The 68,926-nt window shown below is 36.6% G+C and overlaps 4 protein-coding genes across 6 annotated transcripts; 2 read left to right on the top strand and 2 right to left on the bottom strand.

The window, feature by feature from the left end:
• Positions 1–9,041: 9,041 nt before the first annotated feature.
• Positions 9,042–24,024, top strand: LOC104120790 (uncharacterized). 2 transcript variants are annotated; one of them, XM_070185579.1, is made up of 10 exons: positions 9,042–9,157; positions 15,359–17,057; positions 17,130–17,267; positions 19,380–19,451; positions 20,606–20,647; positions 20,750–20,839; positions 22,026–22,133; positions 22,236–22,328; positions 22,658–22,737; positions 22,834–24,024. In XM_070185579.1, the coding sequence occupies exons 2-10, from the start codon at positions 15,504–15,506 to the stop codon at positions 23,681–23,683; spliced, it is 3,027 nt and encodes a 1,008-aa protein (XP_070041680.1). In that variant the 5' UTR covers positions 9,042–9,157; positions 15,359–15,503; the 3' UTR covers positions 23,684–24,024. The 2 variants fall into 2 exon arrangements, with proteins under 2 accessions (XP_070041680.1, XP_070041681.1); XM_070185580.1 differs by having other exon boundaries at positions 9,058–9,157; positions 15,428–17,057.
• On the bottom strand, positions 10,593–13,235 carry LOC138899386 (uncharacterized). Its single transcript, XM_070185582.1, has 4 exons — positions 12,207–13,235; positions 11,422–12,126; positions 11,216–11,334; positions 10,593–11,130 (listed from the first exon to the last, which is right to left on the bottom strand). The coding sequence occupies exons 1-4, from the start codon at positions 12,733–12,735 to the stop codon at positions 10,720–10,722; spliced, it is 1,764 nt and encodes a 587-aa protein (XP_070041683.1). The 5' UTR covers positions 12,736–13,235; the 3' UTR covers positions 10,593–10,719.
• A 16,904-nt stretch (positions 24,025–40,928) lies between the features above and the next one.
• LOC104120789 (large ribosomal subunit protein bL28c) lies at positions 40,929–44,752 on the top strand. Its single transcript, XM_009632632.4, has 2 exons — positions 40,929–41,292; positions 44,408–44,752. Exons 1-2 carry the CDS (start codon positions 41,070–41,072, stop codon positions 44,638–44,640), a joined length of 456 nt encoding a protein of 151 aa, XP_009630927.1. The 5' UTR covers positions 40,929–41,069; the 3' UTR covers positions 44,641–44,752.
• A 1,131-nt stretch (positions 44,753–45,883) lies between these two features.
• Positions 45,884–50,726, bottom strand: LOC104120788 (uncharacterized). 2 transcript variants are annotated; one of them, XM_009632630.4, is made up of 10 exons: positions 50,593–50,726; positions 50,122–50,249; positions 49,863–50,017; positions 48,727–49,008; positions 48,506–48,632; positions 47,626–47,733; positions 47,421–47,523; positions 47,210–47,335; positions 46,598–46,791; positions 45,884–46,362 (listed from the first exon to the last, which is right to left on the bottom strand). In XM_009632630.4, the coding sequence occupies exons 2-10, from the start codon at positions 50,172–50,174 to the stop codon at positions 46,272–46,274; spliced, it is 1,239 nt and encodes a 412-aa protein (XP_009630925.1). In that variant the 5' UTR covers positions 50,175–50,249; positions 50,593–50,726; the 3' UTR covers positions 45,884–46,271. The 2 variants fall into 2 exon arrangements, with proteins under 2 accessions (XP_009630925.1, XP_033508602.1); XM_033652711.2 differs by having other exon boundaries at positions 50,122–50,225; positions 50,592–50,706.
• Positions 50,727–68,926: the final 18,200 nt, after the last annotated feature.

Raw genomic sequence — 68,926 nt, 5'->3', positions numbered from 1 at the left:
AAATTTAACCATGGTCGTGATGGTGCCTATCGTGTTACAAGGCAAGCCTATTTTCCAAAATATTACTACTAAATCGATTATAAGATTTTAATAAAATAATACCAATATTTGAATTTCTCATAAACTAAATCAACTCTAAATATAATATAGAAAAATACGGAAACGAGCCCCAAACATCGGGGTGTCACTAGGTCATGAGCGTCTAAATCTATGAACTAAGAAATAAAATTGTCTAACTATCAATACAGTCCAAAAGAAGAAATGATAAAAGGAGTAACATGCGGACGCTAGCAGCTACCTTGCAGTCTCCAACGATAGCCGGTTTGAATTTAACGATCGCTGCCTTCTAACTCACCTGGATCTGCACATAAAGTGCAGGGTATAGTATGAGTACAACCGACTCAATAGTAACAGAAATAACTAAGGAACTGAGCAGTAGTGACTAGCTAAGTAGAATAATCCAATTATTATTTCCACAATTAAGTACAAAACAGGAGTAGACAGGTAATTTCATAAATCAGTAAGACTACAAGAAAAATTAACAGGTAAATGAAGCAACAACAAAAGTAAATGCAACCTCACAGCAATGTCACTCCATCACTCAGCACTCACACTCAGCACTCAACGCTCAACACTCTGCGCTCACTAGGGGTGTGTATAGACTCCGGCGGGGCTCCCAAAGCCTAAACGCTAAGCACAGACAACTCACGTGCCATCCTATCAATACCTGGATCCGCACGGTCAACTCACGTGCTACGCGAAAAACTCACGCGCTATGGTATCAATACCTGGACCTGCATGGTCAACTCACGTGCTACGCGGACAACTCACGCATTATGGTATTAATACCCTCACAATCAGGACTTCGACCTCACTCAATCATGTACCTCACTAGCCTCACCATCATCAATAAATAAGGGAACACAACCCACATCAAGTATCACATCATATTAGCAAATAATAGAGACTGAGGTAAACATGTACAATAATTTCTATGACTGAGTACAAATAATGTGAGCATGAATAAAGCCTAAGCATGATCTCTAACATGAAGGCAGACAAGTTTAACAACAAGTAACTACGTAAACATAGATGATGGCCATGAGGCCTCACGGGACGGACCAAGTCTCAATCCCTCGAGGTATACACCCACACGCCTGTCATCTAGCGTGGGTATCACCTCCAAATAGTTACACGCTATCAAATTCGCCGGGTTTATACCCTCAAAGCCAGAATTAAAACTGTTACTTACCTTAACAACGTAAAATCCTACTCTGGGATGCCCTCGTCTCTGGACTCGGTCTCCAAAAGCTCTAAATCTAACCAAAAATCAGAATACTACTATCAACATAGTCTAAAGAATCGAATTCCACAATAAAAACTACATAAATATGCCAAAAATCCGAAATCGGCCAAAACTCGGCCCCTAGGCCCACATCTCAAAATCAGTCAAAATGACAAAATAATAAACCTCGTCCTATTCCGAGTCTAACCATATAAAATTCATTAAAATCGGACTCCGTTTGGTCCCTGGAATCCTCACTTAAACTCTCCAAAACTCAAACCCTAACTCACTTAATTTCACTTTGAAATCATCAATCAAATCCCAAAAATGAAAATGAATTCATGAAATATAATCAAAACTGAGTAGAGAACACTTACCCCAATCCTTATGGTGAAAATCACCCCCCAAATCGCTTAAATCCGAGCTCCCCAACTCAAAATATGATCGAATGAATAAACCCTCATTTTATATATTTTTCTGCCATCTATTCTACCTCGTTTCTCATGCCAAACAATCTTGAAACTCACTTTTTATACCTCCAATGGATTTCTTGTGAAATATTAGTCAAGTTAGGCTTTTGAATAACTCAATTTGACCTTATAATGAAGGAGATATGTAGGTTTTGATATTTGCATATAGTGTAGATTTTTAAATATGAATTCAGTGGCAATTTCGTAATTAATCTGAAAAATCTGGCAACCCAATCTTTTAGTAAAATGATCATAAATTCCTCATACGATGCCCAAATTCGACGATTCTTTTTTTGCTACGGGTCCATAATTACGATACAGATTTAATGTTTCAATGAAAAAAGAAATCAGAGCTCATTTGTTCAATATGATATCATTTATGCTTGAAAAAACGACGTCGAAACATAAGAAAAATGAGCGCAACACAACCAAACCTATCTGAAACTCACATGAGCTCCTCGGGACCCCGTACGAACATACTAACAAGTCCCATAATATAACACAGACCAACTCAAGGCCTCAAATCATGCATAACAGCATTTAAACGACGAAACGCGCCTCAAATCAAACTAAATGAACTTTTGAACTTTCGACTTCCAAAAACTCGCGCCGAAACATATCAAATAAATTCGGAATTAACTCAAATTTTGCACACACGTCATAAATAACACTACGAACCTACTCCAACTTCCGGAATTCCATTCCGACCCCGATACCTAATTTTTCACTGCCGACCAAAATCGCCAAATTTCTAACTTTTGCCAATTCAAGCCTAATTCTACCACAGACCTCCAAATTATATTCCGGACACACTCCTAAATCTAAAATCACCCAATGAGTTCATTTATTCATAAGTCAACTTTCGGTTGACTTTCTAACTTAGCTTTCTAACTAAGGGACTAAGTGTTCATTTCACTCCAAAACTACTCCGGACTCAAACCTACCAACTCGATGCAACTCAACACAGCTGAGCAACACATAAAGAAGCAGAAATGGGGAAATATGGCTATAACTCTCGGAACGACTGACCGGGTCGTTACACGAATCAGACAAACATAATATATGAATATAAACATTATCATTTCAATTGCACTCGACGACTTGTCATGTTTTGAAAACGATCAATGATCGCATCATTAGGTACACTTTCAATATCCTCCAATCTCATTTTTAAACAAGTAACAATATAAACAAAATGCTGCATCTTGTTTAATGCTATATTCTAACCATTGAGAACATGAAGTTTTAAACCATTCAGGATTAAATTGACACATTATTCCTCCAAAATCTCTTTTTGGAAAGATAAAACCACGAGGTTGACAAGGTCCATTTTGTATATAATTTCTCCTTACTATGTCACGTAAATTAAGTGGATATGCTGAAATTGGTTTTCTTACAGCGGGATCGGGCTCATAATCCAATACTTTATCCGATGCTTGGTAAGGATTAATATTGTTACTAATAACTGGACATAGAGAACTTGACAAAGGAGAGCTAGAAGAAGCTTGAGCATTGTAAAAACTCATGATCATATCGACTTTTGCTAGAAGACCCTAAAAATTACAAAACAAAATTACACTTCAAGACCCTAAAAATTATAAAACAAAATTACACCCGAAAGTTGGTCTCACTAAGAAACTAAAAACAAGAAAGTAGGACCACATACCTCGTGTGTCGATTTGTCGGAGAATCCAAGTTTGAACTTTTGGAAAGTACAAAAGCACAAATTGACAAAGAGAATACAACAACAACAACAACCCAGTAAAATTCCACTAATGGGGTCTGGGGAGGGTAGTGTGTACGCAGACCTTACCCCTACCCCAAAGGAGTAGAGAGGTTATTTCCGAAAGAACCTCGGCTCAAAAAAAATAAAAAGACAAAAGGACAAAAAGGAGACAATATTAGTATCACAACAACAATCATATGATAAATAGAAATACCATGAAATCCAGAAGAAAGATGCAAAACAAAGGGAGACAATATTAGTAAATATTAGTATCACCACAATAATTATAAGAAAAATAGAGACACCATGAAATCTAGAAGAAAGATGCGAAGCAAAAGCGATAGCTAGTAAATAGGACATGCACTAAAAAGCGAAATAGTAAGCCACAACATTGCCACTAGCTATCTTAGACAAAAATCCTACATGGCTAGTCCCACAATGGTACGAAGTAAGGCACGACTCAACTACCTCCTAACCTACAACCCTAATACTTGACCTCCACATCTTCCTATCAAGTGTCATGTCCTCGAAAATCTGGAGCCTCTCCATATCCTGCCTCATCACCTCTCCCCAATACTTCTTAGGCCGCCCTCTACCCCTTCTCGTTCCATCCACAACCAGATGCTCACACCTCCGTACCGGAGCATCTTGGCTTCTCCTCTAAACATGTCCGAACCATCTAAGCCTCGCTTCCCGTATCTTGTCATCAATGGGAGCCACATGCACCTTCTCCCGAATATCATCATTCCTAATTTTATCTATCCTAGTGTACCCGCACATCCACCGCAACATCCTCATTTCTGCTACTTTCATCTTCTGGATATGTGAGTTCTTAACGGGCCAACACTCAGCCCCATACATCATGGCCGGTCTAACCACCCCTTTATCAAACTTACCTTTGAGTATCAGTGGCACTCTCTTGTCATACAGAACTCCAGATGCTAACCTCCACTTCATCCATCCTACCCCAATACGGTGTGTGACATCCTCGTCGATCTCCCCTCCCCCCTGGATAACCGAACCAAGGTACTTGAAGCTGCCTCTACTTGGGATGACTTGCGAATCAAGCCTCACATCCACGCCCTCTTCCCCTGTCTCAGCACTGAACTTACACTCCATGTATTTCGTCTTCGTCATGCTCAGCTTGAAACCCTTAGACTCAAGAGCCTGTCTCTAAATCTCCAGCCTTTCGTTAACACCGGCTCGCGACTCATCAATCAGAACTATATCATCGGCGAATAGCATTCACCATGGCACATCTCCTTATATATGGTGTGTTAACGCGTCCATCACCAGGGCAAATAAGAACGGACTGAGCGCAGAACCTTGGTGTAACCCCATTACAACCGGAAAATGCTCAGAGTCACCTTCTACTATCCTAACCCGAGTCTTAGCCCCATCATACATGTCCTTAATCGCCATAATGTAGGGAACCGACACACCTTTTGCCTCCATGCATCTCCAGAGAATTTCTCTAGGAACCTTGTCATACGCTTTCTCTAGGTCAATAAACACCATGTGCAGGTCCTTCTTCCTCTCTCTGTATAGTTCCACCAACCTTCTAACAAGGTGTATAGCTTCTGTAGTCGAACGACCAGGCATGAACCCTAACTGGTTGTCGAATACAGACACTGTCATCCTCACCCTCGCTTCAACCACCCTCTCCCACACTTTCATGGTATGACTCAATAATTTGATACCCCTATAATTATTATAACTCTGGATATCACCTTTGTTATTATACAATGGAACCACCATACTCCACCTCCACTCATCCGGCATCCTCTTCCCTTTAAAAATAATATTAAACAACATAGTCAACCACTCCAAACCTGCTCTCCCCACACAGTTCCAAAATTCCACCAGAATCTCGTCTGGACCGGTCGCTATGTCCCTACTCATCTTACGCATAGCTCCCACGACCTCCTTAACCTCGATACGCATGCAGTACCCAAAGTCACGGTGACTCTCGGAATGCTCCAATTCTCCTAGCACAATATCCCGATCCCCTTCTTCATTCAGAAGTTTATGAAAGTAAGTCTGCCATCTCCTCTTAATCTGGGCATCTTCCATCAATACTTTACCATCTTCGTCCTTGATACATCTCACTTGGTCCAAATCCCGAGCCTTCCTCTCTCTCAACTTGGCCAGCCGGAATAACTTCTTCTCCCCACCTTTTTTCCCAAATTCCTCGTACATACGACCATAAGCCGCAGTCTTAGCCTCTGTGACCGCCAACTTAGCCTCCTTCCTAGCTGCCTTATACCTCTCCATGCACACTCGCCTCTCCTCCTCACCTATGCTCCCCACTAACTTCAGGTACGCCGCCTTCTTTATTTCCACTTTACCTTGGACCACTTCATTCCACCACCAGTCTCCTTTGTGCCCACCAGATACGCCCGTCGAGACCCCTAACACCTCTCTCGCAGCCTCCCTAATATAGTCTGCTGTCACTGACCATATAGTGCTCGCGTCACCACTGCTCCTCCAAGCTCCTGTAGCCGACAACCGCCCCTCCAACGCTTGAGTTTTATCCTTAGTTAAGGCTCCCCACCTGATTCTCGGTCTTCCTCGAGTAGACCTTTCCTCCTCTTTAACATAATACCAACGTCCATCACCAAGAGCCTATGCTGCGTCGCGAGTATCTCACCCGGAATCACCTTGCAATCATTGCACAACCCTCTGTCATACCTCCTGAGGAGGAGATAGTCAATCTGGGTCTTCGCCACCGCATTTTGAAAAGTAACCAAATGCCCCCCCTCTTCCGAAATCTAGAGTTCGCAATCACCAACCCAAAAGCTTTAGCGAAGTTCAACAATGATGTACCTCCTCCGTTCCTCTCCCCAAAACCGAAGCCTCCATGCACCTCGCCATAACCACATGCGGTCAACCCAATATGCCCATTGAAATCCCCTCCTATGAATAGCTTCTCAGCAGGCGGAACCTGGCGCACTATCTCATCTAACCCTTCCTAGAAGCGCCGTTTAACCTCCTCATCTAGGCCCACATGCGACGCATAGGCACTAACGATGTTTAGGGTGCACTCTCTAACCACCAACTTAATAATCATTAATCTATCATTCACTCGTCTAACCTCAACTACAGACTCTCTAAGTTCCCTATCCACCAAAATGCCCACTCCATTCTTACATTTCTGGACTCCCGAGTACCAAAGTTTATACCCGTCCACGTACAAAGAGAATGAAGTTCAAAATGTGGGACAACCCTAGAATTAAAGATTAAAAATCAGATTTTGTATAAATTGTCAAATATAAAATATAAGAGGAAAACATAAAGAGAAAAAATAGGAAAGAAGAATAGAAGAAGGAAGAAGGGTCTAACTTCTAAGAGAGTAAGAGCATACACAACGAGAGTTTGAGGGCATCCGGCTCCGGCAGAGAGTTGTAGCAGCGATCAAAAGATTGACACAGGCAGAGAATCCTAGCTTTTTTGATTTGGAAATTAGAAAGACAGAAAGTGTGTTGGCTATTTTTGTTTAAAATGAATTATTTATTAGAAAGAGAAAATGCTTTATGTTTTATGTATTAAAAAGAATAAATGTTAGTCTAAAGTAAGTCAAAAAGTATCCTTTGGAGTTGTTTGAGAATTACATTATTGTTAGTTTGTGTTTTCGAAAATTCTTTTTGTAGTTGTTCGAGAATTACATTGCCCTTAGTTTGTGCTTTCTGATTTTTTTTTTTTTTTTTGTAAAAAACAATTATGCTTTCTGATATTTTTTTTTATAAAAAACAACAAAATAGCACATTGCTTCGAGCGGGATTCGAACCCACGTGTTCTCCCCGCGAACCCAGAACTTTTACCATTGAACCCGAACCTCTTTTGTTACTTGGTTCGGCATGATATATTTATATAGAAACAGTAAATTTTTCAATATAAATACAGGGTTTCGGAAAAAGTCACTGGGTTCGCCCGAACCCGTACCCTTTATTGTAGCTCCGCCCATGATTGTAGGTCATCTTCGGATAGGTTGTAGGTCCAAGTGATAACTGATGTAATTTTATCTATTAATATTGATATAGTCTATTATATAATGTATCTTAATTAGTGAGTCTATGACTCTATTCTCAAGGAAAACATGAATGAAACACAATAAACATAGCTTTAAGTTCGTCGGAAAAAGAATTAAAAAGAAAGGAAAAGTACACGAACAAGAAGAAAAATTATATTTTTCTTGATGTTGTTGTTCTTCTTCTTGTTCTTGCATGAATGCAAAAATCAAGACAAAATATTGATGGTATGTTGCTTTACTCACGCCAATTACCTAATAACTTAATTATTCTAAAACTTTTAACTTAATCTTTGTTGACCTTTTTTCTTTTATTATTTTTTGTTAACCTTTTCTTTTCCCTTTTATTTTAAGCATAAAATATAAGTTGCTTTCTACTTCCAATATTTTTTTTCTCTTCTCCCAAATCTTCGCCTCTCTTATCATCAAAATTGTAGTGTCCTTCTCCTAATGCCACAACTTTTCTCCATTGTGCTTCTTATCTTTAAATTTATATGTTGTTTTGTATTTTGTTTAAATGGTTATTAAAATATCAATGAAAAGGGCATGTCGAGTCTTGATTTTGCCTCAGAACACTCATATCTCAAAAAAATCTCTTTATGTTATAAAAATACCATACTTGTAAGCTTGAGTGGATGTACTGATCTGAGCAATTTTTTATATAATATTTGAAAGAAGATAGTTGATATACTATATTTTTCTTTTCTTTAAATAACGGTAGTGTCTGAGTCAACTTAGACTCACTTTATTTAATATACTCAGATTTAGAAAGATGAAAGAATTCACGTAACATCTTTTTTGCTTACTCAATCTCAAGTGCAAACAACCCATTCCCGCCTTGTTACTGTGTACTTAATTTAGAAAAAAATAAATCATGAGGCGGGAAACTAGCTCATTCTCCTATAATTCTAAGCTTTGATTCTTGAAAATCAAATCAAACATTAGACAATTTTACTTTATTTCTACTTATATTATGTGACATGATCCACAAAATGAATGACCACTATCACCAATTTATTCTACTCTTATGAATTATCTTTCCTATTTTATGCAGTTTCATTCGATTTATTATCGTTTTACTTGCAAATAATTCTTAAACTATCTTTATTTGTCCGTTAATTTATTTAGATGTATAAGATTCCTTTGTTCTTTTCTTCTTTTTTTCATTTATTTCAAAAGATGCCATAAAATCGAAACATTGTATGTCAGAAGACATTATGTAAAACAATGCAATAATTAGGCAAAATATTATGTAACAATATAGCAATAGTAGTTTTCTGTAATTTGCCACAAAGATATAACAATAGTAAAATACTTCAAAACATTACATACCCTTTAAAAATGAAATAAAATTGTGGAAAAAAATAATCTAAAGGAGTGATAATAAGTAATTGAAGGAATAGTTAAGGTGGGTGCAAATTTAAGTAGGACACTGTTATTAAAAATAAAATAAAATAAAATAATAATAATGATAATGATAATAATAAAATTAAAAAGATAACTAGAGGGGTATAATTGGGAATTGAAATAGGCATAATAATATCTGAGCATGTCTAGGTTTTTTCTTTCTTCCTAAGCTTTACTCAAAACATTCAATTTCGACCCAATCGATTCTCCGGCGTTAGCAAATCCTCCGTTCGCATTTTCCGGTAAGTTAACGTTTTACTTTGTTACTCTATCGCTGCTTTATTTACTTGTAAAAAATTAACCGTCTCTGTTATTACACGTCGTTGCTCTGCTCTTTACACATTTGCCAATTAAATTTCTCATTTTTGTATTTTTAATTAATAAGCACAAGATAATTTCATTAATGCTAAGTTAAGTAGAGCTGACCAACATCGAAATTTCCTTATAATTTTTTAATCATTTTTGCTATTTTAGTTTTTTTTTTTTTAAGAATTTCGTGGTGAAGACTTTTATATAATTTAGAATTGATGGTTCATATTACAGAATTTATGGCTGTGAATGAAATTAGTGGTTGTGTATGTTATGGTTATTTTTCCCTTTTTCTTTTTAATGATACCAAGTAACTATGCCCATTAAGTCTTAGATGGAAGAAATCACCTAGTGTTTGTTGACGGTGGTGTACAAGCACAACCTGTTCGCACCTCGACTATTTCAGCAGGCACTAGCTACCTCCCACTAGCACTAACACCGAGTAACTCTGCACACCAAGTCTTAGATAGCTGGAAAGATGTCACCTAGTGTATTTTGCCTTGGGACTTGAACCCGAGACCTCATGGTTCTCCTCCCACTTCATTGACCACTAAGCCATATCTTTGAGTCTGTTATGGTTTTTCAGGCGGGAATGTTGGGAAATTCATTTTAAATTGACTAGTTATAAGGTGGTTATGGCAACCCTGCTCTTTTATCCGGCCTTGGTATCAGCAAAGTGAGCTCACGTAGGATGCAATGCTCGCACATGCAGGTTTTTGTTTAGGAGGGAATGGCTAAGAAGATGTTCAAATGATGCAATAGTTAATTTTTTTCTGAGGGTAGTGTTACGCAGCACCTATGCTAGTTGGGGGGGGGGGTAGCAGGACACCACCCTCATAAAAATATGGTGCAATAGCTCGATTCTTTGGTTAATAGGTAGAGAAGACGAGTCATAGAAGTGGACCGGTTACTTAGTCATTTATGGTGTGTCTGCTTGTGAATGAAGTAGCGCTGCTAGCGCATAGAGCATTGCTCAGAATGATGATAATATTTGAGATTTTTGGCTTTTGGATGTCTCTATCTTTCCATATTTGTTTTGAGATGTAGGTGCATTTCTTTCAAGCTATACAGGCTCTCAGCTTTGCACACATTCCCCTGAACTCCCAAAACAGGAAAAAACATGAGGAAAAAGTTATTCTCCTTTTTGAAAGCTATCATCTTTTTCAGAAAATCATGTGTCAAATACAGAAAATAAAAATTCAGGGTTTGTTCTTTGAGGATTGTTATCTACATCAGTGTTTTGGATAGCGTGCGGCGACAAATAGCGACGAGGGCCCGCTTCACTGAGGCGAGAGGCGCGCAGCGAAGCGCTCGCCTTTTTGATGTGAAGCGACAATTTATACAAAAACATAAAATATTATATACATATAACTAAAAACTCAATAACAATAATATATTAATAAATATATCATTCAAAAATTAAAGACTCAATAGATAGTCATAGACTCATAGTAGATTCATAAACTAAAGTCTAATAGTCTAAAACAAGCAACGTCTATTCTTCTTCAAGATTTTCAAATTCTACAACTTCATGAATGTTAGCATTATATTGGCTATCATCTTCTTCATCCTCGGAGTTTTCATCAATTAGGGACCGGCTTGAACTTGCTACTCCCTTTCCCTTGTAACTTGAAGAACTCCCTCTAAGACCATAGATATTCTCCTCAACTCCAACCGCCATAGAAACAGTACCCCAATCAAGATCATCTCCTTCATACACTTGTTCATCTTCATGATTTTGGGGGGCTCCAGTTAACCATTCATTTGCCTCGTCAATGTTGTCCAACAAAATTGGATCAATGGTATCGCGAGCTTCATAACGTCGCCTCAATGTTCTATTGTATTTAATATACACTAGATCATTGAGACGCGATAGCTCAAGCCTATTCCTTTTCTTGGAGTGAATCTGCGCATAAGTTGTTTAGATTAATTAATCGATACTAATAATAATACAATATAAAATATATTAATATAATAAATCTACTTCTTACATGCTCAAATACGCTCCAATTTCTCTTGCATCCAGATGCACTACAAGTTAGGCTTAGTACTTTGATGGCAAACTTTTGCAAGTTTGGAGTTTGATGTCCAAATTGCTTCCACCATTCAACTATAGAAAAATATTTTAAAAGTTAATAAGTATAAATCAAATAAATTAATTTAAAGTTATAAGGATATCTATATTAAAGTTAGTTACCTGGCGACCTTATGTCTCTGGCTCTAATGGCCGCTTGTAAACCAAATAGGCCCTCTGCTTGTGAGTACCTACCAAACTCCTCCCCTATTTGATCTATCGTCGCTGAATTAGGGACCAACTTCTCAAGACATGCATGGTATCCAATCCACACCTCTGAAGCCAAAGTTTCATCTCTATTGTTCTTGTAAAATAATCCCGGGTTCAGAAGATGGCCTGCTGCATGCAAAGGTCGATGGAGTTGATTCTCCCACCTGATATCAATTATCTCAAAAACTTTCTCATATTTTCTAACATCTCCCTCAAATGACGCTGCAATAGTCTCTTTGGCTCTATCCATAGCCTCATAAAGATAGCCCATTGGTGGTTTTCTCTCCCCATCCACCATACGAAGTACCTTAATCAAAGGACCACCAACTTTAAGAGCCCGAACGACGTCATTCCAGAATGATGGAGAAATAAGAACTTTGACAGTTTCTTTTCCCGCAACTTCCTTTGCATATCTATTATCTTTCCATTCATTTGAAAGAACTAGCTTTCTCAATTTTTTCTTTTGCAAGTAAAAACTATGCAAAGTTAAGAAAGCCGTTGCAAATCTAGTCTTGGCCGGTCTCACCAAATTTCTTTCATTTGTGAATTTCCTCATCAAATTCAACAACAACGGCCTCTGACTGATGTAAGAATATACCCTGACGGCCTTAGTGAAAACTGTAAAAGTAACAATAACAATTTTATAGTTAATACTTAATAGGATAGGACATAAGTATAAATAACTATATTAAAGTTACCTGAAGCATATGGGTTTTCCTTGAATATGTCACCAAACATCAAGTTGATACAATGGGCAGCACATGGAGTCCAATAAATGTGTGGATACATAGCTTCCATCATCCTACCCGCACTAACATTCTCACTAGCATTATCTGTAACAATTTGTACAACATTTTCCTTTCCAATTTTATCAATAGTCTTTCTAAACAAGCTGTACATTTTGCTTCCATCCGTAGAAGAGTTGCTAGCATCGTGAGATTCAAGAAAAACACTCCCTCTTGGAGAGTTCACCAACACATTTATGATCATTTTTCCATTCCGTGCTGTCCATTTATCCATCATAATGGAACATCCAAACTTGTTCCATTCCACTTTATGCTCCTCAATAATTTGGTCTATCTTCTTCACCTCTTTTTTAAGATGAGTTACTCTAACTTCATGATAGCTAGGAGGCTTCATTCCTGGGCCATATTGTCCTACAGCTTCAATGAATTTATCAAAAGTTTTGTAGTTAACACAGTTGAAAGGAAGCCCTGCATCATACATCCATGCTGCAAAGGCACTTACGGCGCGGTCTCTCAAAATCTTCTTGGCTTCTAAACCTAGACCTTCTTCACCTTTTCCCTTTTCTTGTTGTTTTGCCGAGAAATAAAGATTGAGAGGACCTTTTGTCACTGTACGTGCCGTCGTGGATGACCCACTAGAACTATTTGAAGATATCTTATGAGTTTTTTTGGGGGGGGGGAGGTCTCATTTCACCATCTTCATCCATTTCATCATCTTCATCAATTAGATTCACCGATGCTTCAAAATTCATTTGAGTTCTTGTCACATTTTTCTTATCAACAAACGCTTTTACTTCCTCCCTAACCTCGGGCGGACAAAGGGGACACTGTATTACATTTTTAAATTCACCTATCAAATGTTGCTTGTGACGAGTTATCCCACCATTATATGTTTTTTCACAAAACACACATTTAATTGCGGATCTTGATGAGCCTTGTATAGCATAATTCCAAGCTATATCATTTCGTTTATTACTATCGGATGACGTCATTTCAACGTTGTTTTATTGAAAAAAAAATTATCAAGTCAATATGCAATTAATTCTACTCTATAAGAGACTATAAGTCAATAATTGAAAAAAAAAAGAAGCAAAAAAACGGGGCCTGAAAGAAACAGAAAGTTTGTTAAGAGAAGAAGCAACCTCTGTTATTTTGCAAAAACAGGGCTTCGAAACAACCTCTGTTATTTTGCAAAAACAGAGCTTCAAAACCTCTGTTATTTTGCCAAAACAGAACCAAAAAAAATAGAGCACAAAAACAGACCTCTCTTTCTGTTAAGAGAAGAAGAAACCTCTGTATTTTGCTCGAAAAATAGAGCAGAAAACAGACCTCTGTTTCTGTTCTTTTCGACAAAAAACAGAGGAAAAAAAATAGAAAGAAGAAGAGAAGAAGAAGAAGAAGAAGAAAGAAGAAAGAAGAAAGAAGAAAGGAGAAGAAGCATACCTGGACTTTCAATGGCTGGAACCTCAAGCTTCTGAAAGAAGAAGACGATGGCTCGCGAGTTCAGAACGTCAAAGAAGCTCTGTTGTTTTGTTCAAGTTGAAGAAGATATGTTGTCAAGCCCTAATCACGACCCTTTTTGTTGAGTCTTTGCTTTTTTTCTTTTTTTTTAAAAAAAAAACAAAAGGCGACGCTATGGTCGCTTCTCGCGACACTGTCGCCTCTCGCCACGCAGGCAGAGGCGAGCGCTATTTCGAAACGCAACGCAACAGAGGCTCTGTGGCGACACTGTCTCGCCTCGCCTCGCCTCACGCTATTAGCGCTGAGGCGAGCGCTATTTATAACACTGATCTACATGGATGTTTTCTGGCCTTTTCTTTTTGATGACCGAGAAATCCGTGTAGGGTGAAGCCTTAGGACCAACTGCAGCCTTTGAAACTTTGGGATAATGGGCCCGCCCCTCAACCTTTCTCCACTTAGGATGTTGTCTGGACTTAATACAAGCTAATTAAAATTAGTCAAAGCAGTGTACCGCAAATTCTTAAATATCAACTAGAACATGCCACAACATGCTCTCTGACTTAAGCTGGAACTGTGGAGTGACACTATAACCTAGATAATGGTTAAAAAAGGGGACTCCTGTTACCACTAAGCATTTATTGTGGCTTATCCTTTCTTTCATGCTTTGTGTTCTCCACGTTGCGGCCGGTGGTAATGTTTGACTGCAATGCATTTTGAGCGTTATCAGGCGTACATATCTTTTCTGATTACAAGACATTGGATGATATATATTTTTTGACATTTCCTCTGAATTCTTGCTGCAATCATGCTAAACTAGCTGTCTCAGTTTGCTAAGCTGTAATGGTTTTGGAAAAACTTTGACAATTTCTGTTCCAATTGAAGTTACAATCTGATTCTTTCTGCCTTGGCTGCAGATTGTTTCTTATCCTAGCGTGGTATAATCTGTATCTCTGTGCATTTATTTTTTAAATTATTATGTGCACTTGGCACTTGAGCTTCTCAAGTTATTAAGCTCCATATTCTAAATTAAGAGAAAAATAGGGGCTGCCAAGCTTTCTGGTGGAGTTCTCTTTTGCTCATTCACTGTATTTTTTTGTCATTTCTGTTGTCCGTGAGCTATAAATGACTTAGGTCTCATCTGTTGCCAAATACGATGTTTCGCCAGATAGCTGTATTTTATTTAAAGGAGAAGATGATAATGATTAAAAAAACCAATAGATGAAGAAAAAACAATCATTCATATGCATTTTATCATTCTTATTCCATTCAACGAACTGGCATCTGAATGTCTGAGGTGTGAAGGCATCTTAACAGGAGTGCAGCAGCTCTCCTGAGAGGGATATGAGCAAGACACACTTATGTGCTTTTTGTTTCTTAACCATTATAAAATACGCAGAATGCGTTACGCATATACATGGATAGATACAACTGTCGGACAATGAATTCTGTTAAAGTATTTGTTAGAAATTCTCTTTTCTTAAGTTTTGCACTTTCGGAGAAAATTGTTGGAATAGATAATTTGATACATTGTTGGATACACTTCTCAAAGTTGAGAAAAAAATCTAAAAGCACTACTGTTTCTTACAATTGGATGCATGGTTAATTTGCTGAAAGGCATGATGGATTTGTTTTCTTGCATGCAGCTATTTTCTCCCTTTGAAATTGTTCTGATGGATGCATGATCATGAGTCTGTGACTTCTGCATTACTCAGGTGGTGATTTCCCTTATGTGTCCTAAACGCGTAGGAGTTGATTGAAAGATTGATAGCTTCTTGCTAGGTTAGCATCATGGGATACAATCGGCAAAAAGATAAGAATGGTTACCGTAGTTCATCAAAGGGTAATGGCGATGATGGCACATCAGCTAGGACAAGACCTCTCAGTTTTGATGACATCATGCTTAGAAGGAAAAGTAAGGAAGAGGAAGTGGACATTAAGAACAATTTTGTAGGAGCTGAGAGTGTATCGCGTAAAGAAGACAGGCATAAGAGGACTACTGATGGTTTAGAACCTGAGCGAAACCGCTACGATGAGTCATTACCTAGTGCTTCCAGACATACTTCGGAGGATTCTAGGAAGTTAGCATCAAGGCAAACAGAGAATAATATGATGGCTGAAAAATCAGCTAGGGGTAAACATAAAGATAGTAGAGAATCTGAAATCAAATCAAAGACATCAGTGAACAAAGATGTAAGCAATAAGAGACTAGCTGGTAGCAAAACCGACAAAGATTATCTTGTCCGGAGAAGAAAAGACGAGGAGTTTGTTGATGATTCTGGAAATGAAACTGGTAAAAGACATTCAAGAGATTTGGCCCGAAAGGAGAGATCAACAGATAAAACTGACAGAAGACGCGATGACGGAAGAAAAGACAAAGATCCTGATAAGGATGAGAGACAGTCATACAGGAAGAGGAAAGATATGGAAGTGCCAAGTGATGCTCCTCTGGATGAGGCTGAGAAAAGGCATTCAAGAAATCACGGACGGAGAGATAGTTATGCTGACAGAACTGAAGTAAAGTCTGAATCAGGTAGAAGGAAGCACCGAAGTGATGACGAGGAGAGAAACAGAGACAAGAATGCCGATAAAAAACACAGTTCATCGAAAGTTTCTGAAGTTACCGGAAGGGTGGAATCTTCTCGGGCTCAGCTGGAGGAAGAAAGACCAAAGAAAAGGCGGTCAAGAAGTCGAGAGCATGATAAAGATCGAGGTAGAAGGTCTCGTTCTGGCTCACCAAGAGGACGTAAGCATTCATCTCATGATCTCAGAGAGCGTGGCGAGTTTTCCTCGCATTCTTCCAAAGATAAATCTGGAAGATCACATTATGATCTGGATAAAAAGATATCCAGCAATGGTTCAGATAGCCACTCCAAGCGCCATGCAGAATCTACAAGTGGGCTTGGTGGCTATTCACCAAGAAAGAGGAAATCAGAGGCTGCTGCTAAAACTCCTCCTCCAACTAACCGCTCTCCAGATCGGAAAAATGCTGGGTGGGATCTACCACCTGCATCAGCTGGAAGTAATGTTACTGGTTCTGTTCCTTCTAGTGTTCAGCCTTCAATGCAATCTGTAATACCAAATATACATCAGCTCTCTAGCGTGGTTCCTGCTAATACATTTACAACAAAGACTGCTGGCGTTTCATATAATTACTTATTTTCATCTATACATGCAACTGATTCGGTCCAGCTGACACAAGCAACACGACCTATGAGAAGGCTTTATCTAGAAAACTTGCCAAACTCCGCCTCTGAGAAAGATATTCTGAACTGGATTAATCATTCTTTGCTGTCTTCAGGAGTCAATCGCATTCAAGGAACACAACCATGTATCAGCTGTATAGTATGTTTTCTTCTTCTACTCTTGTTCTAAGTAGGATAGAGATTAGTGTTGCTTACTGTTTCTTCACTGCAGATACACAAGGAGAAGTGCCAAGCTCTTCTAGAATTTTTAACCCCCGAGGATGCTTCTGCTGCACTTTCTTTTGATGGCAGATCCTTCTGTGGTTCTATTCTTAAAATCAGGCGGCCAAAAGACTTCGTCGAAGTGGCTGTAAGAATATTACCATGAGATTCTTTATAGATTTGTGCTGGTCTTTTGCACTGGCCTTTTGTTATTTGCTTTTTCTTAGTGATATCATGAGAGACGTGTGGGACAATGATGGGTTCTTGCATATTATTTTATGTAATATGTTATCTGATATGCAGTCTATCTAAATTTCACTGTGTTGCAATCTCCGAACCCCCACCCAAAAGTAAAATCAGTCTGTTGGGCTGGATTTTCTTACTTCCCGCTGCATTATGAGATGTCTTGGTGTGTCATCTTTTTTGTGCTACCATTTACCCTGAAGCTTCAATCTATATTATAGAGTTGTCATGTTTCATATCCTTGACTAGTAAACGTTTCGTTTCAACTTTTTCCTTCTATAGCTTTTGAAAATATATGAACAACAATTCAATGCTAGGGAGTTGCATTGTCAAGTTGTTCTACTTCTCTATATGGCTTAACAATTAAGGAGGTAAGGGGAAGGTAGCTGAGAAACAGTTACCCGATAGATCGACTTTAATATGATTGGGTTCTTGGTTGAAAAATAGCTACTTCTTTAGGTCCTTTTTGTTTCAATAAAGCAAGCTTGTTACTTTCGGTTGAAGCGTGACAACTCATTGTCATTTGGGTAGTTGGGTTAAATTTTCTGCCTGTTCAAAGTGATTTAACTAAGAAAAGTATTGAATGCGGGTGGCCCCAAAACAAGTTGGGTCAAAAGTGATTTGTGTAAAAATTTGGTTGCCAGTGCTGGGTTAAAAGCGGTTTGGGTTGTAGTTCGGTTGCCATTTTAATCATATAGTGGTGACCATTGATATAGAGTATAGACTTTGCTGATGAAAGTTTGTTCAAGGTTACTTGGCGGATTTCCTGAAAAGTCTTTGATAATGGGATTACCAGGAAACAATATGCCTTTTCTATCGACTGTAATTCTCCATATGAGGTTGTGAAATGTCAGATGTCCGGGTCCTTGGGCTACTTTATAAAATGGTACATCGCATTTCAAACCCCCCCCCCCCCCCCCACACACACACACACACACTCTTTTTGTGAAATGGGTTGTGTACTTATTCTTCATCTTAATGTTCAGTTCTAAAATGGATACAGACTATGCGTTTGTGGTGGGTTGAAACAAATTTATGTTTAGTTAAATGAATCTGATTTTCCTATTCTCTTTCCTTCCTTTCTTTATCATGGGGTATTTGGAGTGATTAGTTGCATGGATTGTGACTTTTGTTCGGCGAGGGATGTTAAGTATGATGGTCAATTTGCTGTTCTTGTCCCAGCAATACATACTACTCAAAATCTATTCTTCACCTGCATCAAAGAATAAGTACATAGACAATAAACAAAATTCTCCGGTAAATGTGTTCTTGCAGGTAAAAAACAAGGTGTCCATCTTTATCATAAAAAAGTCAAGGTCTTCATCTAGTCAAAGAGTAGGACGCATCAAGAGGTTAGACTTGTCCTCAATGCTTGAATGATTGTTCAGTGTGGAAGATAACCTCTGTGAACGGGACACCAATCTCATAGAGTCCCTTAGCATTTGTTAGCAGCAATATAGGCACCAAGATTAGCAGCAACATAGGCACCAAAATTTAGTATAGCATATGCTTAAGATGTTATTGATATGAAATCTTTCTGATCTTCTCTAATAGTACCCTCAATATCTTTCACCTCCTATATCAGAGCAGGGGAGGCTGCACGTCATTTGATCATCCGTTTAACTGGATATTGGAGGATGATGATGGTGGTTGCCACTGCATAAGTGCAAAAAGGATGATATATAGTTGAGTTATATCAAATGAAGTGATAATAAAATATGGAAATTGTGGTAGGGCAGTTTTGTTAGTATAGAACATTGCCTGCATGTTGGATCTGCAGCTTCCTTGTTCTTTTATATTTCTTCCACATGAAAATCAAGTCTTGTCTCAGTAACTTCTTGCTCTGTATTTTCTACATTTTGTCAATGCATCAAACTGTGTATTTAAGTAGTAGGAAGATGGTGCTTCCTCTTTACGTTGAAACAGTGCTTTATTCTGCTTTTATATGCAGTTTCTGAGGTATACTGTGGTCATTATTCATGTAGCAGGTTTTCAGACAGTTGCTATTTTCATGCAGACTGGTGTTCCTCAGAAGTCGGTTGCTGCAGCTGATAGGATAGACAACATTGTGGAGGATTCTCCTTATAAGGTATGCATCTGAAACAACACAAAGGATTTGACCTTTAAACCTGCCTGTCAGAACTGGAAGCGGCATACACTTATGCCATGTGTCGTCCTTGTACTTGGAATGCCTATCGTCCTTTCCTTGTGATAAATATGAATCTCCTCTTTGTTTCATGCTATTAGTAAGTTTCTTGTCAGTTTCAGTTTGTTTGATCTCTCTGATTTAGCAGGACTACTTAAGAGTTGAAAAATGGCTATTACTGTATATTAAGAGTTTACTTTTCATTAGCTTGAGCTCTTGTGTATTGTAGTTAGGTGTTCTAAAATATAATGTAGGAAAGCCAGTTTTTTTGTATGTTAGCTTAAATTTTGAGAAAGGAATGGAATTAACTTTTGAAGGGTAAGTAAGTCCTTTATTGCGGTTACGGTTTTCTTTTTTTTTTTGCGCTGTACTTTGGTGTAAACAAGAAACAATGTCTTGTCTAGATGATTTCTAACTGTATTATGAAAATGATGTGTACGACAGCAAATTGGTTTAACATCAAATGCTTATCTTGACCCCCACCCCACCCCACCCAAAAAAAGGGTAATAGATACTGAAGAAAGCCTATGTTCTAGGAAACTGGGATACACATTTTGATGACCTAACGATTAGGATAGGAACAATAGCTTTGAGAGTTGAGACTATTATACCAATAATTTTTTCTGTGCGCTGCACTTATATGTATCTTGTATACGAGACTCGCATAGACAGAAAGCAACGTTCCAGCTGCTCTATGCTACTTTACAACACAGGAATCTCAAGTGGCTCAATTATATATTGGACTGTGAGGTTATAGATTATGATATCTGCTTTCAATATTCTTAAGGTGTTGACGTATGAAAGTTCCCTAACTGTTAAGACTAGATGCAAAGCTTCTCATTTGAATCCTGTGGGATTGTGAGGACGTTACATTTGGATTGCTTTACTTTCTTTGTTGGCCTTTGCCTCAACTCTTTGACAGGTCATATTTGTGAACTTCAGAATTTTTTTGTTTAATTTGGCTTCCACAAACGAGTTCTTCGAAATTTGACCATTTTGTATTTTCTATCTGATTATTGTTTTTTCAGATTTTCAAGTCTGTTCCATTCCTGTTGTTTCCTTTCCCTTTCAATAACAAGTTTTTATACACGTTGCAGATTTTTGTTGGTGGAATTTCAAGAACTATTTCATCGGAGATGGTAAGGCCAAATAATGTCTCAAAACCTTTCCTTAATTAAAAAGAAAGAACAATGGAATATAGGGCTTTCCAGTGAATTTGATCTTATCTGATGCTATTTCAGCTTATGGAGATTGCTAAAGCTTTTGGACCTTTGAAAGCCTACCATTTCAGGATGAATTCAGATATCAATGAACCTTGTGCATTTCTTGAGGTACTCTCGAATTATTGGATACATCTTTCTCATATTAAATTAAGTGTCCTTTTCTTTTCTGAAATGTTCTTTCCTTATGGCAAAGGTAGCTTTTACGCAACAAGCGGAGTCTTAATTCTGGCTAAGATTATTTTTCGTTGGAGTGAATTATTGGAAGTACCGAGTGGTAAAAAAAACGAGCAAATTATCATCTTACTAGAAGTTAGATCTTATTCCTCTTCAACAATCTTCTTTGGGTGGAAGAGTGAATGAACAAAAAGTAGTTCTTTTTACATGTTTAAAAAGTTGGTGGTCCTTTCTGCTTGCTTTTCTTTCTATCTTGCCAAACAAAATGACTTACCACTGTTAGCATGTAAAGGCATGCTATCCCCTTTGAACTCCTTTTTTTTAATTTTAAATTTTCTCTTCTAATTCTGCTACTTTGCTTCTCTAAAGATAGGACGAGTAAGTAATTTTTTTGACAGACGAGCGAAAACTCTTACCAGCTGCCGTACAGTTGCTCTAGAACAACCAATACTGATTCAGATCCAGGTGTAGGCTTACAGACCAATTCAATCAATGTGTGCCAAATATATCATCCTTTACACGGCCAATAAAAAAAAGTATCATCCTTTACACGAAAATAAATCAAAAAGAGTAGAGGAGCTTTTAACTATTCATATCAAATTTTCTAGCCATCAGATCTCTTCAATTCCTTTCCTTCCCAATAATCTGCAGAGGACACTGCAGAGCACTTTGCACACTCTCTTCGTCCCTTTCAAGATTTGAGAATGAATGACCCTAGATCTCTAGCTTTACAATTTTACAAGAGATGTTTAATGCTTTAGAGAATAGTGCTGCTTGTGTCAATGAGTGAGGGAAGAAATGATTCCCAATGAATAAAAAATTCTTTTAGTGCCAAAAGTGACTTGCCATACTTGATGCACCGCACAAACTTCTTATATGCTTGACCTCATTTTCATTGCATGTAGAGTATTCCTTTTATAGTAGTTTATGACCATGCTTTGAATTATGGAATGCTATTGCTTAAATTTGTTGAGCTAGATACCTTGGTTTGTTACATCTTGAGCCTCTCCGTCCCTTTGTATTTCTCCTTGACTCAAGTGCTGTGAACTCTCAAGTCTTCTCCAAGTTCAACTCTTGCGTCTTTTATTGATCTTAAAAGTAATTATTTCAACCATTTCAGTATGTTGACCATTCAGTTACTCTTAAAGCTTGTGCTGGTCTTAATGGTATGAAGTTGGGTGGAAAAGTGTTAACTGTTGTTCAAGCTGTCCCAGATACTGTTTTACTGGTACTCTCTCAAGTCCTCTTATCCAGAAATTTTGGCTTTAGGTACAATTTTAATCTATTCTTGGCAATACAAATTTGACCAAAAGATACACATAATACTCAGGACAAAGATGAAAATACACCTTTATACCGGATTCCCCAGCATGCAAAGCCACTTCTGGAGAAGCCCACAGAAGTTCTGAAGCTGAAAAATCTGGTATGTCTGTTTTTTAATCTTGGTGTAGTTTGAATTTTATTTTCCATAAGAAAAAAAATACTGTCTGTTATGCCAGTAAAAATGTTGATACTATTAGAAATTGTAGAGAACTTCTAGTGCTAGAGAAACTAAAATTTTACAACATTGTAATGGAGACGGGCTTAAATGGAGCTACATGTAATTTGAGTCAGGTGGCCAACTCCAATTTGCTCGGTATTGAGACGTGGTTTTGTTTCCATATATTACTGGAATTATATTTCTTAGATGTGGCAAATCCACTTATCACGGGGTTTCTAGATTTTTTCCTCTAATTGTCTTGTCCTGTCCAGGTGGATGCAAATGTACTCATTTTTTTGTCTGAAGCAGAAGTTGAAGAGTTATTGGAAGACATCAGATTGGAGTGTGCCAGGTCATTTATGAAAAGTCATTTTTTCTTAACGTCATCGCTTTTATTTCTCCTTGTCAATTCATCACTGATCTGGAAAATGTTCTTCTGATGCTGTAGGTTTGGCACTGTTAAATCAATTAATGTTGTAAAGCAAAGTCAATGTTCTCTCACATCTGATCCTGCTGCTATGGACACTAGTCCTACGTTGAATGAGGACAATATGGAGTTTGCTAAAGAGTGTGACCAAATTGATCCATTCCCTAAGAGCTCTGACCACGAGTTGGAAGTTGGTGGGTCACATCTCCCCAACAGCGATGAAGAACCCATGGAAACCAATAGCGCTGAGGAAGCTGAAAGATGCACTGATGGTAAGACTCAGATGTCAGAACCTTTAAAAGGTGACTCCGAAGAGGAGGCTGGAGATGTCGATGATGCTTTTGCTGGTGGCAGTCCTTCTAATGATGGACCTTATGAGGAGCTAATAAAAGACGACACTTCTGATCCTCTACCCAATGATGGTAATGTGTCCGATCGAGGGACAAGCTGCCAAGAAAATTCCGAGGTTACTCCTGGAATCTCTCCAAATGAAAAGAATACTGCTATAGTTTTGGAAAGGAAAGATGAAGATTCTAATTCTAGTCCAGTTGAACATTTTGAGATAAATGATCAATCACCAGTTAAGGAAGCAATGAAATCAGAGGAAGACAATGGAAATGTAGATGGAGCTTTTGAACCAGAATTCTCGTCGAAAGAAGAGTTGGATGCTCGAGAGAAACTTGAGGAAAAGACTAAAATTTCTGTTAATGATGTATTTGAGCCCGGCTGTGTACTTGTGGAGTTTAGAAGAGCAGAAGCTGCATGCATGGCTGCTCATTGTTTACATGGGCGACTGTTTGATGACCGGACAGTGACTGTGGAGTATGTTCCCCTTGATCTCTATCGTACAAAGTTTACTAAACAAAACTAATTCCTTTTGGTCAATTCAATGCCTTATTTCCTGCAGATCTCCCCAAACTTGAACGGCATTAACATAGGATTTGTCTATGCTATTCACTTATCTATCAGATGCTTACCTGAATGTTCACAATTTTTACCATATTGAGATGCCTTAGTTAACCTTTTGCTAGTGCGAGAGTTGTAGCAAATTTTCTGTATACCAGACTTGGAGCGGAATACATGTTTTCTCCAAGGGTGTAGAACAGGATTTAAGGACTCTTGTCCAAGAAATGAGCAATTTTAATACGTTAAATTGTCATTAAACTTACAGCTTTATTTTTATGGTTGCAACTTGCAACATGTTACCCACCATTTTGGATAAGAGGAACACGTCCTTTGTCGTCTTGAAATCTTGGAATTATATGCCTTGTGATTAGGGGTTAGCCATCACGGCTATTGATTCTATGTTCGTGATGATGTTGATAAGTGACTCAGTTGGCCAGCCCATGTTAAGGGGTTGTTTGGTAGAGATAAGAATGTTAAATTCTGGTATCATCTCTTATCAATCTTTGTATTATTACTAATATAGTATCTTACAGCTAGTGTAATTTTCTTTTGCAGTATTAAACTTTGCATTATTTATGCAATAATGGTGTAAAAGTTTTTTACACAATCAAGATACTTGTGCGAAGGCCTTAGCCAAATGTCGTTCGCCTTTTTTACCCTTTAAAATTTGATTTCACATTAGATGACAAAGTCATTTAATATTTCTTAATATCTAAAAATAAATTTTTAATTATTTTTCTTATATTTAGGAATAGATAATTAATTACTCCCCCACTATTTAGGATTTCTTTCCATTCCTTTTATGTTTTGAAATCTTTATTTCCTCATAGTTTAACGCATTCCTTTTTGTTATTAAATTTTAACGGAATACCTGTAAACATTCGCCTACTTACAACTTTTTTAAAGATTACCCCCCCCCCCCCCCCCCCCCCCAATTTTAGCATGAAAAATATTTCTCCCATGCAGCTATCTAAATACAAGAGATATGCATACTATGTTATTTCCTTGCCATAAATATTTATTTATTAATTATATCAATAAATTTGAGTCGAGGTATTTCAAATAATATACATCATGGACATGAAGACGTCATATTTGTATACTTTAAATCATAATCTTTGAATGTTCCTCTCCTTTCTCTTTCCAGTGGGAGAAAAAAATTATTTTTTATATTACGTTTTCCAGTTATTTTTGTGTTCCCGTTTTCAATATAGTTCCTTTTATCTTATATGCCACTCCTTAAAAATATAGAGTTACAGTGTACTTTTGGTGACTGCGTTCATATTAATTTATTTAATGTATTATGTTTATATTATAATTTTACATTACAAAAAAACATACTATTGATATGCGGGTAATCTTAGAAATATTTTCTATGTTTAAATAAAGTATAAATGACAACACACCCAACTTAATCCTATATGTAGGGTATAAGGAGGATAGTGTGTACACAACCTTACACATACCCAATAAAGGTAGAGAGACTATTTTCGATAGACCCTCATCTTGTTTAAATAAAGTATAAGCAAATTAATAATGTGGATTTTTTTTTATAGACAATTGCAAATTAAAAGAATGTCAGTTATGATTTTTGTTTACGATATCTCATGTATGATTATTAGTTTAAAATGGTATATTTACAAATTTTGTACAACTTATTCAAATCATTGCATTCCCTAACAAAAAATTGGTTAGACATTTTAACTCATATCAATAAAAAAATCATACAAAAATATTTTTAGAAAATAAACATGCAAAGTATTTTTGTAAATTATTTCTCAAAAAATGTTTTGAAAAAATATAAAAAATTAAAATATTCTTTTAATTAAATCAGACTTACTTTTAAAAAGTTCCAATTTAAATGAGAATTGATTATACAGACACAACAAAACTAAAAACTAAATTCATGAGATTTGATTGAAAGAATAAATTGTATTTCTGATTTTAACATGAATTTTATATTTTTACTCTTTCTAGGATAGTATTAACATAGTTCTTTCAAAACCCGTCAATTACAAGTAATTCAATTTTAACTATTGACTCTTACTCCGTGAAAAGACAACATTTGGATGCATCCAAATAAACACATGGTTACATAATTGGACAGAGAAAAGAAAGCTTTCTCCAAGACGAAGAAATAGTGATTTCTTCTTTTCTAATTTGTTAAAAATAATTTCTATATTATTTCTTAATGATTAAAGAAATTGAGCAATTTGCATTTTCGGTGCGAGAAAAATTAAAAAAAAAGTCTTTTGTCAGTTAGTTGATCCTCTTTGTATCTTCTAAAATGGATACAAATCCCTATCTATGATTAGTATTTATTGTTTTTTGGAGCATATAATTATCTCTTAATTTTTACTTTATAATATAAATACAACTTTGGATATTATTTATATTATTTTTAAACAATTATTATCAAATACTCTATACTATATTAAAAGTACGAAGTCCCTTAGCGAAATGTCCTTCGCCTTTTTTACCCTTTAAAAATACAGTTCGCACAGAGAAAAATAGTAATTTAATTATTATTTTTAATATTTAGGAACAATCATTTAATTAATTCTCTCATATTTAGGAGTTTAAAATTAACTAAAATTTTACATATTAATTCTTTTCTTATTTGAACTATATTGAAATTCCTTATATTTAGAACTTTAAAATCATTAAAATTTTACATTATAAAAGTCTTGCATTTAAACAAAATAAATAAAGGGAATAATTAAAAAGATCAAAGAAAGGTGAAGTATGAGGTTTTGAATAATAACAGAGGTGGTCAAAGTCTTTTATAAACTTTTGTAAGTTCTGATTTATATGAAACAAATTATTAGTTATTCCAAAAAGATAATTTATAAGATATTTTAATATTTTTCAATAACATTTTTAAAATTTAGCTGAATATAATTCGGCTTCTTGACTACAGTTATGGCTTTTGCATTTGATTTAGAATTTATTTATTGTATATAGTGATTCTTAATTATTTGAGATTTAAAAAGTATTTTTTTTTGTTTTTTGTTCTAGGAACATGTCATTCATGGATGATTTTACCTAATCGATTTTTTACTATTTGATTTTTTTATTGAATAAGAATATAACTACAGTTAAATATTTAAAATTTGGTATTAGCTAATACTATTGAATTACTCATCTCACTTGAATAATAACACTTCAAAACTAAATACATACTTCCAATTCTTAATTCAGTCATTAAAATAAATTTTAAGTTGAATTATTGACTGATATAAGTATTTATATTGGACAATTTCTTTCATTATAGAGTCTATTAAACACAATCAATATTTAATTTTTAGGAACTTATACTTTTATTTTACAACTAAAAGATAAATTTTAAATAAATTTTTACTCATTGAAATAGGATACACGCGCAAAGGGCGTACCCTAAGACTAGTTATGTAATTAGAAGAAAGTCTCTTGATAAGAATTAATTGGTAATTCTCTAAAGATGGTAACTAACTTACTATCAAGTTAAAATTCATGGATAATGTTAAAAAAATATTTACCGTCAGTGTATATAACTTATGTTGGCCCAAAAATAGAATAGTTTTGAAAATTGACAAAGGAACTCAGATATGAACCATGTCCATCACTGGCAGACATAGACACCGGCAGAGTCAAGGCACGTGAGGTGCACATGCAGGAGATAAGCGTATTCTGGTAGAATGAGATATCTCCTGATCGAAAAGATTGCAAAAACGATAAGGAGAAGGACTCCTTATTCAGTAAGAACAGTATCTAAGATAAGGAAGGATTTAGGAGTTGAGTTTAACTAGAACTCTTCCACCAAGAAAGAGTAGCATTAGGATTCTAGTTAATTCTGTATCTACTAACTCCTATATATTACAGAATGTTCTTATTGTACAGGTACACACAAAAGCATAAGTTAAGCAAGAATTGAGAGCAAAATAGCGAGACAATTTTGCAAGCAGTTCGATTGATATTTGAGTGTGTGAATCTGACGCTACTTGAACCAGTTCCAACTGTTGTCTTTTAGTCTAGTAATTTGTAGTAGGTGGTTTTAACTTGTACCTTTTTAACTTTATCTAGAAGCGTCTGTAATAGGTACTTTGTGTTTTCAAGTTAGAGTTAACTTGAAATTTGTCACAAATAGTTAGAGGCTAGTTTGCTACAAAGGGTTAGAGGTAATCCTAGGTTTACAAAAGAGTTTTTGTAAATGCTGTTTTGGCTCACTGATTTAGTAAAGAGTTTTGGGAAAATCTTACTGGGAAGTAGGTCGTGGTTTTTTTACCTTTTGAGCCAGGTGTTTTTCACGTAAAAATTTCCGTGTTCTTTATTTTCTGTACTTATTATTCTGCAACAGTAGTAGTTGGAACATATAGAAGAACCAGGTCCTTCTATAATCTGTGTACGCGAAAAATTGGACACCACACAAATCACCCCCTTTCTTGTATGGTATTGACGTATAAAACATCAATTGGTATCAGAGCAGATTATCCTTGAAGAGGCTAATACCTTAGGAGAAGATCAAGATGAGTGCACCACCTGAAAACTGGGAAGGGCAATCCACTGCTAGGCCACCACTCTTCAATGGCCAGTACTACTCCTGGTGGAAAAACAAAATGAGAGACCACACCATATGAGAAGACTATGAGCTATGGGACATTGTCACAGATGTTCCATTGGCTACCATGAAGATAAATGCCGAAGGAGAAGAGGTGCCAAAAACAAGAGCTGACTGCACTGCTGACGACTTGAGAAAATGGGAGAAAAATGCTAAAGCCAAGAAATGGCTTGTTTGTGGACTCGGTCCAGATGAGTACAACAGAATTCAAAGCTGTACTACTGCTAAAAAAAATTTAGGACACCTTGCAAGTGGCTCATGAAGGAACTGCTCAGGTGAAGAGGTCCAGAGGTACTTTACTATATTCTCAATATGAGAATTTCTCTATGAAGGAAGAAGAGACTATCAAAGAGATGTATACAAGGTTCACCACACTGACTAATGAACTGAAGTCTCTTGGAATGACTCTTCTTGAAGAAGACAAAGTTGAGAAGATTCTGACTAGGGTTCTACGAGTTTCTTGGGAAAGCAAAATCACTGCAATTTAGGAATCTAAGAATATTGCAACTCTTAAACTGGATGAGCTGATTGGAAATCTCACTGCGTATGAACTTAGCAGGCAGACCATGAAGATGGATGTGCCCAAGAAGGAAAGGAGCTTGGCACTCAGAATCATTGAAGGTGCTGATCTGGAGGAAGATGAAATGGCTATGATCACCAAGGACTTCAAGAAATATCTTATGAGAGGAAAAGGCTCTTCAAGAGGTGGAAATTACAACAAAGCAAGGGTTCCTGAAAAAATGACCAATGAGGGCTGCTACAAGTGTGGGAAGACTGATCATCACACCAAGAACTGCCCTCAATGAGAAATTGAATGGAAGAAGGAAAGATCTGAACGAAGGAACAGGAAGAAGGAACATGTTCATCCTAAGAAGAACAAAGGATCAACAAAGGCTATGGTTGCTTCTTGAGGAGAAAGTTCAGATGAGGAATCAGATGATGAAGACGGAGATGAACAAGCACTTATGGCAATTGGAGAATCAGATGGGGAATCTCATGAGGAATCTGAGGTAAGTATAATTCATCTAAAAGACAAGATTAAGTTTTTGTCTAAAGAAAAACTCTCTGAATTATTGCTAGATTTCATTGATAAATCTGAGGTAATAAATAAAGAAAAAGAACAGTTGTATAAGGATTATGTGATTTTAAAAGCAAAGTGTAAGAACCTGGAACTCAGAGTTAGTGAGACTGTGAGTAAAAATACTGCTCTAAAGAACCAGGTTCATACATTTTAAGCAAATATTCTTGAGTTAAAATCTGAAAATCTAAAACTGAAACTAGGAACCAGTAAGAAGACAACTGATTGCACACAACTCACTTTAGAAGAAAATGTAGGCAAACTGAAAGATGAATTGTATAGGAAGGATGAGCAGGTAAGAGTGCTAAAGGAGAATCCAGGCAAAGTCAAGCATGAATTAGACAGAACTAGTAAATAGAACAGGTCCTCCGATGCTTTGTCATGGCTACAGAAACATCACAGTAGCAATAGAAGAGGACTTGGCTTTGAGAATCAACTACCTAAGTGGGATCCTAAAAGGAAGTACCTCACTCTTCCTGAGAACAAGATTTGTACTCACTGTGGTAAGACTGGTCACTATAAAAGTGAATGTAACGTAAAAGAAAGGGCCAGTCAAAAGAACAAAAAATTTGTTCAAGAGAAGAATTGGTTACCAAGTTAGGCTAAAAAGAATTGAATTCATCCTTTTGCTTATAGAAAGGGACCCAAACTAGTTTGGGTTCCTAAGACTAACCCCTGATTTCCTTTTGTAGGTTCAAGTAAAGGGGAGTAGCCAAATATGGTACATAGACAATGGCTGCTCAAAGCATATGACAGGAAGGAAGAACCGGTTCCTTTCACTTGAGGACCTCAAAGGAGGAAATGTCTCCTTTGGAAATGGAAATAAAGGTGAAATAATTGGGGTTGGTAAGGTAGGTAAGGATGACTCTCATTCCATTGAAAATATCTACTTGATAGACAACTTGAAGTATAGCCTAATCAGTGTGTCACAATTGTGTGATAAAGGTAACTTGGTAGCATTCACCTCTACTAAATATTTTGTGATAAATCTTATCACTGACAAGATTGTTTTGCAGGGTAAAAGAGTGAATAATATATATATTATAGATCTGTACACACTCTCAGAGAATGAACTAACTTGCTTACGTGTGCTGGATAGTGATCCCCTCCTTTGGCATAAGAGGCTTGGACATGCAAGTCTAAGTCAACTCAACAAATTAGTCTCCAAGGACTTGGTGATAGGACTGCACATTAAGTTCAAGAAATACAAAGTTTGTGAGGCTTGTGCAAGGGGGAAGCAGGTAAGATCCTCTTTTAAATGCAAGAAAGTGGTAAGTACCACCAGAACAATGGAACTGGTTCATATGGATCTCTATAGTCCAATGAGAACATTAAGTAGAGTTGGTAAGATATATATGATGGTGCTTGTTGATGATTATTCTAGGTTTACCTGGACACTGTCTTTAACATCTAAAGATGAAGCATTTGACATATTCACTTCCTTTGTTAGAAAAACTCAAAAACAATTAGGAAATCAACTTGCATCAATTAGGTCTGATCATGGTACTAAATTTGAAAATGCTAAATTTGCTGAATTTTGTGATGTGCATGGCATAGATCATAATTTTTCTGCCCATAGAACTCCACAACAAAATGGAGTAGTTGAAAGAAAGAATAGGACTCTTGAAGATATGGCTAGGACTATGCTTCTTTCTAGTAAGCTGCCCCATAGCTTCTGGGCAGAAGCTGTAAATACTGCATGCTATATCATAAATAGGTGCATGACAAGACCTCTAGTAGAGAAGACTCTCTATGAGTTACTTAAAGGGAGAAAACCAAACATATCCCATCTTAGGGCATTTGGATGAAAGTGCTTTGTGCACAACAATGGTAAGGACTCCCTAGGTAAGTTTGATCCCAGAAGTGATGAGGGAGTATTCTTGGGATATTCTTCACATAGTAAAGCATATAAAGTATATAACAAAAGAACTATGTGTGTTGAAGAAAGTGTTCATGTGGTTTTTGATGAAACTAACATTCTTTCTGAGAGACAGGAACATGATGATGAAGCAATTGGGCTGGTAAGAAACTTAAATGAAAGCACAGCCGAGACTGAAGCTGCATTGGAAGAAGGAATAGGTGATGGAACAGGTCCTTCTATCCAGGGCAACCTGACAGGGGGAATAGAACAAAGAGAAAATGATTCTCAAACCTCAAGGGAACCTGTCCATGAACCTGTTCCACATCAACAAAGCATTGAAAGAACATCAAGGGGAAATCAGTTGGTTGTGAAACCTTACAAGTATCAAAGTTCTCATCCCATTGAGAACATAATTACTGATCCAACCTCTGGAATCAAAACCATATCTTCATTAAAGAATATTTGTGCTTTTGATGCTTTCTTATCTCTTATTGAACCTAAAAATGTTGCCGAGGCTTTGCAAGATGCAGACGGGGTAAATGCAATGCAAGATGAACTCAACCAATTTGAAAGGAGTCAAGTTTGGCATCTGGTGCCAAGACCCTTGGACAGATCAGTAATTGGCACAAAATGGGTCTTCAAAAACAAACTTGATGAAGATGGAACTGTTACAAGTTCAAGGATATAGCCAAGAGGAGGGCATAGATTATGATGAAACCTTTGCTCTAGTTGCAAGGTTAGAAGCAATAAGACTCCTCATAGCCTTTGCTGCTCATATGGAATTCACCCTCCACCAGATGGATGTCAAGAGTGCCTTCCTCAATGGCTATCTAAAGAAAGAAGTGTTTGTCAAGCAACCTCCAGGGTTTGAAAGCAAGGAGAGTCCTGATCATGTGTACATACTTGGAAAAGCACTTTATGGGCTCAAGCAGGCGCCAAGAGCATGGTATGAAAGATTATTAAAGTTCTTGCTTGAGCATGGCTACAAGAGAGGTAAAATTGACAATACTTTGTTCTTGAAAGAAAAAAGGTAAATATCTCTTGGTAGTTCAGATATATGTTGATGATATAATCTTTGGAGCAACTACTGATAAGTTAAGTAAAGATTTTGCTAAACTAATGGGGAGTGAATTTGAAAGGAGCATGATGGATGAGCTTAATTTCTTTTTAGGCTTACAAATTAAACAAATTTCAAATGGAACTATGATCCATCAGCAGAAGTATGTAAAAAAGTTGCTTAAAAGGTTTTAAATAGAAGATTCCAAAGAAATTGACACTCCTATTGCAACAGCTACAAAGTTGGATATGGATGAACCTGGTTCATCTGTCGATCAGAAGTTGTATAGGGGAATTATTGGCTCATTGTTGTATCTCACTGCTAGTAGACCTGACATTGTTTTCAGTGTAGGCCTTTGTGCAAGATTTCAGGTAAATCCAAAGAAATCTCACTTGACTGCTGTGAAGAGAATCTTGAGATACCTAAAAGGCACCACTGATCTTTGTCTTTGGTATCCAAAATATAGTAATTTTAATCTTGTGGGATATGCTGATGCTGACTACGCAGGTTTTCTAGTGGAAAAAAGAGCACCTCAGGTATGGCATACTTTCTTGGCTCATGCCTTGTGTCTTGGGCCACTAAAAAGCAGAATTCTGTGGCCTTATCTACTGCTGAGGCTGAGTATGTGGTTGCAGCCTCATGTTGTGCTCAACTATTATGGATTAAATAACAATTGAGGGATTTTGGAATCGATGTTGGATGTATCCCTATCTTTTGTGATAACACTAGTGCTATTAGTATGACAAAGAACCCAGTTCATCATAAAATAACAAAGCACATAGATGTTTGACATAACTTTTTAAGGGACAATTATGAGAATGGATTGATCATTATAGAGTTTTGTGCTACTGATAAACAAATTACTGACATCTTTACAAAAGCACTAAGTAGAGAGCACTTTTAAAGGAACATGTTAGAATTAGGGATGATTAAGATCACCTAAGTGAACCAGTTCAGATTGTACATGAAAAAAGTAATTAATAAAAAGAATTTTTGGTTAGAAAATCTGAAACTTATGTAAATAACCAGATTAATTGTTGCTCAGTCTCATACTGTAAATAGTATACTCATATGCCATGTTTTAATATGAATCACTGGTCTCTAATGAAATTTTCTCTATTTTTGCAAATTGAGATATGGTTGAGAGGATTCTTAGTGAAGAACCTGGTTCATCAGTGCTGGTTCATCTGAAAAATGAGGTATGTGTTCTACACTCTGCACATTTTGAAATACTAATATTTAAATCATGAGCAAAACTCTACCCAAGTCCAAAATCTTCCAAAGCCTATCCAATAAAAATTTGAACCAGTTCCGTTTTAACTAAAGAATTCTCACCGAATTAAAACACCTAGATTCTAGGGGATCTGTAACCGTCATTCCAAACTGAAAATTGTAGAGTGATTAGGCTTCTAATTGATCACAAAAAGCTACCGTTGTGTATTAATTACACTTCTCCTTTAAATCCCTCATCATTAACTCTGCAAATTCTTCATTATTTTTGAAAAATCGTCGAAACCCTTTCTTCTCTCTTTGCCTTCGAATTCAATCCAAGCTTTTTCCTTCATCACAAAACCATAACCAAAATGTCTAACCCCTGGAATAACCCTGGTACTCCTCCACCCCCTACTCCTTCCTCTTCCTCTATAACCCCTAAACCTAGTTCTAACCCCCAACCTAGAAAAAGGAGAGTCAAAATGCTTGCTGGAAAAATAGTGGCCAGCGGTGCTTTATCTCAAAAATTAAATGCCCAACTTCAAGCAAGCCAAGCCCAAAACTTACAAAATTCGAGTGATTCCTTTAAATCAGCGGCTGAGGGGGAAGAAACTGGGTCTTTCGATTCTGAACAGGTAAATTCTGTCCCAAAACCTTCATCTGAGGTTATTTATGAGATCGCTAAAAATTTAGAAACTAGGTTCATCCTGGTTGGGTCTGTGATAGATGTGGAAATGCCTGAGACAAGAAGGAGAGGTGGTAAAAACAAAATTGAAAAAGAAAAAGAGAGAGAGAGAGTACGGAGTGAAGAGAAGGGAACAGGGAAAGAAGTGGTTGATTCTTCACCCACCTCTAAATCTGTTAGAATGGCTATTTGTGGAGCTGAGCCAAAGAAGGAGGAAGAAAGTGGTAGGCACACAAGGGGAAGTGGATCAGGAGAAGCCGCTGAAGGGCTAGTAAATCTTGGAAAGCAAGCAGAGGAACCTGGTTCATCTGCTGAGGAAACCCTGGTTGATCTCTTGAAAAAGTTAAGTGACAGTTACCAACCTAAGAAGAAAAGAACTCCTAAAGCTACAACCTCTGGGACAGCAGGAGCCAACAAGAAATGGAAAGCTGCTCCTTCTGAGACCTCTGATATTCCTCTTCCAAGAGGAAGAACTACAAGGAGCAATCTACAGTAGAGTGAAGAGGAGTTGCAGAGAGCTTTAGAGGAGAGTAAGAAGAAAAGTGTGGATAAAGAGAAAGAAAAAATGGTTGAGCCTGTTGAGTTGGATGAAATGGATCTGGTCCATCAAAGTGGAAAAGTGGCAGAGGTAGAGGTTCAGACCCCTAAGCCAAAGAAAGCCAAGACTTCCTCAAAGAAGTCTTCATCTATTTCTAAGTCTGCTGAACCCTCTATCTTGGCTAAGCGAATCGGGTCTGCAGTGAAAGCCAAGCAAGTGAAAATTACTGAAGAAGATGATTGGAGTGGTGAAGAGGAGGATGTGTCTGATGGTGAGAAGGACAAGCTGACAAAGTTTGGTAAAAGAACAATTCTGAAGGGGAGATTGTTGAAGGACTTGGAAGAAGAAAGAATGATTTTGCTGTTGGAGAAGCTTGAGATACAGGGGTGGAAGGACATGGTCCTTTAGTTGGATGAGAGACTGGCTAGGAATTAGATTGTGGAATTCATGGCCAATGCCGAGGTCAAGGAAGGCAGAGTCACCAGCCTAGTGAAAGGGGCCCAAATCTCTTTTGATGCTAAAAAATTGGGTGAAATCCTTAGCATACCCTCTGAAGGCTATGATGGCTATACTAGGCAGAAATGGCCCAGTCTTGATTCTCTTCCAACTGCCCTGGCTATCACAAGGAAATTTTGTGATAATGAAGAAGAGAATGAGCCCAAGGCAGTCTATAAGAGTGAAATGGAGCCACCCCACAAGGTGATCTTTGAATTCATCAACAAGTGCGTGTTGCCAAGGAAGGAAATACGGCATATTGCAAATTACATGAACTTGCTCTTGATGTAGTGTATGGACAGTGGGAGGCAGATAAACTGGCCTGGGTTCATCATTCAGCTTTTGGACAGAGTTGTCAATGGCTTCAAAGCCCATGTCATTCCTTATGGTTTCATCCTCACTTCTGTTCTTGCTCATTATAAGGTGCCATTGAAGAAGGCGGGGATGGCCACAAGCAAAGACCATTTTGGGATCAATACTCTTCTTGCTTGTGATTATGAGATCCATGTCGTCCCCAATGAACCTGGTTCATCGAAAAGGACACATGTAAATAACAAGGTCAGAGCCCTAGTGTAGGAGAGTGGGGCAAAGGATGCTGAGATAGCAAGGTTGAAGACTCGTTTGGCTGAGGTTGAATCTGAGAAGGATGTTCTCAGAGTTGAGCTTACAAAGGAAAGGGAGAAGAATGAGGGAATTCTTCACGATATGTTGAATCTTCTCCAAGCCAAAACCCAAGCGCCTAGTTCTTCCAAGCCTTAGTTGCCTAGCCTGCCTAGAAATTCAGTGACCCAGATTCGAGACTTTTTCTTTTTGCTCATGCTTTAAATGTTTTTGTTTTATTTTGTGGATTGTGGAAGAACCGTACTTTCTATCAATGAAATTTGCTGCTCTTGTTCTTATGCACTGTCTCTATTTCTTTGATAGTTTGAATTCTTAGTTGATTACTGATGATTGATCCATAAATGCATTTGGAGTTGCCCCAGTGGCCATGAGTAATTTTTATAAAATTTGGGACTCACACATCTTTTTGTAATTTTTTGATGATGCCAAAAGGGGGAAAATGTGCTCTGAACAAGTGATATTTATAACCTAAATGACCCTAGTTCTTTATGATAAGTGCTTAATACTCTAATATGTGTCAATGTTGGATTAAGTTGAAACATGCCTAAGCTTATGGATGCACAAAGTTTGTCATCATCAAAAAAGGGAAATTTGTTGGCCCAAGAAAGAGAATAGTTTTGAAGATTAACAAAGGAACTCAGATATGAACCAGGTCCATCACTGGCAGACATAGACACCTGCAGAGTCAAGGCACGTGAGGTGCACATGCAGGAGATAATCGTATTCTGGTAGAATGAGATATCTTCTGATCGAAAAGATTGCAAAAATGATAAGGAGAAGGACTCCTTATTCAGTAAGAACAATATCTAAGATAAGGAAGGATTTAGGAGTTGAGTTTAACTAGAACTCTTCCACCAAGGAAGAGTAGCATTAGGATTCTAGTTAATTCTTTATCTACTAACTCCTATATATTGCAGAATATTCTTATTGTACAGGTACACACAAAAGCAGAAGTTAAGCAAGAATTGAGAGCAAAATAGCGAGGCAATTTTGCAAGCAGTTCGAGTGATATTTGAGTGTGCGAATCTGACGCTACTTGAACCATCTAGAAGAACCAGTTCCAACTGTTGTCTTTTAGTCTAGTAATTTGTAGTAAGTGATTTTAACTTGTACCTTTTTAGCTTTATCTAGAAGCGTATGTAATAGGTACTTTATGTTTTCAAGTTAGAGTTAACTTGAATTTTGTCGCAAATAGCTAGAGGCTAGTTTGCTACAAAGGGTTAGAGGTAATCCTAGGTTTACAAACGAGTTTTTGTAAATGCTGTTTTGGCTCACTGATTTAGTAAAGAGTTTTGGAAAAATCCTACTGGGAAGTAGGTCGTGATTTTTTCACCTTTTGAGCTAGGTATTTTTCACGTAAAAATCTCTGTGTTCTTTATTTTCTGTACTTATTATTCCGCAACAGTAGTAGTTAGAACACATAGAAGAACTAGGTCCTTCTATAATCTGTGCACGCGAAAAATTGGACACCACACAAATCACCCCCTCTCTTATGTGGTATTGACGTATAAAACATCAACTTAAATTCATTAACAAGATATAAACCTGTTAGAAATAGGATTGATGGAATAACAATCTATTTACTACTTAAATCCATTACCAAACATGTAAACCTGTTAGCGGACATATTGCCTCATTGTGTTATTCACAAAATACTACGTGACCTTAGTTTTAAAGAAGCTCCTAAGATGAGCATTCTCTCGAAAACATGTCTACAAGCCTGGTGGATTCATACCAACTTGGAATTCAGAGTTTATTGTATCAAAGACTTTGAAATAGTGGATAAAATTCTTGTGAGATATAGGGACAAAAAAATCCCTATAGACAAGTTTAAACTTTGGAACTTCTCAGACTTTAGTCCTACTAAAGCTTTTCCTCTGATACATAAGTGACTTGGCGTTGCTCTTCAGAATGGCGTAAAAGATCTAGTGTATAGAGATTTTAGCGTCTCTAGTTTAGTACACGGAATAGAGAAGTGCGTAGAGGGTTTTGCTTAATTACGTATAAAGGAGATCAAGTTCCTGAGGTCAAATTTGCAAAAGAGTCGAATCAATTGATGAACTCAATACTTGTTCCACATTGCTCCAACAATCCAGAGGCTACATGGTTTTGTAACTTGAGTAAATTTCTATCAATTTTGAACTCTTGGTCTCAAGTTTCCCTTTATTTTGTCAAAACCAATGAGATCAACATGAAATATTTGCAATTGTATCATAGAGTTCGTATACCCCAAGTGGACGTTTTAAATGCAGATATAAGGCCAATGTCATCTGATGAGGAGTGCCCGACTTTTGTGGATGCTTTGCTATGGACTTGTCATCCTAGGAAGCTCAATGTATCGTCACCATGCAAAATGATTGCATGTTTCATGGATCGTTTAATGCATATGAAAAATTCGAGTTATTCTATTTCTCATGAAAGCAAACCATGGCACAGTCAATTAAAAGAAGTAAAATACACATTTGATTTGAAAGATCAGCCTGTGGAACTCACAAGTAGGGAGCTGAAAAGGATTACCTTTTGGATGAGACATAAAGTTTATTTTCTATTAGATTGGTGATGCAGTTAATTTGTCTCTTTTCATTTATTCTTTTTCTTAAGTTTCTTCGTCCATATTTTATAGGACAAATTAGAGATGCTAAAGAACTTCAAGTTTCAGAAGGTTTCTTTAAAATGGTCTTTTATAACAAGAGACCTCGTAGCATGTTATGATTCTAAAAGTTGCATTAGTGTGCAATTGACTATTTATTAATTTTTTTTTCTGGGGCTTATTTCAACTTAATGTTGTAATTTTAATTTAAGTACTCAAAGTATGTAGTATGTTGAAAAGAGAAGTTATATTGCATGAAAAAATGCTGCAATATTGTCCGCTGATAGCGGAGGCGGAGCCAGTATTTGAAATTTATGGATATGAAATTATGGTCCATTTTAGTTATTGCCTTTAAATTTCTTAAGATAAATATAGAATTTGAATCAAATTTACCGGATTCGGCCAGAGCCGTAACTAACACACTAACTTCACCCCAAGTTATTTGTGCCATCACTTGCTTCAACTTTCATCACCCAAACACATGTACAGTTTTGCAGTTGTACAATTTGATGTTGTTAACGTTAGTTGATAGCTTTTATTTGCCATATTTAAGAGTAGGCAAAAATCTTTCTGTGAAACAACTAGAAATTCCAAATAAGGAAAGTTTTTTTTACTCAGCAGAGAAAACAAGAAAAAACGAGTACTACATTCTTGTACATCCACAAGACTAACATTTACTAGTATTACTTTTAGAGTTTGCAAAAGCTGAACTTCTAGAGTTTTGTTACAATCTTAAATCTGTTATATTCTTACACCTTCTCGTGCACAGTTCTTATACATAAATCATTTGTTTCCAACGAATAATGATAATGAGGATTACGAATTTTTCTACGCAACTTGAATAGTCTGTTTTTGAACTTATAAACTATATAAATATTTTACTTTTCTTGGGTAGGGGTGTAAATGGTTCGGTTCGACCGGTTATTTTGTAAAATTCGCACCACACTAATTTTTCGGTTATTTTATTATGTATAACTAAAATTGAACTTTTCGAAATCGTCCCAATCATATCGGTTTCTCTTCGGTATCGGTACGGTTCGGTTAATTTTCGGCATTTTTTTTTAAAAATGTCATGTAAAAGTCACTAGTAGCTGTAGAATACAATAACATACATACTTTTATAAGACTTAGCAAAACTTTCTTAACATTTTTACATTTGAAAGGGTGATGAATTATGAAAATATGAAAGATGGCTAGAGTATAGATCCATCAACTATTTTACAACGGCGTAAAATAAAATTAAGCAAATTAATACAAAGAAAGTATAAATCACACGAGTGAAAAGATATTAACCAAGCTGGGACTGAGACTCAAGAATAAAGTCTATAGAAGATTGAATATTCAAAAAGAAAAATCTAAATCATACGAAAGGAAACATATTCAATACATTGTAGTTTGCTACTCATAATCACTACAATACTTTGTGTCTTAGCTTGCTAGTGAATATGTTGGAAATAATTTAGTTTCAATAGGAGTAGCATAATAAGTTTGAGAATTAGGATTTTGAGTTTAATTACTTATTGACTTGTAACTGTTTTCATAATTCCAAGACCAAGGAAAAATTTAATGTTTTATTATTTTTAAAATTAATATGTAAATATATTTTTTACATGTAAATTTATTCGGTACGGTACGGTTTGGTATTTTTTCGATTTATTTTTGTAAAATAAAAAATATACCCTAAATATCGGTATAGTTATATATATATATATATATATATATATATATAAACTTACGGTTTTATTAAAAAAAATCTAAAAATCGATTCGGTATGATTCGATCAATTTAGTCGGTTTTAAAATAATCATTCACACCGTGTTATATTGGTCATTGCCAAATTGATGTCCCGAATCCAAAATAGTTCGAACTTATATGGACAGTGGACGGTGGACAGTGGCGGAGCCACTTTACGCTAAAGGGTGATCCTTTTCCCAAAAAATTGCACTTAGGTTAGACAAATTATTGTTATGTATATCTAGGATATGATAGACTCTCATTATTTTCTTTGTATGTTTACTTTTTTTTATATTTTGACATCTTTTAGTAAAATCCTAAACTCTGCCATGACAGTGATATGTAGTTCAAACTTGTACAAGTGAAATATATTATTCTTTCAATTTATGTGAGGTAATTTAAAAACTTTCTGATAGTTTCAGAAACAAATGAAAACATTTGAATCTTATGGTCATATTATAAACTTATATAGCTACAAGACTTTTGAAATTTGTTATTTTAAATATATTATAACATTTATGTTGCTATAACAATTTGACATATTGAATAAAATAGAATCTAAGTTAAATTATTTCGAATTATAAAAATATATTATTTTAAAAATAAATTAATAAAAAATAGTCACGTAAACAGAAATATGATATAATAGTGTCAAACAAAAAGGACTTTAAAAAAGGAGACAGGAGGAATTTCCAAATTAGCAACATACAATATAATCCTTTGCACCCGCACCGCATGCAATAAACTCCCAATTTCACCATAGGCAAAAACAAAAGGCCAAGAAACAAAACCATACCCACAATCCATTTCGTTATCCACTCTTTCATCAAAAACAAGATTTTTGAAGCAAAAAAGATTAAAACTTTAAGAATTGGAACCAAAAATGGCAACAATGGTGGCAGGTATAAGCCTCAGAGGACCAGTGATGAGTAGTCACAGGACATTTTCAGTGACAAAAAGGGCTTCTTTACCACAGTCGAAACTCAGTTCAGAGTTGAGTTTTGTAACTTCCCAATTGAGTGGTCTCAAGATTTCAAGCACCCATTTTATATCTTCATCAGCTCCACTTTCTGTTCCTTTCAAGCCTTCTCTTCAGCCTGTTGCTCGTAATTTCTCTGCCCTTTTTTTTTTTTTTTTTTTTGTGTGTGTGTGTGTGTGTGTGTGTGTGTTGCTATGCTTCTTTTTTGGTCTAACACTGAGTATAGAAAGTGTTCCTTGTGTTTGAATTTGGGGGTTGTTAATGAAGTAACTTGATTATGAGAATCTGAATTTTTACTCCCTTTATTTGAATTTATATTGCATTTTTTGATCGAGCACGGAATTTAAGAAAACATAAGATATTCGGAACTTGTGTTCTTAAACATGTCAGGATATTTCTGTGGCCTTAAAAGCATGTCATAAAATGAAATTTTTTGAAGTTAAATTGTTGTCAATTTAGAAATGTTTCATTCTTTTTGGAACGGACTAAAATGGAAAGTCTGACACATAAAATGGAATACATGGAGTATGTACTTAATTAAATATGTTCATGAAATTTTATCTGAATGGTGGTGGAGTTTTAGTGCAATTGTAGAGTTGCTCCTTTGGTGACCCGTAGATTACAAGTTTGAGGTGTGGAAATAGCTTATTTGCAGAATTGCGAGGTGAAGACTGTATACGGTAACACCTAGTCTCCCTATACCCTTGAATTAGGAAGGAAGCACTTAGTGCACGGGGTAAGTTCCTTTTAAACATGGATGGGGCAACAAGAAAAGGCGATAACTTTAAAATGTTACTATGATGAATTTTCATTTCAGTGCAGACAGTCTTTCAAGTGTGTGGAGCAGCCTAGTCAAAGGGTCACGGGACCTAAATCATTACGGGGTTGTTTGGCATTCAAATAGTTGTTCCTTCCATATTAGAGTCCGGATTTACTAGTTGGATGTTTAGAATTCAGATAGGTTTTTTGTGCTAACAACATATCATATTAGGGATGAAACTTGTCCCTTACAATGTGGAGGATCCAAAGGCATAGCTAAAGTTGAAAAAAAGTTAATTCAGTTGCAAACTAAGTATATTATTTTCTTAAAATCCATGGTATGAATTGCGCACTTGACTATAATTCACATAGTATATAGTTACAATTCATAATTGATGTGTTAAATAAAACTCATATTATAGTCTACTATCTAAACAACCTCTTATGCATTCTTTCTAGAGGAGAGTTTAAAGGGGTGTTGTCATTCCATGGGTTTAAAAATTTGTCTATGGTCACAAGAAAATAGGGATAGGACACCCTCAGCGTGTGCAGAATTAAAGCAGTGGAAAGAGTTTGGCGGACTACATTAAACTGATAAAGGGGATTTTCATAGTTTGGAAGTTTGTCAATAATTTTCTTCCTATACTAAATGATCTCTGGTTTTCTCCTTCTTGGTTCTTTTTCTCTGACTTAGGGACTGCGGAATTTTAAAACATAACAAATTGTCCAAGTAAAAGGCTATAGAGTATTTTTAGGATATCTTTTTGCATGAATTCATGAAATTACCACTTGATGGTAAAACATCCAGTAAAAAGCATAGATTTGTAGTTTCTATGATTCTACGTGTCTATCCCGGGCAAGCGATAATTGGAAACTTCTGTTAAAAAATATAATTTGGGAAACTTCCTTTATTACAAAAGAAAAATGTTCACTTGTACGTCGACATCTGTTTGAGTTGGAATGCATCAATATAAGATCATGCAGGAAGACAATCTGCAAAAGATTTTCATGTGAAATGATACTTATATGGCCGCTAGAAGTTTTTCTGATCTTTCCTTTTCCCTTCATAAACTCTATTACTGATTTCTGAGCTGAAGACCTTGTTAAAAGACAGACGGTAGAAATGGCATCAGGAAGTTATTGTTTCTTCAAATATAGGGCTAACTCCAAACCCCCAGTTCATGTGAAACAATAAATGATTTTTTTCCAAGTGATCTTAAAGACAGTATCATGCTTCAAAGGATGCATTTCTTGGTTAACAAAGTTTGCATTTTTGTTATGAGCTTATGTCTAAGCTACAAAAAGAATATTATACTGATAATAAGACGGTATACTTCTGGTTGGAGTTGAGGTTTTTAGGTCCCTTAACTTTAAGCAGCCTAAAGGCGGAGCTTCATTTTTCGACAAATGCTGAGGGACTTAGAAGGAGTTTCCATTTTCTCGCTTTTCTGTCTCTCCTGATAATAAGCAGGATTCTTTTTGCCATTTCCTTTTGGCAGCTTTTTAATTCTGCAGTTTGCCATCTGCATATTCTTCGTTCCATGAAACTTGCGGCCTAGTAGTGAAATCTAAGCTCTACATTGCTTATGGCAGATAGGTTTTTCCTCTATCAAGAATATGGTAAATCCATTTTAACCTCCCAAAAGCACCTTTTGCACTGTGCAATATTGAATATTCTTTGACCACTTGTGTTCTTACGCTTAGCAAACCGAACTAGTGAAATTGAAGTCGAAGCCAATTACGAAAGCCTTAGAAAGTGTGTCATGAAAGCTGTAGATTTAGCAGGAAAATTTTCAGCTGTAACATTCTTTAGTGTTCGAGTCTTATTGTATTAGCCCTCTGGTGTAAATTACATTTTGTATGTTGTGAGAGCAGCTTGGTCAATTCTGTAAAGGGTTGACTCCTTTTGTTAAGTCCAACACTAACTTGATTCTTGGCTTTTGGTTTAGTAATGAAACTGTTGGTTAATGATCAAAAATACTTTATGACAGAGCCTTAGAAGCAGTATATTAATGAAACTTTGCTTACTTCAACTCCTCTTTTATATTGCTGCTGTCATTGTCAGGATGCATTCTTTATTCGCTTTTTTAATCCTAGAACTACTTAGTCTTTGAGCTAATCGGTAAAATTAAGATGTTTTTCTGGGACGAGAGTGAAGGAGAGTCTTGGAGCAATTGTAAAGTTGTTTCCGTGTGACCTATAGGTCACTGGTTCGAGGCGTGGCAGCCACTAATGCTTGCATTAGGGTAGGCTGTCTACATCACACCCTTGAGGTGCGGCCTTCCCTGGACCCTGTGTGAATACGGATACTTTGTGCACCGGGCTACCTTTTTTCTGGATCGAGAGTAGTCAAATATTTCCATTGAAGCATCTTTTGCTTTTCCCTCTGCTTTCCTACAGTTTTGTGGGCTGTGTTCAATTGTGTCGGCGCCTTTTTTGATAAGTATAGTGTAGAAACTTAAGAAAGCTATTCTGTTTTTCAGGTAGAATTTGCCCCTTCACTGGGAAGAAGTCCAACAGGGCAAACAAGGTCTCTCACTCAAACCACAAGACAAAAAAGTTGCAATTTGTAAACCTTCAATACAAGAGAATTTGGTGGGAGGCAGGCAAGCGCTACGTGAAACTGAGGTTGTCAACAAAGGCCATAAAAACCATTGAGAAAAATGGACTTGATGCTGTAGCTAAGAAGGCTGGGATTGATCTTAGCAAGAAGTAGAACCTTGGACATTATAGCATCTTTGTTTGTTCACTAATTTTGATGCCTCAAAAATAGTACTTAATATTTTTTGGCATTGCTTTTTGATTTATTGATTATATGCTTTTCATAATATTACTTTCCAAGAATATATTGATCAACTACTTTCCAGGATTATCAAAAATATTCTCTTATAGCTTAGAGAAAAGATTTAGCCTGGTAATTGCATGCTATTCATAAATAAGCCCAGGAACTTCTTAACTATTTCCAGGAATATAGAAATATTCTCTTACAGCTGAGGAAAAAGATTTTGCCTGTAAATGCATGCTATTCACTAGGGGTGTACAAACTGAATCGAAAAACCGCACCAAACCGAAAAGTCAAACCAAAATGATTAAAAAATCCGACTTGGTTTGGTTTGGTATTGAGTAAAAAAAAACCTGAACCAAGCCGACATAAATATATAATTTTTATATATACTTTTAAGATTTTATATAGAATTTGCTTTAAAAAATATCTAAAAATATTTTGAATTCTCTTACGGAATATGATATTTAATAAAATATGAAGTGCTCTATATTTATTAACCGTAAATAATGGGTTGTATGATTACTTTCTTATCAAATGTAACTGAAATGCGTCAATCTTTTTGTTGTTCCATATTCATATCATATGTTAAGATCTATTAAATTCTTATATCTTTTTCGAATATGAAGTGATTATTAATATTTAGATATCATATTGATTTTTATGTTTAATTACTAATTTTGGTTAACCTGAAAGTGTACATCAACGAAAAATTATTGTCAGACGACTAAAAAAATAACTATTATGTGTTACTAATAGAATTCTCCCATAACAATATTTTAATCGATAATATGTTTGTCAATTTTTTATATTTTTACTAAATATATATTTACTTATCAAATACTTAACAAAGTAAGATTGAAATAATATTTAAGTAACAAAAACCCCGAGAACCCGAAAATCTCGACAAAACCGAACCAATCCAAAACGATATAGTTGGTTTGATTTGATTTTGATAAAAACCGAACCAATCTGGTCCATATATACCCCTACTATTCATAAATAAGCCCGTGAAAGTGATGCTGCTTCTGAAGTTCACATGATCGCCAGTTACCCTTAGTCGCGGACAAAGGGTGTAAAACAGAGGCGTTTTCTGGTCTCCCTAAGCCGGGGGTTCGTTGGATGTTCTTTAATCTCCCTAAAATGATGGTTCTGTTGTCTTAGGCCGCACCGGAGGTAACAAAAATTCAAAAACAACCCAAAATTTTATACATGTCCAAACACAACTCTAATTTTCAAATATCATTTTCACATGAAAAAAAAATTCACTTTTTTTTTTTGGGAATTTTACGATTCTTATATCCAAACGCCCACATAGACTGAACAGACTACAGTAATGATGAAGAGTATTTCAGCTAGAGCTCACTTAGAGCTATCCTTGAAAAAACAGAACAACCACATAGCAAAAGCTTAACAATTTGCATTTGGTTTTTGGTCAATCTCAGTCCCATCTGTTCCACACTCTGCAGCCATCAACAACTGGCCCAAGCTTGAGTCAAGATGTACAGCAACATTCTTCATTGTAAGAAAGCCATATCTCGCTGTGACTTCTACTCCAATCACCTTCATTTACGTTGTTTCCCTTGTAAATCAAAATCATCAGCTGAGTAGTAGTCGGAAATGAGCCGATACATATATGATGGGTTATGGCCTCCACTGCAATCAGAAAGATGTAGCAAGTATTATTATCATAAAACTGCTGATTAATCCCTAGCGTGGTAAAATAATACGTTGCAAATTCTCCCTATGTTCCCCCTTAAATCTTGAGAATAATTTCAAAATAACCCATCTTTTTTGACTTGTACATTTCATTAATGTATTATTTTAGGATTGCGGCGTATTTATGGTTGCAAGCCAAATTCTAATATAAAAAATGGTGAAGTGTCGTTACATGTCGGTGATGAGAAGGCTAACAAGCTCAGGTAACACGTAGTCAAAACCGGGGTTGACAACTTGAACAAGAGGAGCCCTACTATCCATTCCAAAATCCATGCAGTTGGAAAATTGCCCAAACTCCAGAAGTTCAGCAGGGGATCTCATGTCATTAAGGCAAGCCTCTGGATTGTGTGGATATGAAGGGCACAACTGTAACAGAAACAAGACAGTTAAAAAGGATAAACTGGTGATAAATACAGCCAAAAGTAGAAAAAGAGTGTATATTAAGCGGCAAAAGTAAAAGTTTGTAACAAATTCAAGGGTTTGCAAAGCCTAATGTCAAGAGAACAGAATCATATTTTCCACAGCATTTCAAGGTTCTTAACATGATTTAGCAAACCAGAAAAACGGAGGTCTTGCCGTGTTATCAGATGCCTTCCAGTTCGGGAGTGACTATCAGCAAGATGCATAAAAACTGCGTATTGTTAAGAGTTAAAAGCAACAGCCACTTAAATGGCTGGACAGCACAAGTCTGATACCTCACAAGATTTCGATCTTTTTTCTCCCTCCCCTTAATTAAACCTTTTTGACAGTTAAATACATGGAAGAGCCAGTAAAGCTCAGATACCTTGTGAATGCCGGCAACTACTACAAATGGAACAGCATGCTTTTGAGCTGCAAGTGCAACCATGTTCATACCAACAGGTGCAATGACACCACCATTGGCCATCATTGCATGAACTCCCACAATAACCTACACAACAAGGTTAGAGTTCTAAGGACAGGTAGTCCAAGTATAGATTGATCGTAGGCATAAAATAGCAAATCCAGAAAGTTACCATATTTACTCTAGAAATCATTGCAAAAATAGCAGAATCCGTTACTACTGTAGCTTGTAGACCTCTTCCTACCAGCTCTTTTGCAAGAGCATGCCCCTGGTACCTGATCAAGCACAGACAGAGAGGGGAAAGTTCACGGTTAAAATGAAAAATAAGTTCAAGATTAGTTTATTTCTTGGAAATTGCAGAATACTCCACAACAAACCTTGGTGCACCCTCTGCAACAACCACCCGAAAAGACCGTTTTCTCTCTTTTGCGGCACAGAGGAATTCCAAGGCAGTTCTTGAACTACCTAATGTTAGTATTACTTCACTGAAAAAATTGCATTTGTTAACGAACTATCACATTTTGATTAGAAAAAAACATGTTTCCCACAACTATCCAACTATATGCAACCAAAAACAACAATAACAACAACAACAAACCCAGTGTAATCCCACAAGTGGGGTTTGGGGAGGGGGAAGGGGGTAATGTGTACGCAAACCTTATTCTCACCTTGTGAAGGTAGAGAGGCTATTTCTGATAGACTCTCGGCTCAAGAAACAGTGAGAAGGAAGCAACAAACAATAGCAACAACAAGGTAATAAGATAACAGAAGCAAATGAAATACCAGTAATAATAAAGATCTAAGAATAAGAAAATACCCGAATAGTACTACTACTACTACTACTACTACTACTACTACCGCTAAGACTAGGAGAAACTCTCGACTACCTATCAGCCTTTAACCTTAATTCTTGACCTCCACACCTTCCTATCGAGAAAAGTACAAATAAATACATTAGAGGTGAAAGTCGAAACAGCAAAGGACATTTGAGCTGCAATTAGGATTGAAACTTTATCATCCTAGAGCAATGTGAAGAAGGCCATCCACCATAAATTTTAAAAAATGTCTAGGCTACCAACCTAAATTTGACATTTTCAAAGTACTTTCCGAACATAGATTTGTCACTGATGTGAGAGAATGTGTAAGTTCATTAGATAAAATATGGAGTATGCATTACTAATTTAAAACAAAAAAAGATATCCAGTATACATAACACAATACAGACGTATTTTCTAGTATGCTGCGAAAGGTGAATACTTTTGATGAATATGCTCAACTGCCTGTTCTGCGATCAGCTCATGACAAGTATCAATATCTTCAATTAATATGTTAATTGCCTCAATGACATCATGTTTTAACTTCCGAGTTCTGGCAAGTTTATCAGCTGCAACGCAGAATAACAGATAATTCAGTACTGAAACTAACAAATGATTGCTGTTATAAATTACTTTAAAATCATGTAGCACAGGAGCGCTTACCTTTGCTTTTCTCTTCAGAATCTCCACCTGAAGAGGAGGTGTATATGTTACTCGGTAAAGCTTTATCCGGCATATTCTCCAGAAGTGCATGCAATGAGGGAGGTCGTAAAAAACTTTTAGCTGCAGCAGCAGACTGAATTGGGTCACAGTCGTGGTTTATGGTTCCTTCATCATCACTTGCAGCTGATAAATCTAAGTCGCCCGTTTTACTGGCCAAAAGAGAAAGATCCTCCTCCCGGATAATATGAAGAACACGCCTAACAATATTTCCAACAGCAAGCTCTGCAATTTCATCAAATTTGGTTATATTATTCTTCGCATAACAAATATGATTACTTAATCTGGATTTTGGAGTGCTTTTATTAAAGGTCATTAATTCTGTATGACTTCTCAATTTGAAGTATTGTTGATAATCCTTGTCACTGAACCAACGATCTGGAGAACACATCTATCTGGTTTAAAAGGATATCTATGAATAAATGTATATGTACATAAATCCTCTAGTAAGTGGAGTGACGACGAATGAGTGATGACTTCCATGCCTAAGAAGATGTGCGGAAGTACACCTTATATGCTGGAACAAGTTTGAACATATGGAACGAACATAAGAATAGCCTTAATATGTGTGAATAACAGTGAAGCTTCTAGTAGATGTACCAATAGAGGAAGATGACCACTTCTAATCTCATTATGGAAGTCCTGAATGTTTTCCACGTATAGAATTCTAAATGCAGAAAATCTACACAGCAATTAGTACTCCTCGTCTCATTTTAGATGACATACTTTCTTTTTTAGTTTGTCCCCAAAAAGATTGTCATATATCTGTATTTAGAAATTATTTAGACCTATCATCTCTATTTTACCCTTAATGACAAGATTTTTTGGTGACCTACTTGACATAAAAATTCACCTTTTTATGACGAGAAAGAAATATGAAAGGACATGCGGAATTCTCACCACAGCAAATGACCTATTCTAAAATATATGCATTAAAAATGACTTTGGCCTCGGAGTTCCCCACTACCAACTAGGATTGGATAAATCATAAACTACAAATAACGAGAGAATTTCATTCTGGAACATCAAATTTCTACAAAATGGATCCTCATATTTGTAAGAGCAGATAAAATACTTACCAACTGGATTAGCAGCGATTAACTTTACGCCTATATCCCTCACAGCTTCAATAAGTACTGCAGCTGGATTGATAGGTGGCAGTCTTTGCAATGAAACTACGGAACGAAGCAACTCCGCCGTTAACCGAGCAGTTGCTTGTGACCCTTCAACCTTACTATCATATCCATAAACAAAAGCAGATTACTCAGCTAAATTCAAACAAAATTAGAAATAAAAAGTCTAATTCAGTTAAGAAAAAAATACTATAACTATACTAACCGTTTGCTGAGCTTTGCAACAAAATCATTCACAAGCACTTCAATGTCTGGCATTTTTCAACTTAAGAAACACCAAATGACTCTTACAGGTTGAAAAAATGATCCCTTTTTTGAGAAATGAACAAAACCGGGAAAAAAGAACAAATCTTGAATATGTTAAGTTACATTCTTGATCCTAAAAAACATTCAAGGAAAAATGAAAGCACACGCAAAAATAGGAGCAATCTTGAATATGTTTAGTTAAAATGTGGAACCAACCTTAAATTTAGTGCTTCAAAATCTTAACCATGCACATAATATAGAGAAACAAAAAAAAAAAGGAAGCTAAAACAAACAACCCCAAATTGAAGGAGAAGTGAAATGTTTTGTTTTTGTCTTTTAATTCGTTTGTTACTTTTCACTTTTAGAGATATGCAGAGGTATTGAATTAAAGGGCTTACTGAACATAGAGTATGGCATCAGTAGTTTTACCTTTGCAACAGGAATTTGGTTGTGGGAATTTGATGCAATGAAAATGGACATTTGAGGAAATTGTAAAGGGTTTTAAAGGGGTTTTAGGGCTGTAAACATTGTTTTTTTCTTTTCTTCTCCTTTTGCTTCCTTTTGTTTTCGTTATTCTTTTTAACTCTTGGGAGCCATTTGGTTGGGTGTATAATAGTATTATCGAATAGGGTGTATTAGTGGGCGTTTAGACATAAGAATTGAAAAGAAAAAAAAAAAAAGTGAATTTTTTAAAGTGAAAATGGTATTTGAAAATTAGAGTTGTGTTTGTACATGAATATAATTTTGGGTTTTTTTGAATTTTTATGAGTGATCTGAGTGAAAATTTTGAAAAATAACTCTTTTGAGTTTTTAAAATTTTTAAAAAATTCTAAAATTCATCTTCAAGTGAAAATTAAAAATTTTATGGCCGAACACTGATTTAAAAAAAAAGTAAAAAATTCGTATGTCCAAACGGGCTCTTAGTATTGATGATATTAGTTAGATTAGTTATATAATTATTTTTTATTGACTGTTTGATTTGGTATATTAATGATTTTGAAAGGCCAATGCTGTCTTTATAGATGTTTATCTATGTATAAAAAATTATGGTATTGCTAAAACCATGGTTTGTTATGTATAAGGATAATACAGAATAGTGTGTATAATTAATACAAATATTAGTTATACATTAAAAACACTATCAAACAAGGGATTAATAATACCACGCAGGGGCGGCTCAACCAAGGCAACTCAAAAATATGGGCCCCCAAATATTATTCGTATTACATATATAACAAATATATTTTAAATAGTTACCCCTATAATTCTTTATAATTGTAAGTAAATTCTTTGATCAACCATTTGATAAGTCAATAATCATTATGGCATAGTCCAAACATTATGCTATTTTTCATGACGAATTTAGTTGAGCTATAACAAATAAATGGCATATACTTAAATGACTTTCTCCTTCATTCTTCTTATTCTCTTCAAGCTGGATTAATTTTCACTTTACAATAACTTTTGTACATACCTTGAGCTAATTATTCTATATTAATTTTTGGATTTATTTTGTAATAAAAGTACTACAAAAAATTATTCAAGTAGAAGATAATACTCTTATTGATATACTCAATGAAATAAAAGATTTAATTCTTCTTTCACATGCCTATATAATATTGCTCATAGAAAAATAAAGTCATTCCTCCAACGGAAAGATATTTTTCGAAAGTAAAATCAATAAAATTTTACCTAAGATCAACAATATATCAAGAATGATTAAATAAATTGACTATATTAGCAATTAGGAAGAAAATATTAGAAGAAGTTGATTGTAAAATATAACTACATATTTGCCTCCAAAGGCCTCTAATAAATATTCAACTTTAGGCCTCATACTTCATCGAGCTGCCACTGGCGTAGCCATGATTTCAAGCTTATGTGTTTGAAATTCTAATTGTTTTAAGTTACTAGGTTCTAAATTAATAATTTATATATATTCAATGAAGTTTTTAAAACAAATGCAAGATTTGAATCAAAGCTACTGGGTTCGATTGAACCCGTTCCCAATACTCTAGCTCAGCACATGATACCAAAGCTAATACATGTATAATTTTCCTAAGACGTCCTCTTGTACGGTCCCTTAGTGAAATTTTTCATTATTTTATAGCTCATAAACTGGATTAATTTAACTAACTCTAGGTGCGCTTTCGAATATACATTAAAATCTATTAGTTTTGACGCACTAAGGAGATAACATGTTCTTTATCTAAAGTTTGTTCATGGGCGAATACAAAATTAGCTGATTCCTACCGGTAAATAACTCACAATTCAATCAAGTCCACCATTTAGCCTCTTTAAAATATGAGTGCCAGCAAATAATATTAAATTAATTTTAAAAAATATGTACTTAATTTGGCGGAGAGACCATGGGTTCACGTGCCCCATAAACTTGTCTATTAATCCGCCCATGTTGATCGGTCGAAACTAATTATATTCACTAGTCAAAATATATATAAAATATGTATATAACACACACACACACACACACACACACACACATATATATATATATATATATATATATATATATATATATTATCGGCTTTATTTTTGAGAGCGACTAAAAATATAAATTTCTCTTTGTTCATTCTGAGATCTCGAGGTAGAAATCTTAATCATCTCACACACCTCTTAGTATTTCTCTAAGGATATCTTAATAAGAAATAATATTTGACATTCAATTTTTTTTTGACAAGGTGGATTGCTCTGATGGTAAGCACCCTCCACTTTCAACCAAGAGGTTGTGAGTTCGAGTCATCCCAAGAGCAAGGTGGGGAGTTCTTGGAGGGAAGGATGCCGAGGGTCATTTGGAAACAGCCCCTCTACCCTAGGGTAGGGGTAAGGTCTGCGTACACACTACCCTCCCCAGATTTAGACCCCACACTACCCTCCCCAGACCCCACTAGTGGAATTATACTGGGTTGTTGTTGTTGTATTTGACATTCAATTTTTGGTGAATTAAAAGTTAGAGTAAAAGTAAAAAGTATTACTAGTATTAGTAGATATTCTTTAATTTATTTTGAGAAGGAAAAAAAAACCATTTGTTGTGAAAATCACTCCTACAAACCTTTGCTTCACGCTGCCTCCTTTTCATATGCATGTCACCATTTTGAATCCAAATTCTATAGTTACCACTATCTTGAAATTCATTAAAATAAATAAATAAATAAATAAATAAATAAATAAAAGAGTTGGGGTATTTAAGTGATTCTTTAATAAAATCACTTAATCATGCATCAATTCAATTTGTGATTATTTTTACATTTGTAGACAATAAGTTTGCGTCAAAAAAATAATCGAGATCGAAAAATATTGCAACAATCGTAGTATTTGATTTCAAATAATATGAGTGCACAATCTCTATAAATCCTCTAATTCTTCTTCCCAATATAAAATAAATTCAAGGGCCCTTGAGCTTGATCCTGAATCTATATTTGTTGCCACGAACGATGATCTTGGATTCAACTAGCACAAACTTTGATTTGAACTCGCACTCCTTGAATATTGATTTTTTCTTCACTCTTGAGCTTGAACTTGATTGCTTGAAGCTTGAAACTTGTAGAGAAATTTGCGACGTTTGATCCACGAGCTCTCTCTTGCTTCTTGTTATAACTTTTGATCTGTTTTCTGAGTTATGAAGACCCCTATTTATAGTTGTGGAAGGGAACAGTTGTGATGAGAACAAACTCTTTTCGACTAATCAAATTGAAGTGTGACAAAGTCGTATTTGATTGGCCCGAACATGTCACTCGCACACGTGGCACAATTTCATTGGCCTTTTAATTTGACTGGCATGTCTGTCATTGTGACACGTGGCATGATCCTATTGGTTCTTCCGCTTGACTTGACGTGCCACGTCATGTGGCACCAAACTGGGCCTCTAGGAAGATGATATTTTGGGCTTAATAAAGTAGGCTAATCACTTTAGCCTAATTAAATGGGCTAGCCCAATGAATTTAGACTTATTTATTTAATCCATATGTATTGGACTATATAATTAATCCAATTATATTAGCCCGTAATATTTATTTGGACTAATATATTTAAAATATAGTCCTAATTATTTTATGAATTTCATTCCGATAAAATTTATATCCTACAAATGCCCTACTTTAAGCAGGGGCAGAGCTAGCCCATTGAGTACGGGTTCGGTCGAACTCAGTCGTTTTGGTCCAATCTATGTATTTGTTTTAAAAAATCTATTAAATATGTATAAATTATTAATTTAGAACCTAATAACTTGAAAGGATTAGAACCCCGAACAAATAAATTTTAAATTCTGGCTCCGTCTCTACTTTAATGCTTGTTGAGGTTGACTTGTGGTAATCGAAAACGGGTCACAAAGTATTGGCTGACTATCAAATTTGTCGCATGCCAGATTAGAATGCAAATTATCACCCATGTATTTGTGACATATATACCCAATCAATTACCTGAACAATGTACTACATAACCATTTACTTTTGAATAAGGACAAAAACAAAACCATGCAAACCATCATTTAAATATAAATTGTAACCGCCAGTGACATCTACATTTCCCATTAGGAAACAAATTCTCTCTTATTGTAATGATTGGATACAACAATGATTAGATGCAATTTCACGTGCTTTTCCTAATTCCATAATAATTTGAGTTGCCTTCGGATTCCTGTATTGCCGACGAGATTAGACCAGTCCTTCTTCGAAGATACATTGCAGTAGCCAAATCCCATGCGGAATGTAAAATACATGATACTACATCGGCACTTCACTTTCAACAATAGCTTTTTGACATCTATAAATATAATATACTCTTTATTTTATTAGCATCACTTTCAACGTTTACAAACCACTTTTGAGTCTATTTTTGACGACTTAAAAACATTGACGCGAAGGTAATTTCTTCTTCTTTTCTTGTGCTTTTTTCACTCTATTATCTTTTTTGTAGGTCAAACAAGAAGAATATATTCTTGCTTAACGAGATGATCCACGTATGAAGAAGACAATCTTAGGGTATGAAGGGATGGGTACTCATCCCCGCCCGAACATCAGAGAAATTACTCTCAGGGTGTGAAAGGATGGATACTCATCCCTGTCCAAAAACTGGAGGGATTACATAGGGTGTGAAGGGATGAATACTCATCCCCACATGAATATTGGAGAGATTACTCTCAGCGTGTGAAGGGATGGAGACTTATCCCTGTCTGAAAATCGGAGGGATTACTTATGGTGTGAAGGGATGGGTAACTCACCCTCGCCCGAATATCGGAGAGATTACTCTCAGGATATGAAAGGATGGATACTCATCCCCGCCCGAAAACTGGAGGGATTACTTAGGGTGTGAAGGGATGGATACTCATCTCCGTACGAATATCGAAGAGACTACTCTCAAGGTATGAAGGGATGGATGCTCATCCCCGCCCAAATATCGAAGAGATAACTCTCAGGGTGTGAAAGGATGGATACTCATCCCCACCAAAATATCGAAGATTACTCTAAGGGTATGAAGGGGTGGATATTCATCCTTGCCCGAATATCGGAGAGACTACTCTCAGGGTGTGAAAGGATAAATACTTATCCCCATCCAAAAACCAGAGGGATTACTTAGGGTGTGAAGGGATGGGTACTCATCCCTGGCCAAATATCGAAGAGATTACTCTCAGGGTGTGAAGGAATGGATATTCATCCCCGCTCGAAAACCGAAGAGACATAACTCAGGGCGCAAAGGTTCATACAACATATCAAAGTACAAGTATATGGAAACAAATAGATAGACAAACCCTCAACATCATATGGGAGAATAAATCTATGGCAGCATATAGAAGGACAAATCCATAAAGAGGCCAACTTAAGGTGCAAAGGGACTTAAACGTCCACCTTAAGATTGGAAAATTATAGTTCCTTTTAAGAACAAACTCACGAAGAGGCCAACTTAAGGTGCAAAGGGACTTAAATGCCCACCTTAAGATTGGAAAATTATAAAGTTTCAACTCGAAGACTTTGTGGCTTGACGACATCGACTTGAACACTTGGCAAACTTTGAAGATTTGGCGGACTTTGCAGACTTCAACTTTGAAGAGTGGTAAACTTTTAAACTTCAACTTGAAAAATTAGCAGACTTGAGGATTTCAACTTGAAGATTTGGAGGGCTTAAATAATTTAACTTGAAGACCGACGAATTTGAGGACTTCAACTTGAAGACCGACGGATTTGAAGACTTCAACTTGGAGACTTGGAGGGCTTGAATATTTCAACTTGAGGACCAACAAAATTGAGGACTTCAACTTGAAGACTGATAGACTTGAACGCTTGGAGGGCTTGAATATTTCAACTTGAGGATCAACGAATTTGAAGATCGACAGACTTAAAGATTTGGCGAACATGAAGACATAGTAAATCTCCGGACTTCAATGTAAATACTTAGTAGCCTCCTAAAAAACTATAATCATTCCATTGAAGATACCAATTTACCATAGAGACTTTCCCCTTTTAAATCAAATGGAATCCAAAGTTCAATAAAAGAATGGTACTTCAGCTCAATTTTCAAGTGCTAATTGAATGGATTACATTTCATCATACTTCATTTGAACAACTATGTATTGGGGAACTTACCTTGGTGAAACTCTAAGCTGCCTACGTACCTTGTTGAAGAGGATCAAGTCATACCGTAGTTCAGAATGAGTGTTTTTTTATTTTTATTTTTTATGTCCTAACCTTTGCCTAAGCCGCCTCTTTCGAGGTTTTCAACTTAGCACACATTTTTTTTCATTGTCCAAACTTTTTCCCAGCCGCCTCTTTCGAGGTTTTCAACCTAGCGAACGTTTTTTTGGGCCGTACACAGTTTATACTCTTGTGGGCCAGGAGTAACATACAGTTTATGCTCTTGCATTAAGGAGCGTTGCAACTTTAAGGATAATACTTCTTTAAGAACTTTCCAATGATAGGGTCGATTCTCATGCCATCTGCATCAACCAGCTTGTAAGCCCCATTTGAATAAGCTTCTTGTACGACATATGGCCATCCTATTTTGAAGTGAACTTCCCTACAAGTTTATGGGAAGTAATAGTGGGTCTTCGTATTGCAAAGAATTGATCTCCTACTTGAAAGGATCTCGGACAAACCCTTTTATTGAAGGCACGAGACAGTCGAGCTTGATAACATTCAAGACTCTATTGAGCTTCCAGCCTCTTCTCATCAAGAGCCTCAGATTTTGCTAATCGAAGTCGAGCATTTTCTTCATCAATGATCCCTTCTTGAATAGCTAATCATAATGAAGGTATTTGACGCTCGAGTGGCAAAACGGTTTCGACTTCATAGACGAGTGAATAAGGGGTTGCTTGTGTTGGAGTGCAGTGAGTTGTTCTATATGCCTATAGAGCGTCTTCTATACAGTCATGCCAATCTCGTTTGGATTTGGAGACAACTTTCTTTAACAAGTTGCATAGAGTTTTATTGAATGCCTCACCTAGACAAATTGGCGGTAGCATTGTACTTCGAAGAGTTACGTTACTTGAAGCCGAAGAGATCACAAATCTTATTCATCAACCTATTGTTGAATGTTTTTCCATTATCCGTTATTATGTAACGAGGAATGACAAAGTGATAGATTATGTTTACTCGGATGAAACTTGCAACATTTTCCTTCTTTACTTCCTTAATAGCAACAACGTCATCCCATTTTGAGAAGTAGTCAGTTGCAACCAAGATGTATAGGTGCCCACCAGAGAACTTTGGCAATGGTCCAAGCACATCCAATCCCCAAGTGTCAAATAGCCAGGATGCAACACTTCGGGGGGCTGATGAATAAACTTTGCATGGAATTGGCAAGCCTTGCATCTTCGAGCGTAGTCCAAGAAATCTCTTACCATCGTTGGCCAATAATAGTCCATCCTTTTTATATGGAAGTGGAGCTTCGGTCCAGACTAGTATGACCCGCATACCCCAGAATGTGCTTCTTGCAAATCTTGGAGTGCTTCATCTTCTCATAAGCATCGTAAGAGTACTCTCTCAAATGATCTTCTGTATAGAGTATTTTTGTAGTAAAGGAAGTGAGGTGCACAACGACAGATTTCAGTCCTTCTCCTCGGATTTATGGAAGTATCCCGTAGCTCAAGTAATCGATAATGGGTTGTCGCCATTCTTCCTTCTCAACTTCAGAAACAATGACAAGATACTCGAGTTCATTTTCTTCACTTTCACCCTCATTTGGCGGCAATACTAATCATTTTTGGCAGATAGTAACTTGCGCTTGATCAGGCAAGGTTAACGATGAATCTAGGGCAGCTAAAGCATCAACCTTCTTATTTTCTTTCCTAGGCACATATTGAATAGTCATGTCACCGACCCGTCCCATTAAGGTTTTAGCATAATCATGATATGGGCGTAGTTCAAGATTCTTGACCTCGTAACTACATAAAAGTTGGTTGATCACTAACTTAGAGTTACCAAAGACTTACAATTGCAACCGCTTCATTTCGACATCTATTTCAAGCCCAAATATTAATGCTTGAAACTCAGCAATGTTGTTAGAGCATAGTTGCGTCAACGTAAAATAGTAGGGTAGAACTTCACCTTGAGAAGTGACAAATACTACGCCAGCACCACGTCCTTCGCGATGTGCAGCACTATCAAAGTACATCTTCTATGCAGGTTGAACTTCAATGACCATTGCGTCCTCATCAGGTAGTTCGTCAGTTAGCTCCCAATCATCATGTATAGGGTGATCTGCCAAGAAGTCCACTAACGCTTGTCCTTTTATAGCCTTTTGAGGGATGTACACAATTTTAAATTGTTAAAACTAGAGGTACCACCTTGTTAGTCGATCACTAAGGACAAGTTTTGACATCACGAACTTGATGGGATTTGCTTTGGAAACAAGACGAACGACGTGAGCTTGAAAGTAGTGCTTCAACTTTTGGATTGTAAAGACTAGCACCAAACATAACTTTTCTATTGGTGAATAATTCAGCTCATTTGGTGTCATCATGCTGCTCAAGTAGTAAAAGGGAGTTTTCTTTCCCTTCACTATTTTCTTGGGCAAACAACGCTCCAACAGAACTTTCTTGTGCCAAAATATAACTTTCCAGGTATAGGGGCTGCCAAAACTGGAGGCTTCATCAAGTAAGTTTTTACACTTTTAAAGGCATTACTACAAGCTTGGACCCACTTGAAAGGAACATCTTTCTTCATGAGGCTACTTAATGGTTGGCACCTCCCATCTAGGTTTGAGATGAATCTCCTAAGGTATGCTAGCTTTCCTTGTAGACTTTTCAATTCATGAATATCCCGAGGCTCAAGCATTTTCAAAATGGCATCCACTTAGGCTTGATCAATTTTGATCCCTCGATGCCGGACAATGAAACCAAGGAACTTTCCAGAAGTAACTCCGAAGGCACATTTTAATGGATTCATCCTAAGTTTGCACTCTAGAGCAACTCAAACACCATTCTTAAGTCTTTCAAGTGGCCGCTCTTCTTTCTCGATTTTACCACAAAGTCGTCAACATAGCATTCGATATTCTTGTGGAGAAGGTCATCAAAAATATTCTGCATAGCCCTTTGGTAAGTAGCACTAGCATTTTCAATCCAAAAGGCATTACCTTGTAGCAATAAACACCTTTGGAGGTGCGAAATATAGTAAGCTCTTCATCATTTGGTACCATGCGAATTTGGTTATATCCCGACGAATCGTCCATGAAAGACATTGCTTCATAACCAGTAGTAGCATCGATCATCAGCTCTGGGATATGAAGCAGAAATTCATCATTAGGACACGTATTGTTGAGATCCCTGAAGTCAACACACACTCGAATCTAGACATTCTTCTTCCTTACAGGGACAATACTTAAGACCCATGTTGGGTATTTAACTTCAAGAATAAAGCCAGCTTCGATGAGTTTGTTAAATTTGATTTTAATTAGGGGGACCAAGTCCGGCCTAAAATGCCTTTGAGCTTGCTTAGTAGGACGAGCACCATTCCTGACTGCAAGGTGATGGACTGCTACGTTGGGATCCAAGCCAGGCATCTCTTTATAACTCCAAGCAAATACATCCCTATACTCCTTGAGTAACTTAATATAAGTGCTTTCTTCATCGACTGCTAGTAAAGCACTCAGATAAGTGGGCCTTGGCTCTTCGTCGGTGCCAAGGTTTACTTTTTTCAAAGCGTAAACTATTGCCTTTACCCCTTCTTCAAGTTCAAGCGGAGCATCCTTTGCATATTCATCTTCTTGAGGGTCCCCATCGTTGAAGGATATGTGATAACATGGTGAAACATCCTCCAATTTCTCGTCATTGCCCATTAGAGATGAAATACCATGCTCGCCTTGTGCAGTAACATGATATGAAGAACCCACACTTTCTTCGTCTTCGTCACATTCTTTAGTGCAGACCGCAATGTATGGCTTTACCTTCAGTACCTCGTCATACGAAACTATGACTTTTATTTGTCGCCTCATTTTAGAAGGAACTAGACTTTAGAAATCCTTAGAGATCTTCTGGATCCTAGGTGAAATGAGTGTTCTTGTATTTCCGTAATTTCTCTGAAACTTGTTCCCCTTCTTTAATGGACCCAATCTCTCAAATATGAAAGTCCTCACAATTGATTAGCCAAGTCGATCAAAGACAGAAGGTCTGTTAGAAACTGTAGATTCATCTTCTACAGTGATATAATTATTGCTTGCCCTTCTTATGGAGTTGCGCACTGGTGGGTGTTGTTTATATCCCAAACCTTCACGTGGTTGCCTCGTAGCATCTTTTGATGGGAGCTTCCCTAACATTTTCGGCTCGCTGGGATTGTATTGGGATCAAAACCTTGATCCATACGCTTTGTAGGAAGTGCTATATCTTGTGGCGAATTCTGAGACACAGACTTTCTAAGTAGCTTCTAGAATAACTTTATCGCCTCGATCCGTTTGATCGGGAAAGTTAACCCCTTTAGCATGTTTGTTTGGAGATTAGATGATTCACCTTCATCTTTCTTCTTTCTATGGACATATTAGAGCGCAAAAGTTACTTTCTTGTCATAAGACACAATATCCACTCTCTAAGATTTATTAGAGTTAAGGTGTACCTCATCAGCAATAGCTTTGGTCTTACTAGCAATCACCTCAGCTCTTTTAGTCGTGGTCTCATCATTCTTGATCTTCATGATATCATCAGCTTTTAGCTCCTTCACAATGCGGTTCTTCAAGTAGAACTTTGCATTGGCAAAGTATGACTCAGCCTCAGTGAATGGCTTGTCATCAGCAACTATCTTTCTCTCGACTTCACCCTCATAGTACTTCAAACATTGATGGTAGGTAGATGGAACCACTTTATTCTCATCATCATCATGGTAATCTACTTTGACTTTGTTATTCTCCAGTAATTCTTCATCTTCGATTTCTTTTAAACTGCATAGCTCATTTAGATTGAATGAGCCAAAGGTGATAGAGACTTGGTTCGCACTTGCCTTCTCATCTTCAAGCAAGATCTTCTTTTCATGGTCCAAGTCCATAACATTGTCCTTAAAGATAAAGCACTTCTCAAGAGAATGACTCACAAGTCGATAATATTTGTAGTAATTTGGGTCATCAGTTTTCCCAGCTTCATTTGGCCACTTCATCTCCGGAAGCTCAATGAGCTTTAACTCGAGAAGATCTTCAAATATTGTAGGCATACCGGAATCAAGAAATGGGCACTCCTTCTCTTACATTTCTTTTAGAGTCAACTTTCCACTTGGCTTATTTTGAAAAGAAGTGGATTTCATACTCTGCTTCTTGCTCACCTTCGTCGTAAACTTCACAGGTGATGCGTTGACATTCATAGCTTCTTTATTTTCAGACTTGGGTACGAACTTGCTCCATTTCCTAACTTGTTGCTTGTCGTTCCCTTTGCGAGGTTCATAGATGGGCAGCTTTTCATTTCCAGTGGAGGCCATGCTCAATTCTATGTCATGGGCACGAGTTGCAAGTTCTTCAAATGTGCTAGGCTTGATACCTTGCAAGATGTAGTGCAGTCCCTAATACATGCCTTGGATGCACATCTCTATGCCAGAAGCTTCACTAATCCTGTCTTTGCAGTTGAGGCTTGCACTCCTCCAACGATTGATAAAGTCAATAACTGGCTCACTCTTTCATTGACGAGTATTTTTAAGTTCTATCATACTCACAGTACGCCTCGTGCTATAAAAGCAATTTAGGAACTCTTGCTCTAGTTGATCCCAACTATCAATAGATCCAGCCTCGAGGTCTGTGTACCAATCAAAAGCATTTCATTTTAGTGAGCGGACAAATTGTTTGACGAGGTAATCTCCTTAGTCCTAACATTGTTGCACGTCTTAAAGAAGTGTGACACATATTGCTTTGGATTGCCTTTGCCATCAGATTGTTAAAATTTTGGAGGTTGATAGCTAGCAAGCATCTTCAACATATCGATTCTTGAAGTGTACGACCTTGCGTAGGTAAGGGAGGACTTGTAAGTTATTTTATACTTAGTTTTGGTAGTCCTTTCAATGAACTCCTATAGTTGATCGATTGGAATCATCTCTTCAGATGAGACAGGGATATCCTTAGCGAATGCTACCTGTCTTGGAGATGAATCACTCTCTGGAACTTTTGGGAGCTTGCCAGGTGCATGGATTGATTATTCTTCCATCAAGATTCTCACTAAGTCTGTTAGCTTGTCAATTCTAGCATCTTGATTTTGCATGCACTTGGTCAAGCTAGCGATTGCTTCCGTCAAGTTTGACAACTGCTCCTCCGCAGATGAAGCATTTGTTTCCATGGCTTGCATGATTGTCGTGGACGATGGAGAGTAGCATGGATTGTCACAGATTGATCCTCGATTGGCTCACGCTATACAGTGAAAGTGGTGAGGATCCATCACTTAAAATATCATCATCTTCCTTCACAGTAGAGTTCTTGGATCCGGAGAGGTCAAACAAAGCTAGAGTTTTCTTGATCTTTTCAGCAATATTGCTTCCTCTTTCGGGTACGTTTGTAGAGAATCTTACTCCTTTTGAGGATGAAGATACGAAAATGGGTGTTGATACGGATGACACTTAGAGTGCTTGTTGTCCTAAAGAGCTTGCTTTTCTCTTCGTAACTGGTCCAAAGCTCCCAAAGGTAACATCTAGGATGCTTTCCACATCAGCATAGAACCTGAAATTAGCAGCCTTGGTGGAAGTTGATTTGGAGTCAATTTTCTTCGAAGCCATTTTGATGTTCTTGAACTTTGGTGATTGAAAATTTGAGATAAGAGGTAGAGATTGTCCCACTGGGCGTGCCAGAATTTGTAGACAATAAGTTTGTGTCAAGAAAATAATCGAGACAGAAAAATATTGCAACAATCATAGTATTTCATTTCAAATAATATGAGTGTACAATCTCTATGAATCCTCTGATTCTTCTTTCCAATAGCAAATAAATTCAAGGAACATTGAGCTTGATCTTGAATCTATATTTGTTGTTACGAACAATGATCTTGGATTCAACTAGCATGAACTTTGATTTGAACTCGTACTTCTTCAATCATGATTTGTTCTTCATTCTTGAGATTGAACTTGATTTCTTGAACTTGATTGCTTGAAGCTTGAAACTTGTAGAGAAATTTGCAGCGTTTGATCCACAAGTTCTCTCTTGCTTTTTGTTATAACTTTTGGTATGTGTTCTGAGTTATGAACGCCCATATTTATAGTTTTGGAAGGTAAGAGTTGTGATGAGAACAAACTCTTTTCTACCAATCATATTGAAGGGTGACAAAGCTTATTTGATTGGTCTGAACATATCACTTGCACACATGACACAATTTCATTTGCTTATTAATAATTTGATTGGGCATGTCTTGTCATTTTGACATGTGGCATGATCCTATTGGTTCTTCCGCTTAACTAGGCGTGTCACGTCATGTGACACCAAACTGGGCCTCTAGGGAGATGATATCTTGGGCTTAATAAAGTGGGCTCATCGCTTTAGCCCAATTAAATGGGCTAGCCCAATTAATTTGGACTTATTTATTTAATTCATATGTATTGGACTTATATAATCAATCTAATTCTATTAGCCCGTAATATTTATTTGGACTAATATATTTAAAATACAGTCCAAATTATTTTATGAATTTTGTTCCGATTAAATTTAAATGCCTACAACATTAGTTGGAAAAGAAATTACAGATAGCAGACATATAAGTGAATTTAATATTACTGTAATAAATTTCCTCATTATATTATTTCACAAAATTCAGCAAGCGTTGAATCATGAAATCTGAAGAAGTTTAAGGGTGTGTTTGGTACGAAAGAAAATATTTTTCGGAAAATATTTTTTAATTTTTCCATGTTTGGTTGGCTTAAATCTTGTTTGGATGGTTATTACATATCGTTTTATAATATATCGTATCGTACTGTATTTTTCACGGCCCAAATTCTCACCTGTCGTGATGGTGCCTATCTCAATACTAGGCAAGCCGACAATCTCAATAAAATACCATATCTTTTAAATTTGAAAATATAATATTTACATTCAGCGGAAGAAATATCACAAATATAGATATAAACACTCCCCAAAACCCGGTATCACTGAATACATGAGCCTCTAATATGAATACAAAGTCTGGCTTAGAACAGTATAATAACTGAGAGAAAGAGAGAGTCAAGGTCAGTGGATGCCAGGAAACTACCTTGATAGTCTCCAACGGATAACACTCAGAGATCTAACAGTCGCCGTGTCCGAAAGCACCTAGATCTGCACACGAGGTGCAGAGTGTATGTAATGATCCGACCGGTCGTTTTGAGTATTATAACCCCGTTCTCCCATTTATTGCTCCATTTATGCCTTACAGTTTATTTATGACTTATCGGATTAGTTGGTTCGGGTCCTAAAGGATTTCGGAGTGAAATGAGACACTTAGTTTCATAATTGAAATTAAAGTTAAAATAGTGACCAGATATCGATTTATGTGTAAATAAACCCTGAATGGAGTTTTGATGATTTCAATATCTTCGTATGGTGATTTTGGACTTAGGAGCGTGTTCGAAAAATTATATGGAGGTCCGTAGTAGAATTAGACTTGAAATGGCGAAAGTTGAAATTTTGAAAAGTTTGACCAGAGGGTTGACTTTTTGATATTGGGGTCAGAATCTGATTCCGAAAATTGGAATAGGTCTGCTATATCATTTATGACTTGTGTGCATAATTTAAGGTCAATCGGACTTGATTCGATAGGTTTCGGTATCGAATGTAGAAGTTGGAAATTTCATAATAGACTAAAGTCAAGTGAGTTCGCACAAGATCTTCAAATGAGCATAACTCTCAGGAAACGAAGTGTTATATGGTTCTATACCTATCAAATGAAATATCTTTGAGTCTAGTTTCTAACGCTTTAAACCGTTCATCATTTGAACATTCTCACAAGAAGTTATGACCAAATTACCAAAGGCTAGAAAAATGCAATTCTGCGACCAATTATGTGATCGCAAAACAGTTATGCGATCGCAAAACTGCTTCTGTGACCGCAAACTGGTCGCAGAATGGACCAGAACAGCCCGATTCTGGGCACCAATTTTTTTGACCCGCATACCCATTTCACGGTCCATTATGCGACCGCAGACCTGCTTTCAGAGGGTTAATTTTTCTATTTTCATAACCCGACTCCATTTTGATAAATAGACTTTGGGACTCATTTTGGAGCAAAAATCTGACATTTTTAGAGAGGAGGGAGAGTGTTCTAAAGAGAGGAAGAAGCTCAAGTGCTTTGTTCATCAAGATCTTGTTCAAGCTTTGAAATCCAACAAGGAATTATCACAAAATCTTCGCCCAAGAAGTAAGGTTCTAACCCTTAGTCTTCAATTTCGAGTTTGGGTAAAGATGGGTGATTAAGAGTATTATTCTTGGGTGTAATAGTATTATTTATACATATCAATAAGGTTTATGGAAATATTGTTAGTTCAAATGGGTAAAGATTGGGTTGAAAATGGTAAAAATCTTCAATGACTTTAATTGAAGATTTGAGGGTCGAGTTGATGTCGGAATTTGGTGAAATTTGTATGGTTTGACTCGTGGTTGGATGGGCATTCATATTTTATAACTTTTGTCGGGTTCCGAGACGTGGGCCCCACGGACAATTTTTGAGTTAATTTCGGATTTTATTGAAAAAATTAGTTTTTCCTTATGGAATTAATTACAATAATTGGTATTGATTGAATTGAATTAATTGTCGCTAGATACGAGGCTTTCGGAGACCAATTCTCGTGGCAAGGGCATAGCGGAATAAAGAATTACATGGGTTGAGGTAAGTAACTCTTCTAATCTTAGAGATGAGGGTACGAAACCCCAAATTTTGTGATATGTGATTGGTTTTGAGGTGACGCACATGCTAAGTGACGGGCGTGTGGGCGTGCATCGTAGTAATTATGAATAGGTCAAATTTCATGGAACTGTGAAGTTGAATAATATGTTGATATTTGTACATTCTCTACGTTTTAGAGAAAATTGAGTTGAGACTCGTATTAAAAATCATGTTGAGGCTATGTGCAAGTATTATTGAGACCCACAGAGGTCATATTGCTGTGAATTATTTATTTTAAATTGAAAATTCATACTCAGTCATATTTATTTTATTGCATATCATATCTCAGTCTCTGTTGTTATTTATTGATACATCTTATCATAATTTTCGGGCTATTTTCATGACATTGTGAGCTTGAGAGACTGGAGAGATTGTTGACTGAGTGAGCCCGGGGGCCTGATTATGAGGATAATTATGGGATCGGGCCGCACGCCGCAGCAGGCCATATTGGCTTTATTATAGTACGTGAGTTGTTCGTGCGGATACATATATTGATATTATAGCACGTGAGTTGTCCGTGCAGTATATGAGTTATCCGTGCAGATTATAGCGCTTGGGCTGAAGGAACCCCTTCGGAGTCTGTACACACCCCCACTGAGCGCAGGTACCTACTGAGCGCGAGTGCCGAGTGATTTGGGAGGATTGAGTGATCGTGAAGACTGAGTGACTGAGAGGATTGAGTGATTGGGAGGACTGAACGAAATGATACTCTGAGAGTATGCATATGATTTTATCAGTGAGTTGCATCGCATTGACATACACACATGACATACATGCATAGAGATGGATTTTTTCTCATGCTGTACAGTATCACATCATTCATGATTTCTCATACATGTTGACAGATGGGCATAGTGATGCAATTGTTTTATACGGGTTATTTGGAAAGAAAATGAAACATCCCATTTATTATTGAAAGGATTTTGGAAAAATTACAGTTTTCAGACTTACTCATATTTTGGCAATTTTACTGAAAAGAATTGAGTTTTACTATTATATTTGAAAAGAAAAATGTTTATTTTTTTTGGAACTGTGAACGCACTGAGCACTTTATTATTGAGTTATTCATTGTGCTGCCTCAATTCTTTTATTATGAGATTTATTTTCTGGATATTGTTGTGGACTATTGGTTTTGGACCCGACCTTGGTAAAAGCTCGTCACTGCTTTCAACCTAAGGTTAGGTTTGTTACTTACTCAGTACATGGGGTCGGTTGTACTGATACTACACTTCTGCACCTTGCGTGCAGATGTTGGCTGTTGATGTTGCTGTTTTCGATGGGAGCTGGATTTGAAGATGTATCTGCATTCCGGTTGTAGCTGCCTCTTGTTCATGGTAGCCTTAGATTCATAAAACTCTGTTTATGTACTTCTCAAACAGATGATGTATTTATTTCATCCCAACTTTGTAAACTCTATTCTTAGAAGCTCATGATTTGTACTACTAGTTCTTGGGGAAAAGTATTGGTTTTAGATATTTTCTTTTAATTAATTGCCTTGTTAATTTCATTGGAATTAGATAGTTGGTAATTGGCTTACCTAACGGGTTGGGTTAGGTGCCATCACGACTAGTTAGATTTTGGGCCGTGACAAGGTGGTATTAGAGCTCTAGGTTCATAGGTTCTACAAGTTATGAGCAAGTGTCTAGTAGAGTCTTGCGAATCGGTATGATGACGTCCATACTTATCTTCGAGAGGCTACAGTGCATTTAGGATAATTTCCCATCTTTCTTTCTTTATCGTGCAGAATTGATTCCACTTGAAATATAACTCTTTGAATTCCTTCCATGCATTCGTATGCGCACATGAGCGCTCGGTATCAGCTGTGCATCGCCGACTTGTTATTCCATGAACGAGGTTCGAAATATGTATTCTATGTTTTGATGATGGGCCAGTCTGGAGGACTTGAGGCCAGGATTAGACCGAAGCTTAGGCTCGGTAGTTTCAGTTGTGTGAACTTGTACAATTGGACTCATATGTCTGGTAATGTCCCTATGAGTGGAATTTGTAGCTCGATGAATGGCTGGGTGACCATATGATGATTATATTGTGACTGCGGGGTGTGTCCAGATGGTTTGAAATTGACCCAAAAAAAATTCTTGCTTGAGATGTAAAAAGGACTATTGGGTATTTGACTTCTATCTCGATTTGACATAGAGTCTCGAGTTATGAATGTGTTGAAGGATCTTTTACGTGGTGTAATTGTGGAACAAATTAAATTTTTGTGTCTTGTTGATGAGTTCAAACTCATGAAGGTTAAGTGATTACGTAGGAGTTGTAGCAGTAAAAAGGGTATAGAAAGCTGCCAGTTTGAGGCTAAACATGCGGTTATCACCTGCGAAATAAACTACAGAGGTGTGATCTTTATAATGTTGTGTGGAGAATCTTCTTTTCTACCAGTAAGGCAGATGTATTGGGATTTGAATTGGTCAAGAAAGTTGACCTGACTGTCACGAGA

This window comes from Nicotiana tomentosiformis, chromosome 9 (assembly GCF_000390325.3).
Source record: "Nicotiana tomentosiformis chromosome 9, ASM39032v3, whole genome shotgun sequence".
Classification (NCBI taxonomy): domain Eukaryota; kingdom Viridiplantae; phylum Streptophyta; class Magnoliopsida; order Solanales; family Solanaceae; genus Nicotiana; species Nicotiana tomentosiformis.
The sequence above is the reverse complement of the archived record's forward strand: the minus strand, read 5'-3'. Positions and strand labels throughout refer to the sequence as shown.

What these genes read in the sequence shown, in the direction of transcription:
- LOC138899386 (XM_070185582.1), bottom strand. Translation starts at nt 12,735, where the DNA reads ATGTATGATGCAGGGCTTCCTTTCAACTGTGTTAACTACAAAACTTTT. An exon ending in GGAAAACCCATATGCTTCAG is followed by an intron (nt 12,127 to 12,206) that starts GTAACTTTAATA and finishes TTACTTTTACAG; the next exon opens with TTTTCACTAAGGCCGTCAGG. An exon ending in CAGAGACATAAGGTCGCCAG is followed by an intron (nt 11,335 to 11,421) that starts GTAACTAACTTT and finishes ATTTTTCTATAG; the next exon opens with TTGAATGGTGGAAGCAATTT.
- LOC104120790 (XM_070185579.1), top strand. Translation starts at nt 15,504, where the DNA reads ATGGGATACAATCGGCAAAAAGATAAGAATGGTTACCGTAGTTCATCA. An exon ending in AACCATGTATCAGCTGTATA is followed by an intron (nt 17,058 to 17,129) that starts GTATGTTTTCTT and finishes TCTTCACTGCAG; the next exon opens with ATACACAAGGAGAAGTGCCA. An exon ending in AAGACTTCGTCGAAGTGGCT is followed by an intron (nt 17,268 to 19,379) that starts GTAAGAATATTA and finishes ATTTTCATGCAG; the next exon opens with ACTGGTGTTCCTCAGAAGTC.
- LOC104120789 (XM_009632632.4), top strand. Translation starts at nt 41,070, where the DNA reads ATGGCAACAATGGTGGCAGGTATAAGCCTCAGAGGACCAGTGATGAGT. An exon ending in TTCTCTTCAGCCTGTTGCTC is followed by an intron (nt 41,293 to 44,407) that starts GTAATTTCTCTG and finishes TCTGTTTTTCAG; the next exon opens with GTAGAATTTGCCCCTTCACT.
- LOC104120788 (XM_009632630.4), bottom strand. Translation starts at nt 50,174, where the DNA reads ATGCCAGACATTGAAGTGCTTGTGAATGATTTTGTTGCAAAGCTCAGC. An exon ending in GTTGCAAAGCTCAGCAAACG is followed by an intron (nt 50,018 to 50,121) that starts GTTAGTATAGTT and finishes TGGATATGATAG; the next exon opens with TAAGGTTGAAGGGTCACAAG. An exon ending in TAGTTGCCGGCATTCACAAG is followed by an intron (nt 46,792 to 47,209) that starts GTATCTGAGCTT and finishes TTTCTGTTACAG; the next exon opens with TTGTGCCCTTCATATCCACA.